This window comes from Erpetoichthys calabaricus, chromosome 3, assembly GCF_900747795.2.
Source record: "Erpetoichthys calabaricus chromosome 3, fErpCal1.3, whole genome shotgun sequence".
NCBI classification, from domain to species: domain Eukaryota; kingdom Metazoa; phylum Chordata; class Cladistia; order Polypteriformes; family Polypteridae; genus Erpetoichthys; species Erpetoichthys calabaricus.
In genome coordinates, this window is record NC_041396.2 from 5,743,331 (window position 1) to 5,815,419 (window position 72,089).

Genomic DNA, 72,089 nt, shown 5'->3' on the forward strand with positions numbered 1-72,089 from the left:
CTTCTTAATAAAAATTTAAAAGCAGTACTTTGCCGGTGCCAAGCGCGGGGATTTCAGCGACTGACGCATACAGATATATTCATGAGTGCAGGTACTATGGAAACAGATGGAGATAGATATAGATATAGATAGATAGATAGATAGATAGATAGATAGATAGATAGATAGATAGATAGATAGATAGATAGATAGATAGATAGATAGATAGATAGATAGATAGATATGTGTATGTATGTAGATATGTATATATGTGTATATATATATGTAGATATGTAAATATGTATATGTATATATATATGTCTGTATGTATATATATATATATATATATATGTCTGTATGTATATATATATATGTATTGTAAAAACTTGAGGTCTCCGTGACCCCTTGAACCCTTGGATCAGACGTCAGACACCAGATAAAAGTCCAATTATTATTTATTATATAATAATAATGTGCACCAAGCACCCTCCACTCCACAATACTAATATAATTAATCAATACACAATACAATAATCCTCCACACTCCCAGACACTTCGCCACCCTTCCTCCCAGCTCAGCTCAGTGTACTGGGCTTCCCAGAGTCCTTTTATACACCCTGACCCGGAGGTGTTCCCGTTCAACAGTCCACAGTTCCTTTTCCCTTCCGGGTCAGGGTAAACAGTTCTTTTCTTCAACCCGGGAGCACGTTGTTTCTTCCTGTCACGTGACCGTGACGTACTCCCGGGTTATAGGGCACATGCGAGCCTACGAGCCCCCCTACAGCGACGCCTGGTGGCCCCCAAGGTATCCAGCAGGGCTGTGTATAAAAACTACATAGTCCATGAGGCCCTGCTGGAACTCGGGGCATGTCCACGCTGCTGGGAGAGCTCCTCCTGGTGGCCTGGGGGTGAGGGCCGGAGAAAGAAGCCGGCAATCCACCACAGTATGTATGTATGTATGTATGTATGTATGTATGTATGTGTATATATATATATGTATGTGTATGTATGTATGTGTATACTGTATGTATATATGTATATGTGTGTGTGTATGTATGTGTTTATATGTATGTGTATATATATGTTGATATATGTATATATATGTGGATGTGTATATGTATATATATATATGTATATATGTAGATATGTGTATATGTAGATATGTATATATAAGTATATATGTTTATGTATATATATGTTTACATAACCTCTTTAACACACTACTTCTCCGCTGCGAAGCGCAGGTATTTTGCTAGTATTACATATCTATTGACTATATTTATGTATCTAGATTGCACAATACCATACATTGCATCAATGTTCATATTGCTTGCTACACGTCAATATTGCTGCTACTTCTTTGTCTTGTCTTTGTACAATGTCTTGTTTGTGTTTTAATTTAAAATTTTAATTTATTTTTAATTTATTATTTGCACTTCATGTTGTTACACTGTTAACCCTGAGCTTCGCAATTTCGTCTATCTGTATTCTTGTATATGGTTGAGATGACAATAACGTTCATTTTGACTTTGACTTTAATGAAGTAGGATCCCTTCTGGCAGTAACAAAATTTGAAGTGGCATCCTTCCAGATACCTGTGCAGATCTTTGGCCACTGGCCCATCACTTCTGTTCAACTATGGGACCTTTTATAGATGGGTGTGTGCCTTTCTTAATCAGTCAAATCAAATGATTTCACCTCAGATGGACTCCAAACAAGGTGTAGGATCAATGATGATAAAAAGAAAGGGGTGCACCTGACAAAAAATGTTTCTGTCATAGCAAAGAGTCTGTGATACCCGTGTTCTCTGTACTTTACATCATTGTGTCACACCTGGATAATGAAAACTGTTGTGCCAGTCTACCATGTATTGACCAGAGTTTAGAATTTAAAGGATAAGTCTGATATTTTTCAACTCAAAGTTATTTCTTCACAAACATGGTACAGACTTGGACACTGCTGGGTGTGGCAGTAGTGCTGTAATAAAGGTCTCAACAATTCTCCATCCACCTCGTGGTGGTGACCACAGACCCCAACAAGGCTGAGCCTCCAAACTCTAAACCCATAGCACTGTAACAAGGGCTGCCCTCTGCCGTTCTGGGGGAGATAACACCCTGCACAAACTCTCTCCTCAGGTCCTTCCGTCATGAAGGCTTCCCAGCCAGATAAAACCCCCAGCCATCTGTCACACAATTTTAACTAAATACTGAATACAGTAAAACATTTGTTAGTGTCCCCAAGCTTAGTTTCTTTACAGCTTTTTATTCATACCTTCTGCGATATACAGATATTAGGCCATTTCTCCCTTCTTTCGATACACAAGGTAATAATATCATCATTTCAATCACCAGCTTCCACCCGTTCAGTGAGACAGTGGATTCCATGCTTTATCAGCACCATCCTGTTCACCTTCTAACAGACTCATGATTGGACCACCTCTTTCCCCAACTGTTGACAACCTTTGTCCCCCCTTTCTGATGATTGGTCACTAGATTGCATTCAGATTTGGTATGAATAATCTTCCATAAATTATTTCCAAATTGGCCTCTGAAAACTATTGAATGAAGGGTTTGAATATTTCAATAAATGAGAGATTTCAATTTTTCATTTTGAATCAGTTTCCAAACCTTTATGAACACATGTCTCCACTTTGTCATAAAGGGTTGTTGAGAGCTGATTGATGGGCAAGAATGGCAAATTTCTCCATTTCAGATATTAAATGTAGAGCACAATACAGAGTTCAGAAAGTGGAAGGAGTCTGAACACACACTGAACCCACTGTAGCAACAAAGTAAAGAAAATCTGCAAATATGAAATGTACACGAGTACTGGTCTCTTGCTAAGCTCATAGTTATATATAAAATATGCAAACTAAAAAATGAAAATCAGCAAGAATTTAAAACCATTTCATTCTGTTAACTGTTATGTCTGAGAAGACCCTGCAGTATTCATTTCACATTTAGCTAAACTGACCAGAAATAAGGAAGGAGTCACCTAGTAGAGTGTTAATACTCACCGCAGACACCATTGCCACAAGCAGAGTGACGGTGGCGAGGAAGCAAACTGCTTTCACAGCAAACATGGTGATGATTGTCTCAGAGGATGAGGTGACAGGATCTGTAAATGCTTGGGCGTACTATGCACTTTTATAGTCAGATTATGCAAATACATCAATTCTGAAATAAAAAGTGATCTCACTAACATGGACTGGCATGTAAAATGGGCATATAATAAATTGTTTAGCTCTTTGTCATTAATACACAAAATTTGACTATTTAGGACTTAAAGGTAGTTTTAGTAAGGCACGTGTTTATTACAGCAGTTTTACAAAAGAGAATAAATGATGCATTTTAAAGTGCAGAGGTGGCGTTTACTTCAGAAATGACGGAGACCTAAGAAATAGTAAAATAAGTTAAGAAGTCTAAATAAAACAGTATGAGCTCAGGCTGTCAAACTTTTCAAAAGAGCAGTGGGCCTGACTGGAGTGGGAGCCGATTGTCCTGACCTGAGCAGTGGCTCAAGTGGAATAAACATCTGGCAGCACTCCTTGTGGTGCGCCATGAATAGCAAGAGACTTGTCCTGCTTGTGTGACCAATTCAGGGCTGTTTCAGCAACCCAAACCCCCAGACACAACCACAGTGGCACAAGTCCCAGATTCAAATAAAAGGTTTACTGTAAAAATTACCTTAACAAAAGGCTTCTTTGTAATAATAACAACAACACAAACACAGCACTCCTTTTTCCTTTTACACAACTTGTCCCAGGTGAGCTTTGTCCTCTTCCACCTTACTCCAACTTACCGGGATGATGTCCACCACGTTGTTTAATCTCAGATCAGGGATTACTTTCATATTACTTTCACTTTCCACTGCATCCACTAAACAGTGTCATCTCCAGACAGAAGAGCAGCTTCAGCGACAGACTGCTGTCACCATCCTGCTCCACTGACAGACTGAGAAGATCGTTCCTCCCCTAAACTATGCGACTCTTCAATTCCACCCGGGGGTAAACATTAACATTATACAGAGTTATTGTCTGTTTTTACCTGCATTATTATCAATCTCTAATTTAATATTGTTTTTTGTATCGGTATGCTGCTGCTGCAGTATGTGAATTTCCCCTTGGGATTAATAAAGTATCTATCTATCTATCTATCTATCTATCTATCTATCTATCTATCTATCTATCTATCTATCTATCTATCTATCTATCTATCTATCTATCTATCTATCTATCTCTATCACATCACATCGAGGAACCTCCCCGTGACAAGAGAGCCTTCCTCCAGCATTTCCCCCTAGTGGGTAATTTAATTAGAAAAAAAGTATAATTGTATGGGCGACATGGTTGCGCAGTGGTAGCGCTGCTGCCTTGCAGTAAGGAGACTCAGGTTCACGTGCGTGGAATTTGCATGTTCTCCCTGTGTTTCCTCCGGGTGCTCCGGTTTCCTCCCACGGCCCAAAGACATGCAGGTTAGGTGTATTGGAAGATCCTCAATTGTCTCTAGTGTGTGTGCTTGGTGTGTGTGTGTCCTGCGGTGGGTTGGCGCCCTGCCCAGGATTGGTTTCCTGCCTTGCGCCCAGTGCTGGCAGGGATTGGCTCCAGCAGACTTCCATGACCCTGTGTTAGGATGTAGTGGGTTGGATATGTGATATGACATGATATATGGTATGGAGATATAGATATGGAGACATATCTTGTGTTGTTCTCACATGTGTTGAATGTGAGAAATAGGTGTGGCTGGGTGGCTTTCAGAAAAAATAAATATGATGCACAATCTGTCTATGTGAGCGTCAACAATATGCTTCCCATCAGAATACAAAATGCTGAGGTGGAGGATCACTTCATGATTTGAACGATAAAACAGATTTTATTATTACATTTACACCTTGCAACTCATAGTTCGAGGAACATTCTGCTTGTTATGTGATATCAGAGTAAGATGAAGTCAGTAGATGGATTGGGAGAGCATGGTGGGTCATGAGGTCAATGGAAAGGAGTGTGTGACACTCCAGATATCTATGCAAAAGGACGAAGGTCCAAGTCTTTAGAGTCCTGGTGCTTCCTGTCTTGCTATAAGGTTGTGAGACATGGACGCTATCCAGTGACCTGAGATGAAGACTGGACTCCTTTGGTACTGTGTCTCTTCAGTGAGTCCTTGGGTACTGTTGGTTTGACTTTGTGTCGAACTTTGTGATGCAGTCCTGAATGAGGCAAATTACCTACACTGTGAGGGAGCGATTCCTTGAGGGTGATCTGGCTTACAGGGACATCATTGTTTAGGATCCGAGTGGCTGGACCAGGCCAAGAGGAGGCCCATGTAACACCTGGCTGTGGCAGATAGAGGGTCATTTCCGGATGGTGGGACTGGAGCGTGTGTTGCCAGGTCACGGATTTCTGTCACATGTAAATCTCCATCCTAGGTTAAGGATTCTTAAGTCCTCTCTAAGTTCAGGACATTTCCAGTTAGAAGCCCCTTTTAAACCAGTCAGTCAGTCATTTTCCAACCGGCTATATCCTAACACAGGGTCTAGGGGGTCTGCTGGAGCCAATTCCAGCCAGCACAGGGTGCAAGGCAGGAACAAATCCCGGACAGGGAGCCAGCCCACCACAGAACACACACACACACCCACACCCACTAGGGACAATTTAGGATTGCCAGTGCACCTAACCTGCATGTCTTTGGACTGTGGGGAAAATTAGAGCACCCGGGGGAAACCCACACAGACTGGGGGAGAACATGCAAACTCCACGCAGGAAGGACCTGGGAATTGAACCCAGGTCTCCTTACTATGAGGCAGCAGTGCTAGCCACTGTGCTGCCCCTTTTAAACCACATAATCATAAATGAACTTGTTAGCAACAGGTGTTAAATATTTTGTTTAACTTTTAAGTATGTTTGTTTTGCATCTGTTTTAATAGTTGATCCGCTTTGTGTGTCACGTACTAAAAGAAATATGGAAATGTGGACATAAAAATTAAGAAGAAGGAAGGACAGCACAGTACATGTCATGCTAAGCAAACACTTCACTTTCAGTAAATGAGTTTACAAAGTTCTGCATGGAAAAGAAGTGAATACATTAATTAAAAGCACACTGCTTAAGGCTGCACATCCATCACTAGTGTGTGGTGCAGTGTGCCAAGGGTGGCAGTGCAGCGTTTTTATATAAACAGTGCAGCACAGACTCAAAATATTTAATGAGGAAATTGGATGAGTGCTCATTCATATATGAGCTCAGTCAGCACAGCCATTTCTTGGTAACACTCCATGGGTCATACTGAAAATGACACTCAAAAGGATTAAAGGGGTCTGTGACTGAGACTGGAAAAAAGACAGCGACCGAGCGTGAACTGAGGGAATGAAAAGAGTGGAAGATTTGGGTGGCCAACCTGGTGTGGTAGAAAGGAGGCAAAGTGGTTGAAATACCAGTCAGTGGAGCGGAGGGCTGAAAGGGCTATTCTGCGGACACCAAGGGTTGATGGCAGAGTGAAGGAGTTGGGCTGTGAAAATCACAGAGGAGACCAACAGGGGTGGCTGGGATGAAATCCAGAGAGGGTACTGCTGTTGTCGGTGTCTCGACAGGGGGTACGAAGATGTGAAAAATATGAAAACAAGAATTGAAAATATGAAAAATACATCTATTGAAACCAAAACAAATTAACTTAAACTACATTCTGATACTAGAAAAATAAATATAGAGTTAGATAAATGTCGATAAAAGTTAAGTAGGTATAATAAAATATGCATCTATGATATATCCATCCATCCATCTATCCATCCATCCATCCTCTTCCGCTTATCTGAGGTCGGGTTGCGGGGGCAGCAGCTTGAGCAGAGATGCCCAGACTTCCCTCTCCCCGGCCATTTCTTCTAGCTCTTCCGGGAGAATCCCGAGGCGTTCCCAGGCCAGCCGGGAGACATAGTCCCTCCAGCGTGTCCTGGGTCTTCCCCGGGGCCTCCTCCCGGTTAGACGTGCCCGGAACACCTCACCAGGGAGGCGTCCAGGAGGCATCCTGATCAGATCCCCGAGCCACCTCATCTGACTCCTCTCGATGCGGAGGAGCAGCAGCTCTACTCTGAGCCCCTCCGGGATGACTGAGCTTCTCACCCTATCTTTAAGGGAGAGTCCAGACACCCTGCGGAGAAAACTCAATTCAGCCGCTTGTATTCGCGATCTCGTTCTTTCGGTCACTACCCATAGCTCATGACCATAGGTGAGGGTAGGAACATAAATCGACCGGTAAATTGAGAGCTTTGCCTTATGGCTCAGCTCCTTTTTCACCACGACAGACCGATGCAGAGCCCGCATCACTGCGGACGCCGCACCGATCCGCCTGTCGATCTCACGCTCCATTCTTCCCTCACTCGTGAACAAGACCCCGAGATACTTGAACTCCTCCACTTGGGGCAGGATCTCGCTACCAACCCTGAGAGGGCAGTCCACCCTTTTCCGGCTGAGGACCATGGTCTCGGATTTGGAGGTGCTGATTCCCATCCCAGCCGCTTCACACTCAGCTGCGAACCGATCCAGAGAGAGCTGAAGATCACGGCCTGATGAAGCAAACAGGACAACATCATCTGCAAAAAGCAGTGACCCAATCCTGACCCCACCAAGCCGGACCCCCTCAACACCCTGGCTGCGCCTAGAAATTCTGCCCATAAAAGCTATGAACAGAATCGGTGACAAAGGGCAGCCCTGGCGGAGTCCAACTCTCACTGGAAACGGGTTCGACTTACTGCCGGCAATGCGGACCAAGCTCTGACACCGATCGTACAGGGACCGAACAGTTCTTATCAGGGGGTCTGGTACCCCATACTCTCGGAGCACCCCCCACAGGATTCCCCGAGGGACACGGTCGAACGCCTTTTCCAAGTCCACAGGGGAGGTGGGGGAGCCCACCTCCGAGTCCCCAGGCTCTTCTTCCTCATTGGAAGGCATGTTAGTGGGATTGAGGAGGTCTTCGAAGTACTCCCCCCACCGACCCACAACGTCCCGAGTCGAGGTCAGCAGCGCACCATCCCCACCATATACAGTGTTGACACTGCACTGCTTCCCCCTCCTGAGACGCCGGACGGTGGACCAGAATCTCCTCGAAGCCGTCCGAAAGTCGTTCTCCATGGCCTCCCCAAACTCCTCCCATGCCCGAGTTTTTGCCTCAGCAACCACTGAAGCCACATTCCGCTTGGCCTGCCGGTACCTATCAGCTGCCTCCAGAGTCCCACAGGACAAATATATCCATCCATCCATCCATTTTCCAACCCGCTGAATCCGAACACAGGGTCACGGGGGTCTGCTGGAGCCAATCCCAGCCAACACAGGGCAAAAGGCAGGAACCAATCCCGGGCAGGGTGCCAACCCACCGCAGGACACACACAAACATAGAGTTTGCATGTTCTCCCCGTTTCTGTGTGGGTTTCCTCCGGGTGCTCCGGTTTCCTCCCAAAGACATGCAGGTTAGGTGCACTGGTGATCCTAAATTGTTCCTAGTGTGTGCTTGGTGTGTGTGCCCTGCGGTGGGCTGGCGCCCTGCCCAGGATTTGTTCCTGCCTTGCACCTTGTGTTGGCTGGGATTGGCTCCAGCAGACCCCCGTGACCCTGTGTTAGGGTATAGAGGGTTGGATGATGACTGACTGACTGATTTCTTACATAGGGCTCTTTTGCTCCAGTACGCAACTTTATAACATTTCAGTTTCCCTCCACTCCTCCCAAGTGAGCTTGTTGTGATTCCTCTGCCTTGGATGGAGGCAGCCCCTTTTAACAATTGTATTCTCAAAGCCTGAGAAAATTTTCATTCTCCCTGAAAAGCCTACTTTCCTCAAGCACGCAAGGAAAATCTAGTGTCCTTATCAGTGCAGCAACTGCTTGTTTGGCAAATGTGTCAGTTAGCAGTGCTGAACCTACACTGACCCGTCCCCTATTCAGCCAGCCGTTTGCCCCTCCTGACACTTACACGCTGTGTTTATCACTGCCACCTCAAATCCTATCACTTACACCTCAAATCTCCCTTGAATATTTTTATATGGCAAAGAATTGTAAGGAGATATATTAGTAATGACATATCGTTACTTGAAAGCATACATTTCATACTGTATGTGTTCCATGTCTACAACAGTCTGAGTTAATATACGACAAAACAAGTAATGTCTGGTCTTGTAGTCACAAAGCAAATACACGTGTTTATCATATCAGACCACTTGAATGTGAGTTTTTATTTTTTTTGATAATTACACTTCTGTGACGTCACACAGCCCAAAATTGCTGTTTAGCACTAACTTTTGCAACTACTAAACCTACACAGACTGTTATTCAGCAGAGATGTATTTATTATATTCAATATGGTTGCTTGATTGTGAAACACACAGAAACACAAGTCAAGTCAAGTCAAGTTGTGGAGCATGCACTGGTACACAACGAAACAACTCGGGATCCCGGTTGGCAACCCCCCTGGCAGACATGCGGTCCAGCCCCACATTCCAGAAATGACCCTCTATCTGCTACAGCTAGGTGTTACGTGGGTGACCTGGTGGCCTGGTCCAGCCACTCAGGTCCCCAACAATGAGGATCTTACGAGCTGGATCACCCTCAGGGAAATGCGCCACATGGCCGTAGTGCCGTAACTGATGCTCCCTCACAATGCAGGTCATGTGCCTCATTCAGGACTCCATGAGCAACCACTCATTTGACACAAAGTCAAACCAACGGTACCCAAGGATTTTCCGGAGAGACACACATGAAGGAGTCCAGTCTTCATCTCAGGTCACTGGATATCGTCCATATCTCGCAACCATACAGAAACACACACATGCATGAAAAGATCTTTATTTGAAAAGGCCATTTGAACGTTCCAGTCTGTACACATTCAACAACATGTCATTTGAAGTTTTTAATTCAGTTTTATTGTTCAATAAAAGCACACTTGTTTCATCACACCTTTTGTGAAAGTGTTTATTTTATATTCCATGTTTAATTTGAAAACAATATTTGTATTTCATGTTGACAGTAGCGAAACAATTTGGCTTTAATCTAAGAATAAAATCGAATGAACAGAAGTCGTTCAAATGACATGTCGCTGTGAATGTGTAAAGACTGTGAAGTCCAAATATCAGTCGGTACAAAATAAAGACATTTGCAGTCCTATGTGCCTGTGTGTTTCATTTCAAATGAACATATTTTATATAATACTTGGGGGCTCTGCCCTCTGCTCGCTTTGCTTCACTAGCCCAGCCCTGCGTTTGGTTTACCGGATATACAATTTAAAGAGACTGCTATTTTCACCCTGTTTCCCTGACCCGGAATCGAACCCGGGCAGTGAGAGTGCCGAATCCTAACCACAAGACCACCAGGGATGACGTCAAACTGCATCCAGCCCTGCAGGCGGTCCTCCAACTTGTAGGGAAATCATGGAGTTGGTGGCAGGATTGGCACTCCAGCCACCGTAAAAAAACTTCACAAAGCTCTGAGACTACAGAAAGGACTCCTTTTTGCTCTCCACGGGAGTAGCTCTGCTACAGTTGCCCAAAGGAGGGCTGCTAGCATCATGAAGGGGATGGGGGAAAGCCCTCGGGACCCCCATCCCCGGAAGAGTCGAAACCATTAGAGAGCCAACAGGGTCGGGTCTGTTGGGGATCGGAACTGGTGTGGTGCTGAGGCGTCGCCTGCTGCACGGCAACACTCGGGTCCCAATTTGAGGCGGCCCATAAGGGTGGGCGCATGGAACGTCTTGTCTCTCCGGCAAGATGATCATCTTTTTCTGCTGTCGGAGGAGCTGCGTAAACTCCGCATTTCAGTGGCAGCACTCTCTGAGGTGCGCAGACCGGGGACTGGCCAGATCTCTGTAGGTCGATACACCTTTTATTGGTCTGGTTGGTCTGATGGCTATCATACTCGGGGAGTAGCTGTTGCTGTAGCAGATTGGCTTCTTCCGATGGTGTCCGATGGCACTCCTTTCAACGGGCGTATTATGAGACTCGGATTACGGCACTCTATGGGTTCCTTGTCTGTTGTCTGAGTGCTCCGACCGTGGCCCACGAGGTGACATTCCTCTGGTCATGGGTGACTTCAGTGCAACCACTGGCACTAACAGGGCTGGCTATGAGGATTGTCTCAGTCCCCATGGGTCTGGTGACCGTGGTGAAAGTGGCTCCATGTTCCTTGACTTTGTAAAAGGTCAGGGGCTGCGATTCGCTGGATCCTGGTTCCAGTGCCCTGAACCACATCGTTGGACTTGGTACTCCAACACTGGTGGTGCGGTGAAGGAGATCGATCACATCCTCATGGGCAGACGCTGGAGGCTCTTGCAAAACTGCAGGGCCTACAGAAGTGCCCAGTTTGTGAATTCTGATCACAGACTTGATGTTGCTACTCTTAGGATCCAGCTTAGGTCCAGTAGGTTACCACCTACTAGGAAAATGAGCCTGGACTTGGCAATGGAAGGCTGCAGGGATTTGTGGTATCCGGAGTGAACTTCTCCAGTCTGGTGCTAAGGCTGTCCTCTTGGCATTGCAAGCAATCTTTGTTTCCATTTGGGAGACTGGCATCATCCCAACTGACTGGAAAACGGGACTTGTCATCTCTATCTGGAAAGTTAACGGTGATCGTCTGGATGGCAGCAACTACAGGGGGAAAACACTGCTCTCGGTGCCGGGTAAGGTCCTTGCTAGGGTCGTCCTCAATAGGGTCCATGATCACTTGCTCACCTACCAGCGACCGGAACGGTCTGGTTTTACGCCTAAGAAGTCTACCATCGACTGCATCCTGGCACTTAGGGTTCTCATGGAGCGCAAATGCGAATATCTGGAGAGTTCTTTGCAGCCTTTGTTGATTTTCGCAAAGCGTTCTACTCAGTTGATCGAGCTGCCCTGTGAAACATCCTGAAGGTTTGCGGGATCCCCTCGATGCTGCTGGATATCATGGCTGGCCTGTACACTGGTACTGTGAGTGCTGTGCAGATTGAAGGCAGGACCTCTGCGTTTTTCCCAGTTGATTCTGGGGTTCGTCAGGGGTATGTTCTGCTCCTACTCTGTTCAATGCTTGTATGGACTGGGTGTTGGGCAAGGTCGTGGGGTCCAGCGGCTGTGGGGCATCTGTTGGTAAAGAAAGATTCACGGATCTTGACTTTGCTGACGATGCGGTGATCTTCGCGGAGTCAATGGAGGCTCTGCTCAGGACGCTCGAGAGACTGAGTGAGGAGTCTGAGTGTCTGGACTTGCGAGTGTCCTGGATAAAAACCAAGATCCATGCCTTTAATGACCTCTTTGGCACAGCCATCAGCAGTGTGTCTGTCTGTGGAGAGAGTGTCGACCTCATTGAGAGGTTTACTTACCTTGGCAGTGACATTCATGTCGTGTCTGGACTTGCGAGTGTCCTCATAAAAACCAAGAACAAAGGCGTTTAATGAACCCTTGGGCGCAGCAGAAGCTACTGTATATGCATGGACTTTATGTCAAAAATAATTTATGACCTTTAAGCCCCACCCCCTTTGGGTTGTCATTAAGCCCCGCCCCTTTTTGATGGATGTGTGACCCTTAACCCTCCCCTGGGACCTGTCAAGGGTGGGGTGGGGGGGTTTTGATGGATGTGTGCCCCTTCCTTGAACCCGTCCCCACCCCTGTTTACCCAGGAACCTGTCAAGGGGGGTTTTGATGGATGGGTGCCCCTTCCTTGAACCCGCCCCCACCCACCTGCTTGGTTCTCCTTTCTGTCAAGAGCAGACTTGATGGATGTCTGCCCCTTCCTTCACCCCACCTCCTACACCCCTCTCCCGAGGACAAGTCTAGGCATGTCAGGGCCGTTCACATCTATTGGTGGTATGAAGGACCAGCCTCTGCCTCGGCTCCCGTTCAGGCTGGCCCTGAGGACTGGCCCCTTCCATTTCTCTCGATGACACGCTCAGAGCATGTTCCAGCTGGAGCGATCTACTTGATAGCCTTTCCTGCCTCTACTGTTTTGGGGTAAGAAGTATTTAAAATATCTATTACTTTAAATATCTAAACTTTGTTTTAGCACTTGTAAACCATTTATTATTTTATCTAAGTCAAGCAGAGAAAGACACCAGACAGTCTTTGCACTGACCCTGCTGTTAGCAGGTATGAGAGCGGAGCAGGCACGCAGGGATGTCTGCCCTATTCCTTGAATCCGCCCCTTAACCACCTGATTGGTTCTCCTGTCTGTCAAGAGCAGACTTGACGGATGTCTGCCCCCTCCTACACCCTGTCCCCCACCCCTCTCCCGAGGACAAGGCTAGGCATGTCAGGGAAGGCCTCTGTCGTCCACAAAACCCTGCCCCCTTCTGAAAGTGTTGTATAAAAAATCACACGGCTTTCACTCTCTCCTCACATTTGAGGCATGAGAGTGGAGCAGGCAGCCTCTGGGTGAGGCACCAGGGGCCGAAGTTCGAGGCGTACACAGCAGAGTACCTGGATCTCTAAAAAGCTGACAGTCTCTGAGCCCCTGCGAGCAGGCTGTAAACCCCCTCCTGCTGCGTTCTGCGCAGGCATCCTTATCAGCAGCTGGGGGTATCTGCAAACACTATGAGCCCGGAGCTCTGCTAGATACAGCCGCAGGTTGGGAAACTGACATCCCCCTAACCCCTCCCAGCTGTGTTGTAAGCGCACTCGAGTACGTCCTGTGCAGGTGCGAAATGTGCAACAGCTGTGATATTGGGCGTCCCGCTATGGGATTCCCTTGTGAGCTCGCAATCTCACACCCCCTTGATATGTAAAGGCTGTATTTTAAAGGATTTTAAAAAATCATACGCAATTAAATAATAGGCAGTAGGGATCTTTTATATCCGTTTGAGACATCTAAAAAATCAAGCCTCAGATGTATATTTTATATAAAGCCTCGGCTTTATAATTTATATAAAACAATCCCTTTTCCATCCCATTTTAAATATTGATCGATATAAGCCCCTGATATGTAAAGGTTGTACACAGTTAAAGGATTTTAAAAACATACACAATTAAATAGTAGGCAACACGGACCTTTTATATCCGTTTGAGACGTCTAAAAAATCAAGCCTCGGATGTATATTTTATATAATAAAGCCTTGGCTTTATAATTTATATAAAAAGTATATCTTTATTTAAATAAGCCATTTTAAATAAGCAGCTGCCCCTAAGGAAGCCCATGGCGAATATTTTCTAAAAGTTAGAATTGTACTCAGATAATCCCAGAGTGAACGGAGCACAAATATTTATCACAAGCGGGAATCGAATCCATGCTAGCATCTGTCCCTTGGATCTTAAACAGATCGCACCTTTGGAGATAGAGAAATGCGTTTTAAAGTACTCTTTGGCAAAACCTTTGGGAACAATTCACATCTCACAGGCATCTGTTGAGGCCAGGCCAGGTCAGTGTGAAAAAAACTGCCTTACCTTGTGGCGTGCAAAGGTGAGTTTTTTTAAAAATACAGGACTTTTTGGAGTCTGGCTTTGCTCTCAAATCCCTCAGCTACTAGCAAAGTCATGGGTGGCACAGCAGAAGGGTTTCTGAATCATTTCTTAGGGAATTTATTTTGATCTATAGTGAGGTGTGCTTGTTTAACTAGAGGCAGGGTTTAAAAATGCAGGCAGGCTGTGAATTAGCTCAGTATTCTGAAATACGTGCAGAACAGTCCCATTTGTGAAATGCGTACTCTTTTGCAATCGGAATCCCGCTGTAACCACTTGTTTGTAAAAGTCTGAGGTAACGAAACATTTTTACTTTATAAACTCTCATTTGGATAGCCGGTTGGAGACAGCCTCCAAGGATGAACAGGGGCCAGGAGCTTAATGCAACTGTGTTTTCATTCCTCTAAATGAAATGTAATTATTTTAATACAGCCTAGTAGTCCGGATGATTTTTAGACGTATCAAGTGTATTGTTGAATAATGGGATACATGAATAGTATATATAATAGTGTATATAATAGTATACATAATAGTATATCTTAATACACAGGGAACCTGAGACCGGGCTGTCTGTTTTTATTTACGTCTTTAAAAAGTTTGTATACATTTTTCTGTGGTACATGTTTCTTTATCCGCTTTTTTTCACAAATGTCAGGTGTCTTTGTAAGACGCTCGTATAAAGTTTTACTTTTGCATAGGAGCTCAAGTCACCGCATTTGAGTATGAATTTCATTCGTTTATTCAGTTCCATTTCCGTAGCGTTTTGCTGCATTGTAGCCTTTTGTTTTTGAGGGACTATGCACATCTTGCGAGTGTATTCATATTTATCCTCTCAAGCCTATTAAACTAGTAATGAAAGGAATGGCCGTGCTTATGATGATTTTTAATTTTTTGCTTAGCTCATTTCTATAACATAGGAGCCTTTTGACAAAGGAGAACTTTGTAAATACACTTGTACATTTAAACGGAGCTTTATAAGAAAGCAGGTTTCTACCTTAGCCTGGTTTTGTACGTGCATCAATGTGATCGTTTTCTGAATTCTTGCTTAAAACTATAAGAAACATGTCCCTTATGGTTTAATAAATAAGGATTTATTAATCTAACCAAACAAAATATAATGAAGATATTAAAGCTATAAGAATGTAATTTCTTTATAACTAATGTACTGAACTATAGGAAACTGCTTTAAACTGGTGTTGCGTGTGTGAGCTGATAAGGGCGTATTTCTTAGGAATGCGAGTTCCCTGATAACTCTTTATTTTGGTAAGAAACTCTGTGCACTCCTGTATGTAATAAATCAGGATGTAACCGTAACTTACAGCAATCTACTGTATGTATGACCTCAAAATGAACTGCCATGTTTTTTTCTCTTTGGCTAATGAATAAGCTAGGTAATATAAAGAGAGGAATTTTTTCTTTTAGAGGCAGGCTGTCTGATTTGAGGCTGTCTCAGTGGCACTGAGCTGGGGGGGGGCGCAGTCTCTTTGATTCACCAAGAATAAAGAAATTGCTTTTTATTTTAAATTGGTGTTTGTTTCCCGTTGTTTTCGACTTCAGCATCCACAGGCACCATGGCCACCCAACCACCTCCAGAACCTTTACAGTTAGGGATGCCAAAACTGTAAATTTAAATAATATAAAATTATAAAACATTTATATGACATATAAATAGTGTCACACACATGCACATGGAAAACAGTCTAAGGTGAAGAGAGAGGTGACAACGGCTAAAGAAAAGGTGTATGATGACTTGTATGAGAGGCTGGAGACTAAGGAGGGAAAAAAGGACCTGTACCGATTGGCTAGACAGAGGGACCAAGCTGGGAAAGATGTGCAGCAGGTTAGGGTGATAAAGGATAAAGATAGAAACGTACTCACAAGTGAGGAGAGTGTGTTGAGCAGATGGAAAGATTACTTTGAGAGGCCGATGAATGAAGAGAACGAGAGAGAGAGAACATTGGATGATGTGGAGACAGTGAATCAGGAATTTCAACAGATTAGCAAGGAGGAAGTAATGACAGCTATGAAGAGGATAAAAAATGGGAAGGCCGTTGGTCCAGATGACATACCTATGGAAGTGTTTAGGAGAGATGGCAGTGGAGTTTTTAACCAGATTGTTTAATGGCACCTTGGAAAATGTAAGGATGCCTGAGGAGTGGAGAAGCAGTGCACTGGTGCCGATATTTAAGAATACTGTAGGACTGTAGTAACTACAGGGGGATAAAATTGATGAGCCACAGCATGAAGTTATGGGAAAGAGTAGTGGAAGCTAGGTGAGGAAGTGAGGTGATGATTAGTGAGCAGCAGTGTGGTTTCATGCCAAGAAAGAGCACCACAGATGAGATGTTTGCTCTGAGGATGTTGATGGAGAAGTTTAGAGAAGGCCAGATAGGACAATGACTGACTGACTGGCTACATTACCAAATGTAACGTTTATCATTAACAATATAATAGGCTCATACATTAATAACTATTACTCTACACTAATATTTAAACTGTATGTTATATGATTTTATGTGATACAAATTATTTTCAGTATTGTTTCTACATTTTTGGCTTACGCATCATTTTATGAGTTACTAAGATCTTTAAGGAGGCTTGACAAATATTTCCATTTAAGTGTTCATGGCCAACTGACGAAAAGTCAAATCACGAATGTCAACTTCATGAATCTGTAGATTTTATTTGTCGATTTTTTATTTGTAGACTGGGGGGTCCGATCCCCACTCGCTTCACTCGCCAACCCGAGGGGTGGTGGCTAGGCACCTGCTATGTCGTGAGCCGCTTGAAGGGTGTTGGGGTGCTCTTCCATTAGAAAAAGTGATTGTATTTAAAAAGATGGTACATAGAAGAGTATGCAGGGTGAGGGAGGAAGACGGCTTGGTGCTTAGTTACTATAGATAGAAAATCAGTTACTTGAGTATTTCACTATAACTGTCTATTTTAAACACTAATGAATAATAAAACGTAGTAAAAAGTAAAAGTTAAAAAATAAAATGTTATAAAAAAATAAATGAAAATTAAATTAAATTAACCCCGCATTAAAAACAATACTATGATTTAATTTATCCTCTAACTTACATTCTATAAAAGTAGCTTTTTTGCATTTCTGTTTGTGTATTGTTCGGGATATTTTTCTCTTTCTCATTTATTGGACAATTCTCTTTGTTCTTCATTTTTTTATATGCAGCTCTTTTTTGTTAATTTTCTTTTTCCAACGTTCATTATCAGCTCTTGCTGCTCTTTTTCATTCACACAATCTAAAATTCAATGTTCTTCAATAGATAATTTGCTTCTCTACCTTGCCAGAAGGACGAGTTAACAACACTGAGAGTGTCACAGGGTGATATGGAGAGGGGTGTGCACAGGAGGAGTAATGATGGGAGAGCGGTGTGGAGTGGAGTGGTCAAGGCTGAAGAGAGCAGACATGACAGAAAACTTTTTTAATATGATAGAGAGATTATTTCTGGGGGTGGCATGGTGGCGCAGTGTTAGCGCTGCTGCCTCGCAGTAAGGAGACCTGGGTTCGCTTCCCGGGTCCTCCCTGCGTGGAGTTTGCATGTTCTCTCCGTGTCTGTGTGGGTTTCCTCCCACAGTCCAAAGACATGCAGGTGAGGTGCATTGGCGATCCTAAATTGTCCCTAGTGTGTGCTTGGTCTGTGAGTGTGTGTGCGTGTGTGTGCCCTGCAGTGGGCTGGCGCCATTCCCGGGGTTCGTTTCCTGCCTTGCGCCCTGTTTTGGCTGGGATTGGCTCCAGCAGACCCCCGTGACCCTGTAGTTAGGATATAGCGGGTTGGATAATGGATGGATGGATTAAAATAAATAAAAAATAAATCATTACATTTATATAGCGCTTTTCTCAGTACTCAAAGCGCTATCCACACAGGGAGGAACCGGGAAGTGAACCCACAATCTTCCACAGTCTCCTTACTGCAAAGCAGCAGCACTACCACTGCGCCACCTGTGAGGACGATTACTTCTGACCTTAGTCAGGTTCACATTTTCTTAAGTTGTAGTATTCTGCTGAAATCATTGTAAAAAGGCGCTATATAGGCACCTGACCCGACACAGACTCACACAGGAGGCACTTGTAAAAACAAAGAAACTGTGGGGCACAACTTCCCCATGATGCCCACAGGCACAACACAGTCCCAGAAGTAACACACAAGCATACTCTTTCTTCCTCCATCACTCCTCCTAGGCAACCTCGTCCTCCTCCTCCTCCCGACTCTGACCTTTGAGTGGTGGTTGCTGGCCCCTTTTATAGTTCACCCGGAAGTGCTTCAGGTGGTTGACTGCCGAGTTCCAGCTGCACTTCTGGGTGTGGTGAATACACTACCCATACGGGCTTGGGTGTCCCAGCTGCAGCACCCCCTGGCGGCGCCTGCGGGACCCAATAGGGCTGCACCCAACTCCAATTCCCATGGAGCCCTGCGGGAAACTGAGGCACCACTCCAACTCGGGGGGTTTGGCATCTAGCATCCAGGTGGATGTATTGCACAGTCCCCCTGAACATATAACGAAGGGGCGTCCCGGTCAGGCATCATTTAAACTCATTTTTCCCTCATTAACCAACACCCAGCTCCCCAGAATAAAAATGAGAAAACAGGATTTTAGTAATTATTGCCAATTTACTACAAATAAACATCTCATTGACAGAAATATTCAGACCCTTGACACTTGATGTTTGGCTCAGGTGCATCCTGTTCTGTTGATCATCATTGAGATGTTCCTACACTTTGTTTGGAGTCCCTCTGTGGCCCATTCATTTGAGTGGCTATGATCTGTAAAGACGCACACTCCTGTCTATAGACGGCCCCTCAGTTGAACAAACACCAAGCCATGCAGCCGAAGGAATTGCCTGCAAGTTTAGAGACGGGTTTGTGTGGAAGTTCAGATCTGGAGAACATGACAAAAAAAGGCTCACTGCACTGAAGGTTCTCAAGAGCACAGTGGCACAGATGCAGGGAAGGCTATTGCTGATTACTACACCACCATGTCCCTCTATTTTAACAATAATAAATAAAATTTAAAAATGAGTCCTGCAAATGACTCAATGTCAACTTAGTGAAGCTAGACCTGGAATAATGCAAGTTCTATGTCAGTTTGTAGCTTAAAGTATTTTTGCAGAATTCTGGACAACATTAAAACTGACTTCTCATCAAGGTGAAATATAAAGTACTAGGAGGAAGATGAAGTAATGGCACAAATTATCATAGCAGTTTTGCAACATTAAATAAAGAAGTGATTTGAATGTTCAGTAAATGTAAAATAGGGCCGGCTGACTGCATTTCCTGGGGTCCTTTGGTGTGGCTGAACATTTCTCTTCATTTCCTGTAAGCCCTTGGCAGTCTGGAGATAGGAACAGAAAACAAGAGATGACATAATGATTGGGGGTTTGTCTTTTAATTCTAGTTTTTAATTCTATATTATTTCTGATCATAGTTGGAAACTCAGCTTAGTTTTACTTTAGTATTTATTTCACAGAAGCATTTCAATTTTGTTTTCACATATTAATTTTTTACATCTAAGATGTCTCACTTACAGGTTCTCCAATGCTGTGTCTGTCCTAGTGTGTATATAAACACAGGGAATTCCAGTCTCTGTATTATATCTTGCCTGAAGAAGGGGCCTGCGTTGCCTCAAAAGCTTGCAAATTGTAACCTTTCTAGTTAGCCAATAAAAGGTGACATTTTGCTTGACTTCACATTACATCCATAATGGCTAACACGGCACAACACCCGAGTACTACAGTGCATCCAGAAAGTTTTCAGACCCTTTCACTGCTTTCTCATTTTGTTCTGTTGCAGCCCGGTGCTAAAATCATTGAAATTCATCTCTCCTCCCCACCCCATAAAGAAACACTCAATATACCAGAATGACAAAGCAAAAACAGGGTTATAAGGATTTTTATGAATTTATTAAAAGTAAAAAAAAAAAACAATCATTTTATCATAGATGTTCAGACCCTTCACTCAATTCTTAGTTGAAGCCCCTTTGGCAGCCAGTCCGAGCCTACAGCTTTCTTGTGTTTGATGTCACATGTGATGAAGACCATGGAGAGGCTGCTGCTTCACCACCTGAGGCCACAGGTCTGCCACGAGGACCTCTGCAGAAGGTGGGAACGGAGGATGCCATCATCTACATGCTACACTGATCCCTCTCTCACTTGGGCAGAGGCAGCGGTGCTGTAAGAATTATGTTTCTGGACTTCTCTAGCGCCTTCAACACCATCCAACCTCTGCTCCTTAGGGACAAGTTGACAGAGATGGGAGTAGATTCATACCTGGTGGCATGGATCGTGGACAATCTTACAAACAGACCTCAGTATGTGCGTCTCGGGAACTGCAGATCTGACATTGTGGTCAGCAAAACAGGAGCACCGCAGGGGACTGTACTTTCTCCGGTCCTGTTCAGCCTATATACATCGGACTTCCAATACAACTCGGAATTCCTGCCACGTGCAAAAATTCACTGACGACACTGCTATCGTGGGCTGCATCAGGAGTGGGTAGGAGGAGGAGTATAGGAACCTCATCAAGAACTTTGTTAAATGGTGCGACTCAAACCACTTACACCTGAACACCAGAAAAACCAAAGAGCTGGTGGTGGATTTTAGGAGACCCAGGCCCCTCATGGACCCCGTGATTATCAGAGGATACTGTGTGCAGAGGGTACAGACCTATAAATACCTGGGAGTGCAGCTGGATGATAAATTGGACTGGACTGCCAATATTGATTCTCTGTGCAAGAGAGGACAGAGCCGGCTGTACTTCCTTAGAAGACTGGTGTCCTTCAACATCTGCAATAAGATGCTGCAGATGTTCTATCACTCTTGTATACTTTCTGCATCTCTCTGGCTATCCCACTTCCTCTTTGCCATCCTCTTCCTCTGTATACTCTACTGTATTTCCTCATTCCACCACCAGGTTTCCTTTTCCTCCTTCCTCTGTCCATATCTCATGCCAAGCACCCTTCCTGCTGTCACCCTTACTACATCTGCTGTAGTTGCCCAGCTGTCTGGTAACTCCTTACTACCACCCAGTGCCTGTCTCACCTCCTCCATAAACTCAACCTTGCAGTCTTCCTTTATCAACTTCCACCATTTGATCCTTGGCTCTGCCCTCACTCTTTTCCTCTTCTTGATCTCCAACGTCATCCTGCAGACCACCATCTTATGCTGCTTAACAACACTTTCCCCTGCCACCTGCAGTCTTCAATCTCCTTCAGATCAACTCTTCTGCATAGGATGTAATCTACCTGTGTGCATCTTCCTCCACGCTTGTACGTCACCTTATGTTCCTCCCTCTTCTTAAAATACATATTCACCACAGCCATGTCCATCCTTTTGGCAAACTCCACTATCATCTGACCTTCTTCATTCCTCTCCTTGACACCATACCTACCCATCACCTCCTCATCTCCACTGTTCCCTTCACCAACATTTCCATTGAAATCCGCTCCAATCACCACTTTCTGTCCCTTAGGCACATTGTTCATCAATTTATCCAACTCACTCCAAAAATCTTCTTTCTCACCATTGCACACCCAACTTGCGGTGCATATTCACTAACAACATTCATCATCACACCTCCTATTTCCAGCTTCATAATCATTACTCTGCCTGACATTCTCTTCACCTCCAAAACACTCCTGACATGCTGTTCCTTCAGAATAACTCCTACCCCATTTCTTCTCCCATCCACACCTTGATAGAACAATTTGAATCCACCTCCAATCCACCTGGCCTTACTCCCCTTCCATTTAGTCTCTTCATGAACAATATATCAACCTTCCTTCTCTCCATCATATCTGCTAACTCTCTCCCCTTACCAGTCATACTGCCAGCATTCAAAGTTCCTACCCTCAGTTCCACTCTCTTTACTTTTCTCCTCTCCTCCTTCCTCCGGACACGTCTCCCAGCTCTTCTTCTTCTCCTTCTTCTTCTTCGGCCAACAGTAGCCTAATTTCCGACAGTACCCTGTTGGCTAACAGTACTGGTGGCAGTAGTTGTTAACCCAGGGCTTGACCGATCTGGAATGGAAATTTGTATTGTTGTCCGCATATTGATTTGGAAAAATTTTACACCGGATGCCCTTCCTGATGTAACCCTCCCCATCTATCCAGGCTTGGGACCAACACGAAGAAACACACTGGCTTGTGCATCCCCTGTGGCTGGGTTTTTAAATTTTAAATTATATGACACTAAGAAAAAGAAATCAGTGACGACTATTTATTGGTTTCATGGAACCCAGTGAGTTCTGCCCACAGTCCCATACACTGAAGTCTACCTGCCACCAATTGTCACACCATCTGGAGCCAAAAGCAACTGCTGCATCAGGCAGGCATGCATATAGATGTGGCACCGCACAGATGAGACACTACACACACTCACACACATGCACATATATATAGATATAGATATTGTCACAGGTGGCTGGGGGTGGTACCCGCCCGGGATGCCCAGGAGGACCGGAGGAGTGCTTACGCCTCCCCCAGACCACGTGGTGGCAACCACCCTGGTGGCTATGGGGACCATGGGTACAGAGCTTTGAAGCTCAGCCCTGTAGGGGCCGTGGTCACCGCCAGGGGGCCTCCCAATCTGGAGCACATCCGGAGTCGGTTGGAAGAGGACAGAGCTTGGGAGGAGAGGAGTGGAGGCGGTCAGGAGAAAGGAGGCATCGGATAGAGAGGCCTGGACTTTGGGAGAGTTTGTGGGTTGTGTGCACTTATTATTGTATATAGTAATTGTAAAATAAACGTGTGGTGGTGCTTTTAAACATGTCTACCTGTCTGTGTCCGGGGCTCGTTCCACAATATATAGATATATTATGGACGAGTGAAAACACCTACGAACTCCAAGGAATTTTTGGGGTGCCACCAGGTCACCCTGTTTAATCTGATGCTGCTCATATTTAAGTAAACAGGCGCAAAATGGCACTCATCATAAATAAACAGGCACTCTTTGCCTTAGGATGACATCTCAAAATAATGCTGCTCAGTGGAGCAGGGCAGTGTTTGAGGAGATCCATCCTGTGGTCAGCTCAGATCCAAATGAGGTGTCCTCATCTGGGGACATCTGGTTTCTACGGGACTCTGACCAGAAGAGGCGGGGTGACTTGCTGTCACTGGGTGTTTGCTCCATGATGTGGATGAGAAAAGAGATGATACTGTTACTGACAGTGCCCCCTATTGCCCTGGAGTGGTATTACATACTTCTGATGAGCCCGGAAGGTGATCCTCCTACATGCATATGTAACTATATACATAAATATTTTAAAAAACTTCTGCAAGAATAATATTTATTTCTATAGCACATTTTCATACAATAATGCAGCTCAAAGTGCTTTAAAGATAGTTCCAAAAAAAATGAAAATAATAAAATAATGAAAATAATAATGAATAAATACTATACATAAATAATGCACACTTACATAAGCTAGATTTATAATTAAGAAAGTGTAGACATTAAATTTAGGATTTTTTTTTTTTGAAAATCCGATGATAAGGTCAGATGGCCAGGGTGGACAGAAAAAAAAATTCAGTTAGAGTGGACACAAAAAAACAAAAATCCAACTAAAGACCCGCATGCCGCCACTGGGCATCCCATCCATCCATCCATCCATCCATCCATCCATCCATCCATCGTCTCCCGCTTATCCGAGGTCGGGTCGCGGGGGCAGCAGCTTGAGCAGAGATGCCCAGACTTCCCTCTCCCCGGCCACTTCTTCTAGCTCTTCCGGGAGAATCCCAAGGCGTTCCCAGGCCAGTCAAGAGACATAGTCCCTCCAGCGTGTCCTGGGTCTTCCCCGGGGCCTCCTCCCGGTTGGACATGCCCGGAACACCTCACCAGGGAGGCGTCCAGGAGGCATCCTGATCAGATGCCCGAGCCACCTCATCTGACTCCTCTCGATGCGGAGGAGCAGCGGCTCTACTCTGAGCCCCTCCCGGATGACTGAGCTTCTCACCCTATCTTTAAGGGAAAGCCCAGACACCCTGCGGAGGAAACTCATTTCAGCCGCTTGTATTCGCGATCTCGTTCTTTCGGTCACTACCCATAGCTCATGACCATAGGTGAGGGTAGGAACATAGATCGACTGGTAAATTGAGAGCTTCGCCTTGCGGCTCAGCTCCTTTTTCACCACGACAGACCGATGCAAGCCCGCATTACTGCGGATGCCGCACCGATCCGCCTGTCGATCTCACGCTCCATTCTTCCCTCACTCGTGAACAAGACCCCGAGATACTTGAACTCCTCCACTTGGGGCAGGATCTCGCTACCAACCCTGAGAGGGCACTCCACCCTTTTCCGGCTGAGGACCATGGTCTCGGATTTGGAGGTGCTGATTCTCATCCCAGCCGCTTCACACTCGGCTGCGAACCGATCCAGAGAGAGCTGAAGATCACGGCCTGATGAAGCAAACAGGACAACATCATCTGCAAAAAGCAGTGACCCAATCCTGAGCCCACCAAACCGGACCCCCTCAACACCCTGGCTGCGCCTAGAAATTCTGTCCATAAAAGTTATGAACAGAATCGGTGACAAAGGGCAGCCCTGGCGGAGTCCAACTCTCACTGGAAACGGGTTCGACTTACTGCCGGCAATGCGGACCAAGCTCTGGCACCGATCGTACAGGGACTGAACAGCCCTTATCAGGGGGGTCGGTACCCCATACTCTCGGAGTATCCCCCCACAGGATTCCCCGAGGGACACGGTCGAATGCCTTTTCTAAGTCCACAAAACACATGTAGACTGGTTGGGCAAACTCCCATGCACCCTCCAGGACCCTGCTAAGGGTATAGAGCTGGTCCACTGTTCCGCGACCAGGACGAAAACCACACTGTTCCTCCTGAATCCGAGGCTCGACTATCCGACGGACCCTCCTCTCCAGGACCCCTGAATAGACTTTTCCAGGGAGGCTGAGGAGTGTGATCCCTCTGTAGTTGGAACACACCCTCCGATCCCCCTTCTTAAAGAGGGGGACCACCACCCCGGTCTGCCAATCCAGAGGCACTGTCCCTGATGTCCATGCGATGTTGCAGCGGCGTGTCAGCCAAGACAGTCCTACAACATCCAGAGCCTTGAGGAACTCGGGCGTATCTCATCCACCCCCGGGGCCCTGCCACCAAGGAGTTTTTTGACCACCTCGGTGACCTCAGTCCCAGAGATGGGGGAGCCCACCTCTGAGTCCCCAGGCTCTGCTTCCTCATTGGAAGGCATGTTAATGGGATTGAGGAGGTCTTCGAAGTATTCCCCCCCACCGACCCACAACGTCCCGAGTCGAGGTCAGCAGCGCACCATCCCCACCATATACAGTGTTGACACTGCACTGCTTCCCCTTCCTGAGACGCCGGATGGTGGACCAGAATCTCCTCGAAGCCGTCCGAAAGTCATTCTCCATGGCCTCCCCAAACTCCTCCCACGCCCGAGTTTTTGCCTCAGCAACCACCAAAGCCGCATTCCGCTTGGCCTGCCGGTACCTATCAGCTGCCTCCAGGTCCCACAGGACAAAAGGGTCCTGTAGGACTCCTTCTTCAGCTTGACGGCATCCTTCACCGCCGGTGTCCACCAGCGGGTTCGGGGATTGCCGCCACGACAGGCACCGACCACCTTACGGCCACAGCTCCGGTCAGCTGCCTCAACAATAGAGGCACGGAACATGGCCCATTCGGACTCAATGTCCCCCACCTCCCTCGGGATGTGGTCGAAGTTCTGCCGGAGGTGGGAGTTGAAGCTACTTCTGACAGGGGGCTCTGCCAGACGTTCCCAGCAGACCCTCACAACACGTTTGGGCCTACCACGCCTGACCGGCATCCTCCCCCACCATCGAAGCCAACTCACCACCAGGTGGTGATCAGTTGACAGCTCCGCCCCTCTCTTCACCCGAGTGTCCAAGACATGTGGCCGCAAGTCCGACGACACGACCACAAAGTCGATCATCGAACTGAGGCCTAGGGTGTCCTGGTGCCAAGTGCACATATGAACACCCCTATGCTTGAACATGGTGTTCGTTATGGACAATCCGTGACGAGCACAGAAGTCCAATAACAAAACACCGCTCGGGTTCAGATCAGGGGGGCCATTCCTCCCAATCACGCCCTTCCAGGTCTCACTGTCATTGCCCACGTGAGCATTGAAGTCTCCCAGCAGAACGAGGGAGTCCCCAGAAGGTATGCCCTCTAGCACCCCCTCCAGGGACTCCAAAAAGGGTGGGTACTCCGAACTGCTGTTCGGCGCATACGCACAAACAACAGTTAGGACCCGTCCCCCCACCCGAAGGCGAAGGGAGGCTACCCTCTCGTCCACCGGGGTAAACCCCAATGTACAGGCTCCAAGTTGGGGGGCAATAAGTATACCCACACCTGCTCGGCGCCTCTCACCGGGGGCAACTCCAGAGTGGTAGAGAGTCCAGCCCCTCTCAAGGAGATTGGTTCCAGAGTCCAAGCTGTGCGTCGAGGTGAGTCCGACTATATCTAGCCGGAACCTCTCAACTTCGCGCACTAGCTCAGGCTCCTTCCCCTTCAGAGAGGTGACATTCCACGTCCCAAGAGCCAGCTTCTGTAGCCGAGGATCGGACCGCCAAGGTCCCCGCCTTCGGCCACCACCCAACTCACACTGCACCCGACCTCCTTGGCCCCTCCCATAGGTGGTGAGCCCATGGGAAGGGGGACCCACGTTGCCTCTTCGGGCTGTGCCCGGCCGAGCCCCATGGGTGCAGGCCCGGCCACCAGGCGCTCGCCATCGAGCCCCACCTCCAGGCCTGGCTCCAGAGTGGGGCCCCGGTGACCCGCGGCCGGGCAAGGGAAAACGCCGTCCAAAATTGTTTTTCTTCATAGGAGGTTTGTTTAACCGCTCTTTGTCTCATCCCTCACCTAGGACCAGTTTGCCTTGGGTGGCCCCTACCAGGGGCATAAAGCCCCGGACAACAGAGCTCCTAGGATCATTGGGACATGCAAACCCCTCCACCACGATAAGGTGACGGTTAAAGGAGGGGAAACACCTAACATAAATGTTCTTAAGTAGCTCTTTATTTGATTTTTTTTTCTTTGCTTCATCTTGGTGAATTCAATGCAGTGGCTCTCATGGCAAGTTAGGGTATTTGCTTTCATTCAAACATCACAAGAAGCTGCACAGGACGTTTGATCAGGTGGCAGTGGTACAGAACACCACCACAGAAAAACTGGAAATAAAAAAAGAGAAAAACAATTGAATTTCATATAACTGTATGGTAATTCTATGCATATCTAGTTTATTAACAATAGAAATAACATGTAGCTATGAAAATTATAAATGTGGGGTTTTAGGAAGTCAGTCGGTCATTCTCCAACCTGCTATATCCTAACAGAGGGTCTGCTGGAGCCAGTCCCAGCCAACACAGGGCGCAAGGCAGGAACAAATCCCAGACAGAGTGCCAGCCCACCGCAGGGCACACACACACCACAAGCACAATTTAGGATCTCCAATGCACCTAACCTGCATGTCTTTGGACTGTGGGAAGAAATCCACGCAGACACGGGGAGAACATGCAAACTCCACGCAGGGAGGACCCGGGAAGCAAACCCAGGTCTCCTTACTGTGAGGCAGCAGCACTACCACTGCACCACCGTGCTGCCTGGTTTTAGGAAGTGTTTTTTAAAATGATCCATGGTGTTCACCTGGCGTATCTCCAGAGTTTTGGTGCCTAACAGCAAAAGGTCTCGTCATCACTTCTTTTATGCATGGCTCTGAGAATAACAAGCAGACCAGGAAGAGATGTAAGGTTACACCTTGGACTGAAATTAACTCCAAAATATAATACAAGCAATATTATTTAAGACTTTATGTACCATTAGTAGTATTTTAAAGTCAATTCTAAAGGACTCAGGCAACATGATAACACTGATGCTCACATAATTTGCTAGTTAAAATTCTTGCTGCTGCATTCTGGACTGATTTTTTTCACTCTTCACTCTTTACACCTTACACTATAAATATACCAGCAGGTCATGCCACTTGCAAAAACTGTCAGGTGAGTTCTACACTTGTAGGTTGTGTTGATAAGGGGGATGAGACAGAGGAGAAGAGTCAGGTGGAAAACTTGGTGCAGAAAGAATTGTCTGCAACTTAAATTCAGCAAAACCAAAAAACTGCTTATTGACCACACCAAAGATCCTCTATGTCCGGTCACTATTCAAGGTGTGGATATATAAGTGGTGAAATCCTTCAAGTTCTTGGGAGTCCACATCGGTGACTGGTTGAACTGGGTTCATAACACTGTGTTAAGACTGTGTTCCTTTAATGTGGGAAGTGATATCCTTCACATCTTCTACAACTCTGTGATGGCCAGTGTGGTTGTGCTGGGCTGTTAACATCACTTCAAGAGAGGCCTACCGAATCAATACACTAATTAAAGGGCAGACTCAGTTATGGGAAGCACACTGGAACCCTTGGAGGTAGTAGAGGAGGAGAGAATTTAAACAAAACTGAATGCCATTAGGAACAACACTGCACATCCTCTCTCTGACACACTAACACTGAGGACTTTCAGCCAAAGAATCATTCAGCAGAAGTGTGTCAAGAAACACAATGGGGGCTCCTTTATACCAACATCAATATGCCAGTACTGTACAGCGCCTCACTGGGACTGGTACTGCCAAGTTAGAAGTTTTTTTTCCTTTATAGCCATTCTGGTGTGTATTCAGATCAAAGTGTCTGTACAGTATATACTGTATAACATGTATTTACCTGTCTATTTACTTATCTATGTACAGTGGTGTGAAAAACTATTTGCCCCCTTCCTGATTTCTTATTCTTTTGCATGTTTGTCACACAAAATGTTTCTGATCATCAAACACATTTAACCATTAGTCAAATATAACACAAGTAAACACAAAATGCAGTTTGTAAATGGTGGTTTTTATTATTTAGGGAGAAAAAAAAATCCAAACCTACATGGCCCTGTGTGAAAAAGTAATTGCCCCCTTGTTAAAAAATAACCTAACTGTGGTGTATCACACCTGAGTTCAATTTCCGTAGCCACCCCCAGGCCTGATTACTGCACACACCTGTTTCAATCAAGAAATCACTTAAATAGGAGCTGCCTGACACAGAGAAGTAGACCAAAAGCACCTCAAAAGCTAGACATCATGCCAAGATCCAAAGAAATTCAGGAACAAATGAGAACAGATGTAATTGACATCTATCAGTCTGGTAAAGGTTATAAAGCCATTTGTAAAGCTCTGGGACTCCAGCGAACCACAGTGAGAGCCATTATCCACAAATGGCAAAAACATGGAACAGTGGTGAACCTTCCCAGGAGTGGCCGGCCGACCAAAATTACCCCAAGAGCGCAGAGACGACTCATCCGAGAGGTCACAAAAGACCCCAGGACAACGTCTAAGGAACTGCAGGCCTCACTTGCCTCAATTAAGGTCAGTGTTCACGACTCCACCATAAGAAAGAGACTGGGCAAAAACGGCCTGCATGGCAGATTTCCAAGACGCAAACCACTGTTAAGCAAAAAGAACATTAGGGCTCGTCTCAATTTTGCTAAGAAACATCTCAATGATTGCCAAGACTTTTGGAAAAATACCTTGTGGACTGATGAGGCAAAAGTTGAACTTTTTGGAAGGCAAATGTCCCGTTACATCTGGCGTAAAAGGAACACAGCATTTCAGAAAAAGAACATCATACCAACAGTAAAATATGGTGGTGGTAGTGTGATGGTCTGGGGTTGTTTTGCTGCTTCAGGACCTGGAAGGCTTGCTGTGATAGATGGAACCATGAATTCTACTGTCTACCAAAAAATCCTGAAGGAGAATGTCCGGCCATCTGTTCGTCAACTCAAGCTGAAGCGATCTTGGGTGCTGCAACAGGACAATGACCCAAAACACACCAGCAAATCCACCTCTGAATGGCTGAAGAAAAACAAAATGAAGACTTTGGAGTGGCCTAGTCAAAGTCCTGACCTGAATCCAATTGAGATGCTATGGCATGACCTTAAAAAGGCGGTTCATGCTAGAAAAACCCTCAAATAAAGCTGAATTACAACAATTTTGCAAAGATGAGTGGGCCAAAATTCCTCCAGAGCGCTGTAAAAGACTCATTGCAAGTTATCGCAAACGCTTGATTGCAGTTATTGCTGCTAAGGGTGGCCCAACCAGTTATTAGGTTCAGGGGGCAATTACTTTTTCACACAGGGCCATGTAGGTTTGGATTTTTTTTTCTCCCTAAATAATAAAAACCACCATATACAAACTGCATTTTGTGTTTACTTGTGTTATATTTGACTAATGGTTAAATGTGTTTGATGATCAGAAACATTTTGTGTGACAAACATGCAAAAGAATAAGAAATCAGGAAGGGGGCAAATAGTTTTTCACACCACTGTATGTATTTAAAGAGCTTCTGTAAAAAGCCAAATTTCCCCATGGGCTCAAATAAAGTTCTATCTATCTATCTATCTATCTATCTATCTATCTATCTATCTATCTATCTATCTATCTATCTATCTATCTATCTATCTATCTATCAAAGGATCAAAACTGATCCTCCGCCTAGGATGTTGGATATCTCTGGGTTCACAGTTCTTGAGGCTGATCCTCCAATTAGCTGTGAACTACCCAATCTCACTGAGATTGCAAAGGTGGTGAACCAGCTGAGGGGAGGAAAGGCTGCAGGGATCTGTGGTATCTGGGGTGAACTTCTCCAGGCTGGTGGTAAGGCTGTCCTTCTGGCATTTCAAGCTATCTTTGCTTCCATTTGGGAGACTGGCATCATCCCAACTGACTGGAAAATGGGACTTGTTATCCCTATCTGGAAAGGGACAGGTGATCGCCTGGATTGCAGCAACTATAGGAGGATAACATTGCTCTCAGTGCCAGGTAAGGTCCTTGCTAGGGTCATCCTCCATAGGATCCGTGATCACTTGCTCAGCTACCAGCGACCGGAACAGTCTGGTTTTACGCCTAAGAAGTATACCATCAACCGCATCCTGGCACTGAGGGTCCTCATGGAGTGCAAACGTGAATATTGCCAGAGTTTCTTTGAAGCCTTTGTTGATTTTCATAAAGCATTCAACTCGGTTGACCGAGCTGCCCTGTGGGACATCCTCAGGGTTCACGGGATCCCCTCGAGGTTGCTGGATATCATGGCCAGCCTGTACACTGGTACTGTGAGTGCTGTGCAGAATGGAGGCAGAACCGCTGTGTTTTTCCCAGTTGATTCTGGGGTTCATCAGGGGTGTGTTCTGCTCTTACTCTGTTCAATGCTTGTATGGACTGGGTGTTGGACAAGGTTGTGGGGTCCAGTGGCTGTGGGGCATCTGTTGGTGAAGAAAGATTCATGGATCTTGACGATGCTGTGATCTTCGCTGAGTCAATGGAGGCTCTGATCGGGGGCGCTCAAGAGACTGAGTGAGGAGTCTGAGTGTCTGGGCTTGCGAGTGTCCTGATAAAAACCAAGATCCAGGCCTTTAATGACCTCTTGGGCACGGCCATCAGCAGTGTGTCTGTCTGTGGAGAGAGTGTCAACCTCATCATTGAGAGGTTTACTTACCTCGGCAGTGACATTCATGTCTCTGGTGACTCTTCCAATGAAGTCAGTAGACAGATTGGGAGAGCATGAGGGGGTCATGAGGTCGCTGGAAAGGGGTGTGTGGCGCTCCCAGCATCTATGCAAAAGGATGAAGGTCCAAGTCTTTAGGGTCCTGGTGCTTCTTGTCTTGCTATATCGTTGCGAGACATTGACGCTAACCAGTGACCTGAGACGAAGACTGGATTCCTTTGGTACTGTGTCTCTCCGGAAAATCCTTGGGTACCATTGGTTTGACTTTGTGTTGCTCATGGAGTCCCGAATGAGGCACATTACCTGCATTGGAAGGGAGTGTCAGTTACACAACTACAGCCATGTGGAGAGTTTCCCTGAGGGTGATCCGGCTAATAAGATCCTCATTGTTGTGGACCCGAGTGGCTGGACTAGGCCAAGGGGTCACCCACGTAACACCTGGCTGCGGCAGATAGGGGATCAATTCTGAAGGGTGGGACTGGACCGTGTCTGCCTGGGGGGTTTCCAACCAGGATTCCTAATTGTTTTGTTGTGTAGTGGTTGCGGCAACGTAATGTTCCAGTGCATGCTCCCCAACTTGACTTGACTATCTATCTATCTATCTATCTATCTATCTATCTATCTATCTATCTATCTATCTATCTATCTATCTATCTATCTATCTATCTATCTATCTATCTATCTATCTATCTATCTATCGGGCCTTTCATATCTGTCTAACCAACTGATGACTTTCTTAGGTAGTCCAGTTAGGAGAGCATTACACTAATGTAGCTGACTAAAAAACAAAAGTGTGAATTAATTGGCAATTTTATAAGAGGTCTAACTTTTTCATTGTTCCTTAAATGAAAGAATGCAGTCCTGGTAACCTGGTTAACCTGTGATTAAAAGTTTAAGTCTACTACATCTCCTAAATCTTTCTTTATTTTTGGACCTCCCAATGTGTATGCAGACCTAACATTTGAATACCTGACAATTGATATATCAATATGTCCATCCATCAGTTACACTCTGTTAGGCATATCTGGCATTAACATTTATAATACTTGGTGTATTAGGATGTATTTTGATATTCATGTACAGTAATAATAAAATGCTTTGCACCTTTAGCTTTGTGCTATATACTGCTTGAGAATATACATGCAAGATTCAAATTATCTGAAATATAAAGTATCATACGTGAGCATACATAGACATAAGGATGTCCTGTATAATGTTTGACTTTTTGAAGGGTTGTTTCAATGAGTCCTTCTTTCAGGAGACCTACATTTGCAGAAGATATCAACTAATTCAACAACAGAAGCCAAGGACTGCTGAAATCAAGGAGGTAGAAGATAGCCTGTATTATAGTAGAGAATTGGCAGATCTTGTCCACATGTCCTTCAGAGAGATAGTGTGCACCTCTAAAGTGTCATAGAAGGAGATTGAAGACCAGGCAGGTAGAGACAGAGTCAGAGGAAGAAAATGACAGGTAAACGAAAACACAGTCTGGGGAAGTCAGCCGCAGAGTTAGAGGTGTCCATCCATGTTCTGAACCTGGTGGAGTCAAAAAAGACTTGGAATTGGCAGGCAAAGATAAAGAGCCCAAAATTGTTAGATCATAACAAGGCTCCAAATACAAAGATGTAGTGAGATTCTGTGACTTAGATATTAGGGGGATTGCAACATGGTGTGTTGCTGATGCACAGGTGTATATCAGAGGTGGATCATCAAATAAATATGATATAAGTAAGGGCAGGATGTCAATTCTGCAAACTAAATCTAAGGAGTTTGGCGTTAGACTAAAAAAAGAAAAGAACAGGGAAAGAGGTCCTTTCTGAAATTATAACTGTGCAATGTGCTGGTAAAGGTGGTTTGAATGTTGTAGTTAAGAAGACCAGTTAACATTTATCCTAGAGTGGTTAAGGAGGTTAGGGAATACATACTGTATGTAAACCCTTGATTCCTAAAAATTAGAGAACTTAATGGAAATAAATGGCTCAATTATCATGTATGGGTCGTGGTCAGGTGATGGAAGGACAGACTGGAATCAGTTACAATTTTGGGATGCCAACCGGGCTGTTCCTTTTATTCGTCACCAGATGAAGTAAACAACATCAAAAAAAGAAATGAAAAACATTCAAATGCGCTGCTTCCCGGTCCGGGGGCTCCTTCTACTTGGGAGTGTCTCGTGCTTTGCTCTGTGGCTTGTTCAGGCCTTCAAAAAAAGGTGCCTCTCTTTAGGCTGTCCATCCTTTATGGCGAAACCTCCAGAAGGGGCAGGAGTAGGTGCCCTTATTAGGTGGTCTATCAGAGCTGTGTGTCAAGATGGGAAACAGGACAAACTGAGCCATATCCAAGCATTTAGAGATCCTGAGACCTCATCTTCCGAGACAATCACCATGTTTGCTGTGAAAGTAGTTTGCCTCTTTGCCACCATCGCTATGCTTGCTGCAATGGTGGCTGCGGTGAGTATTAATGCTCTACTAGACGACTCCGTCTATATTTCTGGTCAGCTGATTTGCCCTAATGAATATTGCAGGGTCTTCTCAGACAGAATGATAAGGCAAATTAAATGCTTTTAAATCGTGGCTGATATTCAATTTTTAATTTACGCATACAGTATACAACTGAAGAGTTAACAGGAAACCAGAACTTGTATACCTTTGCCATCTGCTAATTTTATTTGCTTTGTTGTTACAGTGGATACATAAGTTATTCAGACTCCTTCACTTTCTGTACACTTTATTGTGCTCTAAATTTAATTTTAAATTTATAAATTTGATATTTGTGTCTTTCAATGTACACAAAGTGAAAGGATGTTTTCAGAAAGGCCTGCAGAATTATTAGAACTGTAAAGTAGGCACTGTGCAGTCCAGAAGGTTGTGTTTTCCTAGAGTGGTCTATCAGCCTGGCAGATAGTGATGTGTGATTTCTCATTCCAAAGTATCTGCTTCCACTGCTCCACAGTTCAAAGGCAGTGTGCTTTACACCACTGCAGCTGACGCTTGCCATTGTGCATAGTGATCTTGAGCTTGTGTTGCTTCTAGTGGAAATGTGGTGCTCTGATGAGAGTGACGTGATTTGTATGTGCCTCAGCAGCCCCACTCTGTACGTTTGCATAGTCTACCACTGTTGCTGCTCCTTGATGTTTCCACCTGACAATAATGGCACATAAGCAGTTTGAAGATCTAACAGAGCATAAATTCCACATACTGAGTTGTGACAAAAGTGGCATGTTATGACATCACTTTTTTATTGCATTATTTGTTGCTCTGAGCTTGAAAGAACCTGTGTGGAGTTTGGAGAACCTCCCAGAATGATAGCCATCACTTAACGGTCTACCAATATGGCACAGTGGTAGCAGTGCTGCCTCACAGTAAGTAGATCACGGGTTCACTTACCGAGTCCTTCCTGTATGGAGATGAACTTTGAGTAGTGAGAAAAGCACTATATAAATGTGAAGAATTATTATTATTGTGACCGAGACCAACACTCCCCTCAATTAAAGACACATGGATGCCCTCTTGGAATTTGCAAAAGGGCATATAAAGTACTCTCAGACTGTGAGAAACAAGATTCTCTGAACTGATGAAACCATGTTTAGCATCATATCTGGAGGAAACCAGGCACTGCTTGTCACCTGTGCACTACCATTCCAATGGTGACGCAGTGTGGTAGTCTGGGAAACTAGACAGGGTTGAGGAAAAAAAGAGCAGAGATATCATTTATGAAAACCTGCTGCAGAGAACTTCAAACCTCAGACTGATCTTAAATTTCATTTTCCAAAGGAACTCCGACGCTAAGCACAAAAGTTCTCTTGGCAGAGCCCAGACTTGAACCCAATCAAACATCTCTAGCGAGACCTAAAAGCGGTTGTCCACTGACGGTCTCCATCCAACCTTGAGAGGATCTGCAGAGAAAAATGGCAGAAAGTCCTCAAATCCAGCAGTGAGAAGCCTGTTATGGCAGACTCAAGAAAACATTTCACTGAGTGAAAGTTCTAAATATGCGTGTCAAGGCAATATTTCACTTTTTTATTTGTAATAAATTTGCACTTTGTCATTCTGGAGTGTCATTTGATGAGTAAACAAAAAATTAAAATTATAATCAGCATAAAACTGCAACATAACAAAATGTGAAGAAAGTGATGGGGTCTGAATACTTTCTGAATCCACTGTCCAATTGAAACATATTGAACTGTTGTGATGATATTCCAGAGGTCTAAATTAGGTTTAATTTTCTATACATCAGCTTCTCAAAGAATTTCATTGTTTATTTTGGGAATTGTTATCTGCACGGACAAGGTGGGGACATAGATTTGATCAGTGAGTTTTACAAAATGCACGGCAAAATGGCAGCTAATCCGTCACCACAGGCTTTTAAAATGCACGGACGCCTATGATGGAGTAGCTGCTCTCTTACAGGTGTGAACATCTCTCAGTCACTTGAGTGCCCATCTGAGATTATTTGTTTTTCATTTTTAACAGTCATGTGATGTTATCATTGACATTGAAATCCTAATTCCAATGTTTTAGTCTTCTCATCAGTCACATTTTATTCTCTTTCAGGACCCTCAGAATGAAAATTATTGTGTGTTTGGTAAGATTTTCATACAATATGCCTACCTTATCTCTTAGCACATTTTGAAGAAGCAGGTTGCCATATTAACTTTGTCTGGTGCTCCATGAGTCAGCTCATCATTCAATACAGTTTATTTTATAATGAATTCCCTTGAGGTTTTGTGACTACAGAAAGTCATATAGATGATATCTAGCTGAAACAAAGGCTCTTCAAAAGAACGCCAGTGTAAGGTAAATTCTTATAGCCTTAATGCTGGGTCACCACTGAGATGATCTATGGATGAAACAGCTTGAATAACAGAAGTATTACACCAATGGTGTTCTGCTCCAGTACTCCTGATGTCATCATTTGTTTTTTTCTGCTAGCTCATATGGATAGTAAATATTACAATCTTGGACATGAATTGTGGAAACAGTCGCTAGAAATTCTTAACGGTTTAGGTGTTGCAATGTGTTTTTTTTGTCTTGGATGACCATTTTAGGTACGTGACTGCCACCATTTTAAATACCCATCATTAGGTCCTCATCCATATATCTAGGGGCGTGGCCTCAAGGGTCATGACCTGTTTTGTAATCGGTGCAGTAGGATACAAAGTCAGCTAGGGGTTCTCTTCCTTTAAAACGTTTACTAAAAGTCTTCTCAGGAATTTTGTTTTAACTTCTCGCTTGTACTTTTGACCACCACAGATTTTGTCTTACACTTTGGCTATTTTTGATCTCCCAGCTTTGACCCTTTCTTCTGTCTTTATGCACATCTCCCAGTTCTGCTTTAAGTTTACCTGCCATCTCTCTGTCAGGGCACATGCTCACTGTCATTTGAGATTCTTTTTTCTTGGGTTTCCCAGAAGCTGAAAAATGTTAACACCCAAAGAGTCCAATTCTGCAATCAGAATTATGTTTCAGAGTTTCAATTTAAAAGTTGAATCTTTTATTACTGTCTTTTCTGAAGACATTTTGTTTTGGGGGTGACATATGTATTTTTGTCATGCGTTTCCATGGGGATTTCCCATGATGCACCAGAGCTGTGCCACTTGTGATGTTATTGCCTTACTGGTATAAAGACTACCTTAGATTAGTCACATTGGACCAAACTACTTACTTTGAATTATGATTACCGATATTTTGATACAGAGCTTCTCTTTTTGACTTTAGTTTTTTGTTTTACGATTTGGCTTTGACGTTTCTCTTTTTTTGCCCTTTCACTCTGCTTTTTTTCTTGATCCTCACTCTTATTGTTTTGACTGACTGGTTTTTGAATCACTGTTATAATTTCCAATGTCTATACTTTGTTCTAGTGTAAATTCTTGCGCAGTTCCTATCTAAAAAGAAGAAAGTGCTATACATAGAGAATGGGAACTTCAACCACCCTGAATGCACAACTTGGATAATGCAACAGCAGCCATTTTGTGCCAGGATGCTCACCACACTTTAGTTATTAGATGGTGAAGGGGTGAGAGATAGTTAGCTAATCAGAGGCGGGTGATGATTAGGAAGCCAGAATAAGCAGGTCGTGATGGGCAAGTTAACCAGGAAATCAGGATTCACCCTACTCTTTATGGAAGATGTCCAGGAATCTTTTATGACAACGGTGAGTCAAGACCTCGGTTTTACATCTCATTCGAAGGACGGTGCCATTTTTACAGCACAGTGTATCCATCTGCTCTGGGGCATAAGGATCCACCCTCAGACTGCAGGGGGTGCGCCCCCAATGGCCTCTCTAACACCTTTTCTATCAGCACCTCAAGCTTTTCCTTCTTGGTCTTCCATCCAAATACTGGCTGGACCGCAACATGCTAAGCTTCAAGTGGATTACCTATTCTGAAGTGGAAGTGGTATGGCTGCTGGTAATATATAGATTATAAAGTTTTGAGACATAAAGAATTTGGATTTGGCATTTATCCCTTTGAACTCTGACCTCCCCAGTGTTTCAGCACTGTAACCCTAACCTCCCTAGCAGTTTTCAACAAATATACCTCTCGGTTGTTCTGGGAATGCCTTTGTATCTCCTCAGACGAGTGAAAGGCGGTGGCAATGGGGTTATGGTTAGTGTTAGGGTAAGGGACTTCTGGGCATCTTTGCTTAGACTGATGCCCCTGTGACCCCAGACATTTTTTAACCTTTAGTGGCCCCATGTCTCATTTTTTCAATTCAATTCAACTTTGTTGTCATTTTACTTTACAGCACAACTGAGCATTTATGTTACTCAGTAGAACATGCTTAAACCTGGAAATTACAGTACATAGAAAAGATAATATAAGACAGTGCAAATGTTGGTGCCATACAATGCAGTAATAATGTAATATCTGTATGTACAGTATAATTGTCAGGACACACCAGGATATGAGTTTTTGTTTGAAGAAAGTTATGTAGGCCAATCGAAAATACAAAACTGTGAGCTTCTGTAATAAGTAACAGCAGTAATGATTCTCTAGTCGTTGATGAATTTGAAATCTGGGTCTCATAATTCTCATGCTTTTTTGAGGTCCACTTGAAGTGCAGAAGCTTTCAGTCAGATATCTTCAATTTATTTTTGTTTATTTTATTCCTCGGCAGAATTTGGACAGTTCTTTTTCAGAGTTTGTCATTTTAACACTTTACTTCTCTTACAGACTATGATGGCAATCCCAGGTGTTAAAAAAGGTAAGGAACTTAATGAGAGATATGAGTGTCTCATTCTCTTTGCTCTGACTGTGTCTCCACCAACTTCTATTAGCCTCCTTAGTTTGATGTTTAGCCCCGGAACGAGTCAAAAGTGTTGATTTTGTTTCAACGACAAAATATGTTGTTCTGTGCAACAGAAACATTTAAATCACAGTAAAATCACATTTAAATCACAGTAAAAATGTTAAGTATTATATCCACTGTGGCACATATGCAGTGTGTAATGTGCTTTGAAAGCTGCCAACACATATAGACACTGTTCGGGCAAATGTCGAAAGGTTGTTTTCTGATATTTTCTATGTTGCTTGCGCTTGACACGGTAAAATGTCAGTGCCGACTCCATGATCGATGGCACCTATTATGCTATTGTAGCCAACTACAGTGCCGGGCTTAGTGATTTCCACATTTCCCCCCATAATGAACATTGACAGTTGCTGCATCATGAACAGTGCTTAGGAGGCAGATATCATTCTTGTACTTTCACTTGATTGCAATCAGTTTGGCCTTTAATGACACACATACTGCACCACACTGCAGCTTGACGTGTTCACGCAACCAGAATCAACAGGCATATCACAGCAGTTCGGTCATACAGTCCATATGTATTAGTTTTCCTTTGAAGCAAAAAACAGTTCAGGTGAGTTTTAGAAAGTGTCTGTCGTTATACAGTGACCTTGACTGTGCTTCTGGGACCATTAAAAGCTTCAGCAATGGTGTGATATCTTTCCCCTGATCTAGACTTCACCACTATTTTTTTGTGGAAGTCTACAAAACGCTTGGTTTTTCTCCCGATATGAAGTGTGAATTGCTGGACCTTCTATATGCAGGAACACATGTGCCTTTCTCAATGATGTCCAATCAATTCAGTTTGCCACAGGTGGACTCCAGTTGAGTTCTGGAAACATCTCAAGAAAATTAAAGCAAACAGGAAACATCTGAGCACAATTTGGGGTGCATTAGCAACGGATCTGAATACTTACAAACATGAGAGATTAGATTTTTTTAAATTTGCAAACTGCTCTGAAAACATGTTTTCACTTTATCTTTAAGGGTTATTGAGTGTAGATTGATGGACAAAAATAGCAAATTGACCCATTTAAAATGAAATCTGCAACACAATAAAGTGTGCAAAGATTGAGGATGTCTGAATCTGAATACTTTCTCAATCCACTTGATTTCACAATTGTCTTTGTTCAAGGAAACACTGAGGATCTTTGCAAATTCTATTTTGTGTGAATCGATTTACTCTTTTCTGTTTAAGTTTGTTAAAAATCTTCTCTTGTGTGTTATAACCCATCTTGGCTCTTTAGTCTCATCCCCTCTGAAGACAACTGATCTTCTTCTCCATTGGATGTCCTGCAGTCCTTTGACTGAATGTTTAATTGTTACATTTGCTGTAATCTGCTCATTTATCTTTGTTTCTTTTATCTTCTCAGATAAAGAGACGCCAGGAATCCCCTCAAGACTTTAATCATTAAAAACACTATGTATTCAAATTTTAATAAAGTAGTCATGCACACTTATTCCTTGTGTCTTGAATTGTCAATCCAGATTTATAACATAGATTTGTCACTCCACCATGATGGCTCTTGTGGATTCTTTTGATTTCAGACAATTTCCTCTGAATAATCATAATGGCTGTTATAGAACTACTGGAAGCACCTTGCATTAAAGTTCTATAGTGAGATATCCATTCCCCTTTAATGATGATGATGATGATGATGACGATGGTAGCAGAACCTTACATTTTCAGACCAAGATCTTGGCTGTCTTTTTGTAAAATTTAGCATATCTACTTTAGTGATAAGGAAAACAGCACAGAATTTTTAAATACAATTTTGCCAAATTGCTCTTAAAATGAATTTTGCATGCATTCTTGAAATTTACAAAATGTAAAACTCACTAAAATTAGTTTTTTAGTGTCTTGTGCCAGAAAGCAGCCTAACGATCCAATAGCTGCAAATCAAAATGACCAAACTGAGAGTCGAAATGAATAAAAGGACACTCAACCCCTGCTCGATTAAATGACCAATTATCCGTGAGTCGAAACGAGTTTTGTGGTGAAACCAAGAGTCATAAATACTGCTCTGAATTAAATGACCCAATGTCCACATGCTACATTGTTAAAAGTATGATCAACTGTCTATGAAAGAGTTAAGCTATACAAGGGCCTTAATTCATCCAAATCTTAATTCATCCTTGATGATTCCTTTTTCACGTTCTACACCAGAAATGAGTTTGCCAAGCATTTGCACATGTAGAAAAATATTACAGATGAAAATAAAATATATGTGCTAAGCGTGTTAACACAATATTTTTGCAAAGCAAACTGTAAATGTCATTGCAGATTCACTTCCACACAGCTTGTTTTACTGATCAGTAGTCCATCCATCCATCCATCCATTTTCCAACCCGCTGAATCCGAACACAGGGTCACGGGTGATCAGTAGTCTTCTTAAAGAAAGCTTGCTGTCAACTAATTACACAAGTAACATAACATAACATAACAATTCTTAAGCCTGATTTATCCATTTCAAGGTCCAAAGTGACCAGCCCCTAATGTGGTTAGTGACATCCTTCAGGTCTTCTGCACTCTGTGATGGCTAGTGTGACATGCTGGGAAAGTAACATAATTTCAAGAAAGGTCCGCTGAATCAACAACCTAATTAAAAGGGCAGGATCAGTTATAGGACACACACTGGACCTCCTGGAGGTTGTAGAGGAGGAGGAAATTAAAACAAAACTCAGTGCTATTATGAACAATTCTGCACATCCTCTTTGTGACATACCAACACCAAGCACTTTCTGCTAACAAACTAGTCTGCAGAAGAGGATCAAGAAACACTACGGGGCCCTTTTATATCTATAGAAATATGCCTGCTTAGCAGCTGACTGGGACTTGGACTGTCAAGTCATATGTTTTCCTTTCATTTTAAATTTCTCCCCTTTTCAGTTATTCTGGTATGTTGTTGTTAGACCAAAGTCTATCTATCTATCTATCTATCTATCTATCTATCTATCTATCTATCTATCTATCTATCTATCTATCTATCTATCTGTCTATCTGTCTGTCTGTCTGTCTGTCTGTCTGTCTGTCTGTCTGTCTGTATTGTCAGCACAGGCACAAGACAGAAACCTAGCCTGCCCATCCATTACAAGCACACTCATGCACACACCAATAGTGACGCTGAAGAACACTACATTTACTATCATAAGTCAAGTCAAGTTGGGGAGCAGGCACTGGTACAGCACATTGCCGCACCCACTACACGGTGAAACAACTCGGGATCCCAGTTTGCAATCCCCCAGGCAGACACGCGGTCCAGTCCCGCCCTCCGGAAATGACCCTCTATCTGGCACAGCCAGGTGTTACGTGGGCAACCCCTTGGCCTGGTCCAGCCACTCGGGTCCCCAACAATGAGGATCTTACGAGCTGGATCACTCTCGGGGCCGTAGTGCCATAACTGACGCTCCCTCACTATGCAGGTAATGTGCCTCATTCGGGACTCCATGAGCAATCGCTCATTCGACACAAAGTCAAACCAACGGTACCCAAGGATTTTCCGGAGAGACACAGTACCAAAGGAGTCCAGTCTTTGTCTCAGGTTACTGGATAGCGTCCATGTCTCACAACCATATAGCAAGACAGGAAGCACCAGGACTCTAAAGACTTGGACCTTCGTCCTTTTGCATAGATATCGGGAGCACCACACATCCCTTTCTAGCGACCTTATGATCCCCCATGCTCACCCAATCCGTCTACTGACTTCACAAGAAGAGTCACCAGAGACATGAATGTCACTGCCAAGGTAAGTAAACCTCTCAGCAAGGTCAACACTCTCTCCGTAGACAGACACACTGTTGATGACTGTGCCCAAGAGGTCATTAAAGGCCTGGGTCTTGGTTTTTATCCAGGACACTCGCAAGTCCAGACACTCAGACTCCTCACTCAGTCTCTCGAGCGACACGATCAAAGCCTCCATTGACTCTGCGAAGATCACAGCATCGTCAGCAAAGTCATTTCTAGGCGCAGCCAGGGTGTTGAGGGGGTCCGGTTTGGTGGACTCAGGATTGGGTCACTGCTTTTTGCACATGATGTTGACCTGTTTGCTTCATCAGGTCGTGATCTTCAGCTCTCTCTGGATCGGTTCGCAGCTGACTGTGAAGCAGCTGGGATGGGAATCAGCACCTCCAAATCCGAGACCATGGTCCTTAGCTGGAAAAGGGTGGAGTGCCCTCTCAGGGTTGGGAGCGAGATCCTGCCTCAAGTGGAGGAGTTCAAGTATCTCGGGGTCTTGTTCACGAGTGAGGGAAGAATGGAGCGTGAGATCGACAGGCGGATTGGTGCGGCGTCCGCAGTGATGCGGGCTCTGCATCGGTCTGTCGTGGTGAAAAAGGAGCTGAGCCATAAGGCAAAGCTCTCAATTTACCAGTCGATCTACGTTCCTACCCTCACCTATGGTCATGAGTTATGGGTAGTGACCGAAACAACGAGATTGCGAATACAAGCGGCTGAAATGAGTTTCCTCCGCAGGGTGTCTGGGCTTTCCCTTAAAGATAGGGTGAGAAGCTCAGTCATCCGGGAGGGGCTCAGAGTAGAGCCACTGCTCCTCCGCATCGAGAGGAGTCAGATGAGGTGGCTTGGGCATCTGATCAGGATGCCTCCTGGACGCCTCCCTGGTGAGGCATTCCGAGCACGTCCAACCGGGAGGAGGCCCCGGGTAGACCCAGGACACGCTGGAGGGACTATGTCTCCCAGCTGGCCTGGGAATGCCTCGGGATTCTCCCGGAAGAGCTAGAAGAAGTGGCTGGGGAGAGGGAAGTCTGGGTATCTCTGCTCAAGCTGCTGCCCCCGTGACCCGACCTCGGATAAGCGGAAGAGGATGGATGGATGGAGGTCCAAAACATGTGGCCCAATGAGGCTGGAACTTGATTTCAATGTTCGCAGGTTGGATTTTGCCCAGGAAACATTTTGGACAATTTTGAACGAGACAGGTGTGCTTGATAGATGATTTTAAGTTGAATAATTGTATGCTTTGCACATATGGAACTCGAGTGAATTTTATTGCATTGCTGCCTTCCATTCCTTTTCTGAGATGTTGAGTGAGAGATCCTTTTCCCACTGTACTCTGGGATCTTTGAAATGGAGGCACTGTAAAATGTTTTTATATATTAGAGAAATGCTGTCTGAGTCCTCAAGACTGATCAATATTTTTTCCGGTGTTGAAGTATGTAGGAGGTGATGAAAGCTGGGCAGGTTTTGTTTAACAAGGTTTCTAAATTGGAGGAAGTAAAGGAAATGTGTTGCTGGATGGTTAAATTTGAAGTATAATTGTTCAAAGGATGTGAAGACGTTGTCTATGTACAGATCTCTAAGTGATTTAATCCCAAATGTTTTCCAGACATTAAAAGTTGCGTACATTTGAGAAGGTGGAAAAAGGTGGTTCTCGTGCAGAGGTGCCACAGATAAAAGCTTCTCTGTCTTAAAATATTTCCTACATTGGTTCCATATTCTGAGTGAATGAAGCACAAGTGGGTTATTAGTATATTGGCGATGACTTGTGCTTATTGGGGTACAAAGCAAGGAACATAATGAAGTCCTGCAGGATTTTAGTTCTATTGTGGACCAGGCCTGTTTATGCTCATCTATTTGTGTCAATGTCCAGGTTTTTATAGCTTGTAAATAATAAAACTGAAAGTTTGGTAGAGCCATGCCACCTTCTGCCTTGGGTCTTTGTAGGGTTACCATTTGGATGTGTCGATGTTTTTGAATTCCAAATAAATGAGGTTATGATAGAATCTAACTTCTTAACAAATGATTTGTTGATGTATATTGGAATGCTCTGAAATAGAAAAAGAAGCTTTGGAAGAATATTCATCTTGACAATGTTAATTCTTCCAGCTGAAGTGAGATGAACACCTTGCTCATCTTTCAACTGCTTTATCTGATTAAAATCTTTCACGGCCTTGTTCCTAGACTTCACTGGCAGAGTGGTGGCTCTGAGGATAGGGATCTGCACTGGCACTTGGAAAGGTTGTCGGTTCGAATCCCGTAAAATGCCAAAAGGGACTCTGCTCTTTTGGGCCCTTGAGCAAGGTTCTGAACCTGCAATTGCTGAGCGCTTTGAGTAGTGAGTAAAGCGCTATATAAATGCAAATAATTATTATTGTTCTAAAAGTCCTTTTCTTTCCCAATTGTTAATCTCCAGTTTTTCATACACCTCCTTCAAATCATTTCCCTGGGCTCTGGCCATTGCCTTCTGTAACTCCTTATTTGTCTGCCAATACATTTGTTTTCCTCCCTCTCTGACTGTCTTCTTTGCCTCCTTTTTAGCCTTTATCACCTCTCTGTCCCACCATCATGTTTCTTTATCCCCAGGTGGGCTCCTTCCTGTCATCTTACCTAACACCTCTTCACCTGCGCGTAATAGAACTTTGCTATTCTCCCACCATTCCTCATACTCTCTAATAACTGCAATTCATGTCAAACTTTCTCACCGATCCTGTTCATCAGCCTCTTCATCTTTATATCTTCACCACTTTATACTTGGTGCTGCTTGCTCTAATTGTATTCTCCTGCTGATTCTCATCTCCCAGTCCATCACTACCACTTTATACTGCACTGTCACACTTACCTCATTTATGACCTTTCAATTCTTTATCTCTTTTAAATTAGATCTTCTACACATAGAAAGTCTATTTGGTTTTCCAAGATTAGCTTTCATAAGCTGATTTACATTCTTTTCAAAAAATGTATTAACTATTGCCAAATCAGATGCCATGGCAAAATCTACTATCCTCTCCGCTTCTCTATTTATCTCCCCAACTCCCCATCCTCTATGTCCCCTCTCCATCATCAATCTACTCTTTCCCACAAGCGCATTTAGATCACCACCAGCAGTCACCTCTTCTCATTCTTGTACTGCTCTAAACTCTTCACCATTTGTGCCCAGAAAATGTCCTTCTCCTCTTCTTCACAGTACACTTGAGGAGCATATGCACACATGACATGAACTACAGTCTTACCAAGGCCCAGCATGACACTCTTCATCCTTTCATTCCTGCTATTCACATTGACAAGACCATCTTTTACTTCTTTGGACACTAGTAGACCTGCACCATTTTATCCACTGTACAACAATTTAAAGCTGCCTTATTCCCCTTCCATCTTGTTTCCAGCATAAAACAGCACTCCCATTTTCCTCCTTTCCATTGTGACCACTAGGGACATAGCAGCACCCCAAACTCCAGACATAACTTCACAAACACAAGTCCCGGTTATAATAAAAAGGTTTATTTGTAGAAAATATCTTATAAAAGGTTGCTTCTTAGACAAAACACCAAATAGTTCTTCTCTTTCTTTCTTCTCCTCCACATCTCCCAGGTGAGCTTGTCCGTCCTTCACACCCGACTCTGACTCATCTGGACGAGGTTGAGTGGGTATTTCTGGTTGCAGGGCGACACCTGTTGGAAGCACTTCTGGGTCAAATGAAATCATGTATCCTTGTGGGCTCCCTTGGCTGCCCCCATGGAACCCGACAAGGCTGCCCTATTAGATTCCAGCTCCAAGCATTCCTTGCAGGTGTCTGTATAAGTAGTGTTGCCCAGGGAAGCTGCCACCAAGCGTAACGGGGGAGCATGAATTCCTGATAGGTTGTCTTCCCTTGTCTCTGTTCTTGCATCACACTGGCCCATGTGCGCCATCCATCACACCATCAAATCTCACAAATGTCTTACTCATCCCAGTTATTGTTATAACATTCAGTGTCCCCACTCTTACCATTAACTTACCCTTTTCTTTCTTATCCCCAGTCTTCTTCTTCTGGACTAACGTCTTTAGCCAGACGCCCACCCTTGGAGGGAAAGCCATTTTTTTAAATTCAATTCAATGTTATTACAACATATCTGAGCAATTTTATTATTCACCACAAGATGTGTAAAACTGCAAATTAATGTGCAAAGAAAAGTGCAAAATGTCAGTGGAGTGCAATGCAGAAACAGTGCAATATATGTGTGTATAATGATCAGTACACACAGAGGATATGAGTTTCTCTTTGAAGAAGGTCCTCTAAACCTATGGAAAATATGAAACTTGCATGGACTTGGTGTTGGGTAAGGTCATTTGGTCCAGCGGCTGTGGGGCATCTGTTGGTGAAGGGAGATTCACTGATCTTGGTTTTGCAGACGATGCTGGGATCCTCATGGAGTCAATGGAGGCTCTGCTTGGGGCTCTCGACATGTTTGGCAAGGAGTCTAAGTGTCTGGGCTTGTAAGTGCCCTGGGTAAAAATCAAGATCCAGGCGGTTAATGACCTCTTGGGAACAGCAATCAGCAGTGTGTCTATCTGCTAAGAGAGTGTCAACACCATTGAGAGGTTTACTTACCTCGGCAGAGACATTCATGTCCCTGGTAACTCTTTATTATGAAGTCAGTAGACGGATTGGGAGAGCATGGGGAGGGGGCACTAGATCACTGGGAAGGGGTGTGTGAAGCTCCCAAAATCTGTGCAAAAGGACGAAGGGCCAAGTCTTTAGAGTCCTGGTGCTCCCTGTTTTTGCGATATGGTTGTGATATGGTCACTCAAGGACACACATAGACTTGTTCTGATGCCACTCAAGCTTTATTTCGGCTGTAAGCTTCAAGACATTGTAATGCTGAAAGGTGAAGCGTTACCTTATTCTGAGGTGGCATACATTCTGGAGGAGGTTTTCTTCATGGACCTCTCTGTATTTGGCTGCATTCATCGTTACCTCAATTCTAATCTGCCTCTCCCCAGAATGATGACACTACCACCATGTTTCACCATTAGGATAGTATTATTCAGGTTCATGAGTTCAGTTTTGTCTCATCAGTTCAGAGAATGTTTTTCCTCAGGCGCTCACAGTCCTATAAACTGTCATGTGCCTTTTGCTTAAATGTGACTTAGTCAAGCCGTTCTACGATAAATGCTTAATAGATGACAGACAGCTGTGGTGCCTGTCCTTCTCACAGATTCTCATATCTCAATAGATGAAAATTGAGTTTTTTGTTTCCTCTCTGGATATGAACCTTCTTGCCTGGTCACTCCATGTGTCTGGATGGGAAAAGAAAGAAAAACAAGAGCAAGAGAAGCAGGTACTACTCCTTACCCATCTTGTGACGTCCTCCCTGGGTCTGAATGGACAGTTTCTCCACATATGACCCAGCCAGTGGCATTCATAAAACTGGGTTGTCTTAAAAGCTTGCATATTGTAATCTTTTTTGTTAGCCAATAAAAGGTGTCATTTTGCTTGGCTTCTCACTATGTAAATATATGAAAACATACTGATGGGAAGATTGTGCTGTGCAGTTGATGATCAACATTCCCTCGACTTGAGGCAAGGTGGATCCACAAACATTTAAAAGAAGTAAATTAAGTCATTAGGAATGCAGCTTGAGGCTATACATCCAAATAAGTTCATCATGAACCATTCCATTGCTCTTGTACATCCAATTTAAATTAAAGTTTTCTAATTACAACAAGCCAACAACAGATCTTCAGTTTTATTATTAGCTCCTTTTTAACAATATTGAGTTCCATTTAACTTTCATTGAATTTTTGTATTTTAATTGTGCTTACCACCTTAGTGGTGTCCTCTGTTACTTTTTTCAGACTGCCACAAAGGCTGCAGAAAGTGGTGCTGCTGAAGAAAACAGCTTGTATTGTAAGGTGGGCACCTAATGACCACACACCAGTGGCCCTAATGTCCCTCAACATGAAGAACTTTGATAGACTGAATGAGTCATCCTGTCATATATGAGTCATATGTGTATAATACCTTCCATTATATATATAGTGCCTTTCAGTATGATGATGATGGTGATGTGAATTTTGGAATTTCCCCTTGGGATTAATAAAGTTATCTATCTATCTATCTATCTATCTATCTATCTATCTATCTATCTATCTATCTATCTATCTATCTATCTATCTATGATGATGATATTCACTTTATTTGCCAGTTACAATTTATTGGATTAGGTTCTTGTCATTTTTTGAATTCCCCAGCTTACCCTCCAGTGCTATACAACACACTCTCACCTCGGAGTACTGCAACCTCCACCCATCCTTCTACTGATACCAGCATAGAGAGAGTTTCCCCCCACCCACAATTACAGCAGGCCAGGTAAGCAGAGAGCTGAGGAGACTTTGTGCCAGCAAAGAAGTGGGTCCAGATGGAGTATCGCCACGACTGTTGAAGGCCTGTGTGCTGGAGATGGGGAGTCCTCTACAGCGCATCTTCAACCTGAGCCTGGAACAGGGGAGAGTCCCAAGGCTTTGGAAAACATCTTGCATCACCCCAGTCCCAAAGGTATCATGTCCTAGTGAGCTGAATGACTTCCGGCCTGTCGCTCTGACGTCACATGTGATGAAGACCATGGAGCGGCTGCTGCTTCACCACATGAGGCCACAGGTCCGCCACGCCCTCGACCCTCTGCAGTTCGCATACCAGGAGAAGGTGGGAGCAGAGGATGCCATCATCTACATGCTACACCGATCCCTCTCCAGCTTGGACAGAGCAGTGGTGCAGTAAGAATTATGTTTTCTGGACTTCTCTAGCGCCTTCAACACCATCCAACCTCTGCTCCTTAGGGACAAGCTGACAGAGATAGGAGTAAATTCATACCTGGTGGCACGGATCGTGGACTATCTTACAGACAGACCTCAGTATGTGCGTCTCGGGAACTGCAGGTCTGACATTGTGGTCAGCAGCACAGGAGCGCCAAAGGGGACTGTGCTTTCTCCAGTCCTGTTCAGCCTATATACATCGGACTTCCAATACAACTCAGAGTCCTGCCACGTGCAAAAGTTCGCTGATGACACTGCTATCGTGGGCTGCATCAGGAGTGGGCAAGAGGAGGAGTATAGGAACCTAATCAAGGACTTTGTTAAATGGTGCGACTCAAACCACCTACACCTGAACACCAACAAAACCAAGGAGCTGGTGGTGGATTTTAGGAGGACCAGGCCCCTCCTGGACCCCATGACTATCAGAGGTGACTGTGTGCAGAGGGTGCAGACCTATAAATACCTGGGAGTGCAGCTGGATGATAAATTGGACTGGACTGCCAATATTGATTCTCTGTGCAAGAGAGGACAGAGCCGGCTCTACTTCCTTAGAAGAGTGGCATCCTTCAACATCTGCAAAAAAGATGCTACAGATGTTCTATTACTCTTGTATACTTTCTGCATCTCTCTGACTATCCCACTTCCTCTTTGCCATCCTCTTCCTCTGTATACTCTCCTATATTTCCTCATTCCACCACCAGGTTTCCTTTTCCTCCTTCCTCTGTCCATATCTCATGCCAAGCACCCTTCCTGCTGTCACCCTTAGTACATCTGCTGTAGTTGTGTGCCAGATGCCCTTCCTGATTCAACCCTCCCCAATTTACCTGGACGTGGGACTGGCAATAAGACCACACTCGCTTTGGCTAGCCTGGTGACTGGGTTAAAAATAAATAAATAAATAAATAAAATTATATTTGCAAAACCTACCATATGCACACTTCTAAACAATTTACCTTTATAAATCGCAATCATCTTGTACATTGTCACAATAACAAGACATACTCAGATAAAGGTTTGGGGCAGCCACCCGTATAATCTGGTATCCTGGCTGCAAAGGCATTTTTTTTTTATCAAATAAACAGCACTGATGTGCATACAACTGAGTCCAAAACAAGACTGACAAATAGGGAAAAGGGGAAGGCTTTTAAAGGGGAAGACAGGAAGTGAGGTTATAAGGATCGGGCCCAAGTTCTTTAGCCATTGGTTCCTGCCCGGACGTGACATCACAGGGGCCGGAGCCAATAAGATCTCCTTCCATTGGCTCGGTCCTGGAAGTGACGTCAAGAGAGGCAGATGGAATCTCCCGGGAATGGTCTACATGGAAGAGAGAAAAAGAGTCAGTGCACTCTGCCACCTCCAGGCCTGTCTCAGAACTGCCATCACTCGAGCCCTTTAGCTGCCTCCCATGCGCACGTGTGTGACAAGGGCCACCCCCTTAGCCCAGACCTGTCGGGTCGGGCGACCTTAACCGAGAGGTTGTGAACCCGAGAGAGAGCATCAGCTTTGGCATGGAGAGTGCCTCGGCGATGAACGAGCGAAAACTTATATGGCTGTAGGTCAAGAAACCACCGGGTGACCCGCGGATTCGACTCTTTGTGCAGGGCCATCCACTGTAGAGGTGCATGGTCCGTGACAAGGGTGAATTCCCGGCCTAACAGGTAGTACCTAAGCTGAGTAATCACCCATTTGATCCCCAAAGCCTCCCTTTCCACCGCTACATACCTGGTCTCCCAGTTCAACAGCTTCTGGCTCAGGAACATGATGGGGTGTTCCACACCATCGACACTTTGGCTCAGCACGGCCCCCAGGCCTGTGTCCGAAGCGTCCATCTGGAGGATGAAAGGCAAAGAAAAGTTAGGTGGCATCAAAATAGATGCGGACGTAAGGGCCTGCTTCAAGTCACCAAATGTAGTGCCTGTCTTCTCAGTCCATACCACAATGTTCGGGGCCCTCTTCTTTGTTAAATCAGTCAAGGGCGCCGCTCTCTCCGAGAACCGGGGTACAAACCGGCGGTAGTACCCCGCTAACCCAAGAAAGGCTTGGACCTGCTGCTTGGTTTGCGGACGGGGCCATTTCAAAATGGCATCTGCTTTGGAGCACTGTGGCCTTACGGTATCCTGACCCACCAGGTAGCCTAAATATTTGACCTCACTTAATCCAAAGAAGCATTTCTTGGGATTAAGCCGGAGCACTTTGTCCACCAGACGCTGGAAGGTTGCTGGAGCCCCGTGTAACCCAAATGGAAGGACACAATACTGCCAGTGTCCGCTAGGGGTACTAAATGCGTTTTTTTCCTTTGCGGTGTTCGTTAAAGGAACCTGCCAGTACCCTTTTGTCATGTCAAGTGTGGTCAAATATCGAGCCTGTCCAAGCCTCTCGAGGAGGTTGTCCACTCGTGGCATTGGATAGGCATCAAATTGGGAGACTTGATTAAGCCGACGGAAGTCATTGAAAAACCTCCAAGTCCCGTCAGGCTTACCAACCAGCACAATGGGACTGGACCAGGGACTATAACTTTCCTCAATCACACCTAGTTCCAGCATGCGCTTGATCTCAAGCTCCACTTCAGCCCTTTTTGCCTCAGAAAGACGATACGGGCGTTCTCAGACAATAACCCCGGCCTCCGTCACGATGTTGTGCTCAACCAGAGAGGTCCTTCCTGGGTTCTCACTGACTACCTCCCAAACGGCCTGGATAACTGTTTCCAGCTCCTGCCGTTGTCTGGGACTTAAGTCCGCACCGAAGTTAAGGCTGTGGGTGTGAGCGAAGAGTGAGCGGGGCTGGCCGGAGGAGGGATCGGGATCCCTGTCCTTCCACGGTTTCAGCAGGTTCACATGATAAACTCACTCCTTCGGTTGACGATTTGGTTGACTCACCAAATAGTCGACCACTCCCTTCCTCTCCTTAACTTCGTATGGGCCTTGCCAATGGGCAAGTAACTTTGAGTGGGAGGTAGGCACTAGGACCATGACTCGATCTCCCGGGCGGAACTCCCGGAGAGACGTGCCGCGGTTGTAGTAACGGACCTGTGCTGCTTGGGCCTCTTCCATGTGACTTTTAAGGAGGGGCCGAATCTTTCCAAACCTATCGCGTAATTGCGCGATATACTCTAATATGTTTGTAGAGGGAAGAGCCTCTTCTTCCCATCCTTCTTTTAGAATATTTAATATGCCCCGGGGTTGTTGCCCATACAGTAATTCAAAAGGGGAGAACCCCGTGGAGGCTTGTGGGACTTCCCGATAGGCAAAAAGGACGAGGGGGAGGAGCTGATCCCAGTTCCTTCCATCCTCGCTGACCACCTTACGCAGCATTTGTTTGAGAGTCTGATTGAACCTCTCCACTACACCGTCGGTTTGAGGATGATACACAGCGGTCTTTAAATGCTTTATTTTCAGTAACCTGGCAGTCTCCTTGAACGTCTCCGAGGTGAAAGGTGTCCCCTGGTCCGTCGAGACTTCCTTGGGGATACCCACGCGCAAAAAGACACCTAGTAATTCCCGTGCAATGGCTTTAGAAGTGGCTGAGCGCAACAGAACAGCTTTGGGGTATTTTGTAGCATAATCCACGAGGACTAGGATATACTTGTGTCCTCGGGCTGAGGGCTCTAGAGGTCCGACTATATCGACCCCAATTCTATGGAAGGGAATATCAATCAGGGGAATAGGAACGAGAGGAGCACGGCCCTTTCTTGGAATTTGTCGAGTTTACACTCCTGGCAGGAAGCGCAAAATCGACGAACCTCCTCATTGATTCCCGGCCAGTAGAAATGGAGCTTGATCCACTCCAGGGTTTTTTCGGTGCCCAAGTGGCCACCTAGGAGGTGGGCGTGTGCTAACTCACAGACCTTCCGCCGGAAGGTCCGCGGGATTAGCAGCAGCCTTCTCTCCTGCCCGTCATGCATTGCTACGCGATAGAGAAGGTCGTTATCCAACACAAAGTGAGGACCCTGTGGCATTGACTGGTTTGTGCGCTGGCCGTTGACTAGGACCACTGCATTTTTTGCAAATTTCAGGGAATCGTCACTCCACTGCTCCCTTTTAAAGGAAGCCAGCGTCTCTTTAAATTGAAACCGTAAAAGGGAGAGAGGATCGGTGGCAACCTCAAGGGGCGTGGTTTCCTCCTGCTCCGCCGTGGCGCTGGTGGATGACGTGTCAGCACGCGACGGTCCGGGAGTTGCCACGTCACCCAGGGCGGCTGCTTCATCTCTCTCTGCCGGATGATTATATGGCGTGGAGGCAGCTTGAGACGGCTCATTCCTGTCCATAACTAGGCCCAAGTTATCCCCAGGAGTGGTATGTGACTCACTGCTTTTTATTTTAGACCAGTCCCACCCTAGTATCACCGGGTGTGGAGGATCAGGGAGGATTGCCATGGTACTTTCTGAACTGACCCTCCGTAACTAATGACACAAGCGGCGGTCCTGTACCTGCGGGTTTTCCCGTGGACGCAGGTTATACCGGTCTTAAATTTCAACCACTGTTGCGGTAGCACAAATCGGCGGGCAACAATGGAAATGTTGCTGCCGGTATCGAACTGTACAGACGTTTTATACCCGTTAACAATCGCCATGCCTGTGTGTGGGACTGCCAATGGGTTTGTCAGAGCACACCAACCCCTCCTCCCCCTCCACCTGCATTCCACCTCATTCCCAAGCGGTTTGCGTGCCCGCGGCCCTCGGGGACATCGGCACAAGCTCTGGGATGTACAGGGGGGGGCTAGGTTTTTGGGACGTACTCCGGTTGAGTTCGGCCAAGGGACGGTTCAGCTCCCCCAGATTGGGAGGCCCTCCTTTGTTTTTCCACGAGCTCTATGAGCTCTGCCATGTTTTTAAATTGTCTACCCCAGACTGGCTGGGTGAAGCGCTGGGGTAGTGTCTCCAGTAGCAGATAGCAAGCCACCTGCTCTATTATTTGGAAGGGCTCGAGTTCCTGTGGCCATAGCCACTGCCCAACCTTTGCCCCATAGGGACCAGGCTTGTTGAGAGGTCGGCCTCTCTGGGTCGAACCTCCAGTTTTTCAGGTTACTCACCTGACAGTCTGGGGCACCCCTAGGTGGAAATCGGGGCTCTGGCTTCACAGGGAGGTGGGCACTCTCCTCCGAGAGAGCACAAACAGCCCCTCTTTGCCTCCCCTTCCGAAGCAGCCCAATTCTGTGAGCCCCTCCCGCACACTCCCCGGCCTGCCTAGGTTGCCTAGTGATAGATAGATAGATAGATAGATAGATAGATAGATAGATAGATAGATAGATAGATAGATAGATAGATAGATAATTTATTAATCCCAAAGGGAAATTCACAGCTGCTGAAAAGGCTGCCACTCACGGCGGCACAGGATGTAAAACATAGTGGAAAATAGTGGAGCATGCCGGGGGCAGAGCCTGTACCGGGCCACTCCGAAACACGGGACACCCTCCCCGCCTGGAAACTCGGCCCCAGTACGCTCCTACCTGGATGTGTTGCAGGTCCTGTCCCCTTCTCTTCCAGGACTTCTTCATCCTGCCGACTACGCCAATGTCACAATAACGAGACATACTCAGATAAAGGTTTGGGGCAGCCACCCGTATAAGTGGTATCCTGGCTGCAAAGTCGTTTTTTTTATCAAATAAACAGCACTGATGTGCATACAACTGAGTCCAAAACAAGACGGACAAATAGGGGAAAGGGAAGGCTTTTAACCCCTTAACCGCCCCTCTGCCCGGATATATCCGGCATCGTAGCTTTATTGCTGACGCCTTACTGTCGGAATTATCCGGCACATTTGCCTGTGGTTATGTGAATGCCTGGCGCGTAGTATAAACTGACAGTTTGCCGTGGGTATTATTACTACGTTGTATTTCGACAACTCTGCGGTTGTATTGGCCGCTCACGTGATGTGATTCGAAAGTGAAAGCTGTGAATATGGCGAAACGTAAACTGACTTCAAGTGAGGTTTTGCAGGAGATTTTGGACAATAATTCTGATCATGATTGTAGCAGTTCTAAAGAAGATTTTAGCGACAATGATGATCAGCAACGTGCGCTGCATGATACTGTGAATGACGACACATCGGATGATGGCGATGAGTGGGTGTATCCCCAGCATCTCAACTGGACTGCTGCCTGTTATCTGAGCCAGATATGAAAGATCCAAACCGTGACCGCTTGTTCAAGCTATGTCCTTTGATTGATCATTTGTTTGAAACATTTCAGCAGGTATTTCAGCAGGTAAATACTGCTTGAATAAATGTAAAGTAAAAAAACAAAAATTGTTCAGATTTCTCCTGGCATGGGGAATATTTAGGGAGTTGGCAGTTAAAGGGTTAAAGGGGAAGACAGGAAGTAAAGTCATAAAGATCGGGCCCATGTTCTTTAGTCATTGGTTCCTGCCCGGACGTGACATCACAGGGGCCAGAACCAGTAAGGTCTCCTTCCATTTGCTCGGTCCTGGAAGTGACGTCAAGAGAGACAGATAGAATCTCCCGGGAATGGTCTACAGGGAAGAGAGAAAAAGAGTCAGTGCACTCTGCCACCTCCCCGGCCTGTCTCAGAACTGCCATCACTCAAGCCCTTTAGCTGTCTCCCATGCGCACGTGTGTGACAACATGTGCATATGTGAACACTCCTTGAACCCAGCCTGTTTGTCAACATGAAACAACCATATATGGACAATGCTAATTAACTTCATATGTATGCAAATGCAATGCTGCAAACCTTCATTGGCTTGTAGAGCAGCCTAAGGCTAGGTTTATACTTCACGCGACGCGACACATGCTCCAGCGGATGCTCCTGCTACGCAAGAGTTTTACTGTTTATACTTGCATGCATACTTTAAGTAAATCTGGAAGAATCCACCAGGTGGCAGTGCAAGATATTATCACAGTGAGAACAGGTTTGGCTTATCTGTGTTGTGAATTGCCTGGAACAGCCATTAAATTCTGATGACACCTTACCGCAATATCTATGAAAAGGATATTTAATGATTACATCCATCAATCCAGGGATGTGTCCATTCCAGCAAGCATTGGGCACGAGGTAGAAACAATCCCTAGACAGGGCATCAGCTCATCGCAAGGTGAATACAAGCACACACAAACACTAGCGTCATTTTAGTGTCACCAAATCTGCATATCTTAGGAAGGAAACCGGAGCACAGTGTGGAAACCCAGCAGGAAAACATGCAAACTCCAGGCAGGGAATACCAGGGATGTGACTCCCTGCGAGACAGCAGTGCTACTGCTCAGCCACCGTGTTACCCCAATGTGTGTAATTATTAACAGTATTTACTATTTAAATGAAATTAACAACTTATCTGTAAAATGTAACATACATACTTTAATGCATTTCATCATGAAAGTGATATCAATCATAAATCTAAGGATTCTAAATGTGCAGATAGTTGGAATATCATACATTTAATGTTTTCTGTGTGGTGATCTATTGCTGTTTGCCGCTGCTCTCAGGTCAGGAGGAAGCCCCAGAAAAAGAAGACTGCACAACAGATGGAATGTGAGACTTTTAAAATCTGTTGTGTCATTATGATCGGGAATATGCGACACTTGAATATAAAAGCACCATGAATACATTTGTATGTCTTTTGGGAGGCTAAAAGACAGTTGGAGAGCAATATAGCAGATAAGGCGAAAGACGATCCTAAGAGATTCTTTCAGTATTTTAGTAGTAAAAGAACAGTCAAGGAGGAGGTCAAATGCATCAGAAATAGTAAAGAGGAATTAAAAGATTCAGACAGTGAAATAGCGGATGCCCTAAACTTACATTTTTCTGAGGTGTTTACAAGCGAGCAAGTGGATAACCTGCCAGAGGTAACAGGGACTACTAAGGAGGTACTGAGGGATTTGGAAATTGTAGAGGGAGAAGTGCTGCTCAGATTAAATAAGATGAAATCAAACAATTCACTAGGACCAGATAATATTTACCCTCAAGTTCTTAAAGAAGCTAGTGAGTATAGATAGAAACCCTTGACACATATTTTTAGGAAGTCACTGCGCACTGGAGAGATTCCGAAGGACTGGAAAATGGCAAATATCATCCCATTATATAAAAAGGGTGACAGGGCAAATCCAAGGAACTATCGGCCAGTAAGCTTAACATGCATCACAGGAAAATTAATGGAAGGAATTATTAAGGATAAGAGCAACACCTGGCAAGGACAGGAGTTATTAAGAACAGTCGGCACGGGGTCAGAAGAGGGAGGTCATGTTTTACTAACATGCTAGAATTCTATGAGGAGGCAACAAAAGGATACAATCAAAGTGGAGAATATGATATTATTTATCTGGACTTTCAGAAAGCATTTGATATGGTGCCACAGGTGAGGTTGGGCATTAAATTAAAAGAAGTGGGAGTTCAGGGTGATGTTTTTAGATGGGTGCAAATTTGGCTCAGACACAGGAAGCAGAGGGTGATGGTGTGAGGAACCTCATCAGAACTGGCTGATGTTAAGAGTGGTGTTCCACAGTCAGTGCTAGGGCCGCTGCTATTTTTAATATAACTGATTTAGATAGGAATATAAGTAACAAGCTGGTTAAATTGGCAGATGATACCAAGATAAGCGGATTATCAGATAATCTGGAATCCGTTATATCATTACAGAAGGACTTGGGTAGCATACAGGCTTGGGCAGATTTGTGGCAGATGAAATTTAATGTCAGTAAATTTAAAGTACTACACATAGGAAGTAAAAATTTCAGGTTTGAATACACAATGGGCAGTCGGAAAATCGAGAGTACACCTAATGAGAAGGATTTAGGAGTCATAGTGGACTGTAAGCTATCGATTTCCCGACATTCTTCAGAAGCCATTAAGAAGGCTAACAGAATGTTAGGTTATATAGCGCCTTGATGTGTGGAGTACAAGTTCAAGGAGGTTCTGCTCGAGCTTTATAACACACTGCTGGGGCCTCATCTGGAGTCATGTGTGCAGTTTGTGTCCCCAGGCTACAAAAAGGACATAGCAGCTCTGGAAAATGTCCAGAGGAGAGCGACTAAGCTGATTCCAGGGCTGCAGGGGTTGAATTATGAGAAAAGATTAAAAGAGCTGAGCCTTTACAGTTTAAGCAAAAGAAGATTAAGAGGTGACATGATTGAAGTGTTTAAAATTATGAAGGGAATTAGTCCAGTGGATCGAGACTATTATTTTAAAATGAGTTCATCAAGAACACGGGGACACAGTTGGAAACTTGTTAAGGGGAAATTTCACACAAACATTAGGAAGTTTTTCTTTACTGCATTGAAACACTACCACCTACATCTTGCCTGCATTTGAGGAGTCAGTCCAGCATTTAAGCGTAGGGTGGGGAAAAGACATAAGGTGTCTTGGTCTGAGCAGGTAGCTGTTATTACCTGTCACATGTAAACAATGCGGGTACATCCAGTTACCTCACCAACAACCCATCCATCACATACAGCAGCACGGTCAGCAAGTCGCGACACTGTCTCGAAATAAATGAATCAGGTGACCCTAGTCATGACGTTCATCAGTCTCACCTTGGCATCACAAATGACTTATGTGTTAAGGAATTGTAGAATTTAAGTGCAACATATAGCAATTTAAATTGAATATAATTTCTGTGATTTTTAACCACTTAAGTTGGATATTTAGCAATTTAAGTGTGACATTCAGCATTTCTGTTGGATGTGTAGCATTTGCACTCAACATTTAGCATGTAAGTTAGATTTTAGCCATTTAAATGTGATTTTTTACAATTTAAGTGTGATGTCCATTTAAACTGAACATTTAGCCTTTCACTTGTGGCGATTAGCCATTTAAGTGCAACATTTAGCTTTTAAGTGCAACATTTAGCCATTTCAGCACCGAATTTAGCACTTAAGTTGGATTTTTTGTATTTAAGTTAGATATTTAGCCATTTAAATGTGACTTTTAGTATTTAAGTGCATCATTTAAACATTGGTGAAACGTTTACCCATTTAAGATGGCCATTTAGCCAATTAAGTGTGACATTTACCCATTTAAGTGCAACAGTTAACTGTTTAATTTGGATGATTAACCATTTACATTGGACATTTAGCAGACATGTTTAGCATTTAAGTAGGATGTTTATCATTTAGAATAGACACACAGCATTTAAGTTACACTTACTGTTTGAATATTTTTACATTTGGCATAATGCACAATAAATGATGGTGAAAACAAAAGATCAAGTACACGATTTTAGAAATGACACCCAGTAGTTTTTATTTTTCTGCAGATAAGAGTGAGTATGAATTCCGATGTCTCAATGACAACCCATAAAATCACTAACTTCAAGGGTCTCAGTGCTGTAGCTGTACTGTCAGGATTTCACAACTATAAGTTGCTTCAGTATTGCAGCTGTTCCAGTCAGAAGACTAATGGATTAATTCAGTAAGTCAAGAACATTCAATTGTCTGCACTGTATGAAGGTTTTTGACTCCTTCAAGCTAAAAAAAAAAACTCCAACTTTAAGGGCTCTGGGGTGCAGAGGCAAAGAGAGTACACTTTAAACTTCATGTGTTTACTTCAGTTGGTGGTCCTGAGGGGGCCACCTAACTCTGTACAGCTGCAGTTATTAAAAAACACAGTAATGTAAATAGCCGAGGAGAGCGATCCCGAATAAAGCTGCAAGTTAGATACAAAATAATGAAAATGAAAAGCTGCAGCTTCACATAGCTGCCTTCAGGTCTTTAATGACACAATGAAAATGAGGAATAGCCACAGTGGAAGCTGATGCAAATTCAGTAACTTCTTCTTTCTCTCACTCCCTTGAAGTTGTTGCATCTTGTTGCTCTCTGAACAATAAATAAAGTAAATCCTAAAAACCCTGTGCCCCGTGTTTGAGCACCATGTTAGCCACCATTGCAGTTCATTCTACTGTGAGTGTTAAAATTTTAATCAGCAGACCTCATTCTCCATCATTTTCATAAGGCTTGTTCCCAAGTTGTGGAGTTTTGTTTTTTTTTTGCCCTTTCCTTAGTGGGAGATATGAAGAAATGTCAAAACCAGTTGCCTGTAACCTCTGACTGACCTGTCTCGCTGTCTGCATTGAACCCCGTGGGACCCCCTAATGGCAGGCTGCTCGCTGACCACTACTGTCCTTTAGTTACAAACCTTTACTTGAGAGCTTTACCACCAAAGGAGGACTTCATCTGAGTATCCTCAAGTATACCTTAAGGAACCAGAAGCTAGACATGGACTGGACAATCCAACCACTTAACATCGCTCATAAGAATTAAACAAAGGAACTGATCTTGAAGCTTTTACTCATAAATGACATTTATTTTCATTAAAAGCAATAACAGCACAAATACAGAGACAGACAAAATCATACAACCTGAGTGCTTTAAATTTTCATTCAGGCCAAGCAGAAGTAACAAGATGCTGATGATCACTCCAATCCTAGGTGTCTTCTTTTCCTATAAGTTGCATTTTCGACATAGCGAGTGAGAGACAGAGAACTCTTTAGCAGCGGAGAACATGTCCTCCAGCATCAGCTCTTGTCCAAACAGGAGAAACAAGCACACACTAGCTGAAGTGATCATTTGCAGCTTCTCACAGCCCTGTGAATGCATCAGACATTCTTATCAGAAGCACAAGGCTGGCTGCGATTCCCAGCTATGTAAGCATAAATCTAAAAGAAAAAAAATCCAGATTTCCCATCTTGCACAGCTCTTCTGTTCAGCTTGACAAGAATTCATACTAAAAGCAAGAAGCTTCTTACCTGAACAGCGAACAGTATCTCCTATACACATACCAATATGATAGTGACTCTCCATCTTCCTATTTTCCATTCATGTCTAATATGATAAATTGCAGTATGTATGGAAGATGAAGAAAATGTAACTCGATTTCTTCTCTATCTATCTATCTATCTATCTATCTATCTATCTATCTATCTATCTATCTATCTATCTATCTATCTATCTATCTATCTATCTATTACAAGTAGCCCACCTGAAGTATGTTTGGCCCTGATAGATAGATAGATAGATAGATATTGTTACGATGAGCATCAGAGGGTCGCCCTCCAGGTTCCTCCCACCATGGGAGTGATTAGTTAGATTTCAGCCAATCTTAGATGGGTAGTTTAGCTATTAAATAAAAAAATGATTCATATATATATATATATATATATATATATATATATATATATATATATATATATATATATATATATATATATTGTGAGCTTGGGTCCAAACACCATCAGACAGACCCCAACACTTTATCAAACACACATTTATTTACACCAAATAAGACCCACACAGCACACAGTGCTCCTGCACCAATCACCCTCCTCACGGGTTTCTCTCTCAGGGTCCTCTCAGTGACCTTTCCTCTCTCCACGGGAGCCTCGTCCTGCTCCCACTCCCGACTCTAGCTCGCTGATTGTAGGGAGGCGGCCCCTTTTATTTCCACCCGGATGTGCTCCAGGTGCTTGATGATGTTCTTCCGACAGCACTTCCTGGTGTGGTGGAAGTGCTGCCCTTGCACCCAGAAGCACTCCAGGTATTCCTGGAAGATCTTTCCTCCACCTTCCCAGGTGTAGCGGAAGTCTCGATCTCCCGGGCTCCATGATGCTCGGGGCGCCCCCTGGCAGTGGCCACAGGCCCCAGTGGGCTTGAGCCTCCTTGCTCCTTCCCTGTGACCCCCATAACATCCAGGGCGGTTGCCCCCTCATGGCCCAGAGGATGTATAAACCACCTCCCGGTCCTTTCAGGTGTCCCGGCTGGGTCTGACCCCTACCTCCTGTGACACTATATACTGTATATATACTGTATATATACAGGTGCTGGTCATAAAATTAGAATATCATGACAATGTTGATTTATTTCAGTAATTCCATTCAAAAAGTGAAACTTGTATATTAGATTCATTCATTACACACAGACTGATGTATTTCAAATGTTTATTTCTTTTAATGTTGATGATTATAACTGACAACTAATGAAAATCCCAAATTCAGTATCTCGGAAAATTAGAATATTGTGAACCTTGATGGCGCGGGCATCTGTCAGTGCAAATAGCTCCACCCACTTAGAGAAATAGTCCACTACCACCATCAGGACAGTCTTTCGTGAGCTGGTCATCGCGAATGGCCCCATCGGATTGACCCCCAAAGTCTCTCCCGGTCCAACTGCGATTGTCGATTGTAACATCCCTGATGGTTTACCAGGTGGGTTCTTCAGCTGTTGACATGTGTGGCAGTTCTTCACTTGGTGGCAAACATCTGTCCGGACCGATGGCTACCACTCCACCCCCAGTATCTTCAGGAGGGTTTTCGTCCAGCCAAGATGACCACCTAAAGGGCTGTCATGAAAAAAGTTCAAAAACTCGGGGATGAGCACCTCCGGGAACACAAGTTGTTGCTGCAGGCCCCCAAAGGATGATGGAACAGATCTATAAAGAACTCCCTGGAGGTCCACAAAGTGTACCCGGTCGGTGCGCTGGTTATCCAGCTTCTTCTGAATATTTTGGCAGAAAGGGCTGGAAGCTTGTGCTTGGGCCAGATCATAGAGAGTACTAGGTAGCGATTGAAATACCTTCTTTGCTTCTGCCAAGCACACCATCCCCGATGACTCCGATGCCCTAGACAGAGCATCAGGCACGATGTTGCTACAGCCCTTCCGGTATGTCACCTTGAAGGTGAAATTCTGGAGGCGCAGCACCCTCTTGGTCAGTCGGGAAGATGTCTTCGGGTGATTAAACACCCAGGTCAGAGCATGATGGTCTGTGTACACTTCAAAATCAACCCCTTCAAGATAATGCTTCCATTTTTCCACGGCCCACACTACCACCAGGCACTCTTTTTCTGCTGTTGAGTAATTGAGCTTGGTGCCATGCAGCGCTCACGAAGCATATGTGATGACGCGCTCTTCCTTGTCCTTCTTTTGGATGAGCATGGCCCCAAGCCCCAGGTTGCTGGCGTCAGTGTGTACTTGAAAAGTGAGCCGTGGATCGGGCAAGGCCAGGACGGGTAGATGTTCTTTCAGTTGCTCGACGGCGTCCTGGCATTCTTTAGTCCATTCCCACGGGACATCCTTCTTTCTTAAGTGGTTTAAGGGAGCCGCTATGTCAGCTAACTGAGGGATGTATTTATGGTACCATCTCACTAACCCCAAGAAATGCTGCAAAGATTTTAAGTCTGTGGGCGTGGGGTAGTCTCAGATGGCCAAAATCTTTTCTGGGTCTACAGCGACCCCCTCTGCAGACACGATATGCCCTAGGAAATGGATTTGGGGTTGAATGAAGGTACACTTTTTTGTGTTCAGGGTGAGGTGTGCTTGCTGGAGACGATGAAAGATGGTATCCAGGCCCTGGAGATGCTGTTCTATTGAAGGGGAGTAAATAATAACATCATCGATGTACACAAAGCAGATCTTTCCTACTAATCCCCTAAGCACTTGTTCCATAAGCCGTTGGAAAGTGGCACCAGCGATCTTTAGGCCGAACGGCATGGTTTTAAATTGGAACATTGCAGCCCTCAGGGGTGATTACAGCCGTCTTCTTTTTACTCCCCTGCCAATAGCCACTGCGGAGGTCCAAAGTACTAAAAACAACCACTCCATGCAGTGACTCGAGTATTTCATGAACCAGGGGCATGGGATATGCATCTAGATTGGTCTTCATGTCCATACCCCTGTAGTGCACGCAGAAACAAAAGGTGTCATCTGTTTTCTTCACTAGGACTACAGGGGATGCGCAGGAGAAGAAAGATGGTTCAATTATTCCCTCGGCGAGCATTTTGTCTATATGTAATATTCCTCTTCAGCGGAGAAACTCGATACGCCTGGTGTCTAACAGGGACTTCATCGGAGGTATGAATCATGTGGATAACCCTCCGTGCGACTCCCAATTTATCTGTCCATACCCCTGACCACTTCTTCAGGACCGGCCTGACCTCTTCGGGTTGTTCCTCCACTGGGACAGGCGCCGAGGTTTGATTTTCACTCCTCACTGCCGCGTAAAAATTGACACGCTTCAGACTTAAGTCTTCTCTAGGCTTACGAATAAAATTGCATACCCCTTCCCCTGGCACCGTATTACCCCGTTGGACAGAGATGAATAGTCATCTTCATAGCTGTTAAAGGATCCAGCCCAAGGAGTAAAGGGACAGACAGGTGCTGGTCATCCAGGACATAGGTCTCCATTTCCCAGGTGGTGGACAGTACGCTGTACCTCAGGGGGACTCTACCCAAAGCCTTGTGTTCACTCCCATCCGCCAACAAGAATCGGACAGATGGGGCAGGTGTTATTTTATCTGACGGTCGGCAAATCTTCACCCAAACGTTATGTCGTATTAGGGTATGATGGCTTCCTGTGTCAACCACTGCATCTACCAACCACCCCCGCAGCGACACTGGGACGACCAGGAGGGACACACTGATGTGAATAATCATGAGATTGGCCTCTGACCAGCCAGGCTTGGCTCGCTGAGGTCTTAGGGACTGAGTTTTTCTCATACTGGACTGTGTTTTACTCCAGTATGACTTGAGAGTTACCCCAGTCCCATTCCACATGCGAGCCAACCTTAACCAGATCTTCAACCGACCCCACAACCTCTCTGAGACACCCACCTAGCCGCGGGTTGCAGGCATTCAGGATGCGGCGGACCACCTCTTCTTCAGACATGGCTGGCCGCAGCCTCAAACACAAAACCCTATATTCATAGGCAAAGTCCCAGATGGATTGTGCTGGAAGTTGCACCATGGATCGTCGCTTGTCTTCAAGTTTGGTCTCATAATCCTCAGGAAGAAAAGCTGCGAGGAAAGCTTGTCGAAAGGATCCCCAGTCCCTGATGTTTTTCTTTGCGGTCAGCCACCAGCTGTGCACTGGCCCAGAAAGGGAGGCCCCTATTACTTCCAAAAGTTCTTCAGCTGTCAAAGGAGTGACAGCCAAATATGCCTCCCCTTCTTCCACAAAATTGAGGACATCATCTGTAGTATATTGAGCCCCCAACTTGGGAAAGGCCAGGTGTACCCCAGGGGTGGCGGGTCAGGTAACATATATAGCACCTTAAGACCCCCGAGGCATCGAGTTGATAGGTGACTAATGGTATGTCTGGAGACTCCTTCTGACTTCCCCCAGAAGAGATTCTTGCCAGTGTCGATCTCGCCTCTGGAGGCACAGCATGATCTCTTGCCCCAGGAGTTTAAGTTGTTCATTTATACATTCTTTTATCTCCTCCTGGGAGCTGCTGATGCGGGTCCCTAAAGCATCCTCGCACTCTAATGCACTTTTGGCTACCTCACCGACCCTCTCATTCACACGAGCGAGTTGCTGTGCCAGATCTTCCCACGGAGGCGAAGCATCTTCCTTGTCCCTCCTTTTCAGGTCCATGGTGATTTTCAAGGTACACTGACTGTAAAGAATCCACCACCTATTGCAACGCTGAACATGCTCTGACCGTGACGTGCTGAGCCCTGGCTACTGCTTCCTCACACCGGGGCGAAGCATTGGTGTCGTCCTGCTCAGAACACATGAAAGACACGGTTGTAAACGAGAAAGATTTTAAAGGCAGACAGCGATAGTATTTTTTAAAGAATCCTCAGAGAAGGCACCACTTATGTAATGCCCGACCCCTTACCCAGCCAGCAGCCACACTTCCAAGACCTGTGGCCTGGATAAATTACTGAGGCTAATCTATACATACCAAGCCGTACCTCTAACAAATAAAATTTTCCCCACAATTGACGGTTTAAACATAAGCACACAAAAGCAGATATGTAAAAATAGGTGGATAAATATATTAAATGAAACAATAACAAAAAATGCAAATTTCACAAGTTGAAAATAAGTACATATATATAGATACGTATAACCCTCCACCAAACTAACAACGTGACAACACCATATATACAATAACAAACCCCCCTTGTCCCAGTAACATATAACAAACACAAAACACAAATAACAATGAATGAATACGGAAAATGCCAATGATAGCGAACTTGAGTCCAAGTATGCAACTGTCCTGAATATGGATTACTGGTCAACAGATAAGTGATATGTTTAAATTTCCCAGAAAAAATGTGTGGTGGATAATGTAGTCCAACCCCGGGGTCTCTGGTTGTGATTGAATTGAAGTAAGTCTGGCAGAATGAAAAACAAACTGGTTACAAAAGCGCAATGTGGAAAACAGCAGGTGAAGTTGGTTCGTTGTTGTGAAAATGTAATCTCTGACTTTCTCCTCTCTCCCCTCTGTTCTCTCCTGATTGTTTATATAGTAATGAGCCGGATGTAATGGATTGATTGTGAACAGGTGCTTTCCATCTTGGGCATGTGGTCTCTTTCCATCATCCGTCCCCCCTGTATTTACAGGGACGACATTCACTGACGTATACATTATGAACAGCAAATGGGACGATGGAAACAAAACACACTCAGTAAAAACATTGAAAACACTAATATGTAGCCCCCCTACAATTTGCACCCGCAGTCTTGTTCTGTCAGTCATTACCCAAAGCTCATTTGGCATGCATTCTCGTAATTTACAAAGTGCAATACTCACTAAAATGCTATTTTTGTTTTTTTGATATTTTTTTAAACTGGAAAACAAGGAATTTTTCTCCCTAAGGTTTCTTCCATAGCCATAGTCACTTCGTCTTCCCTAGGCTGCCAACACTGCCCAGATGTTTCACATCTCCTTCCTTAAAGCTCAAAGTGTTTTTTTCTGCTTCATGCTCTTGCCTACTTAGACATTCATGCTGCCAGTTCTGCACCAGAATTTGCACATGGAAAACAATGTTACAGATAAAATGGAAAAGGTATGCGCTAATGGTGGGAAGACAATTTCTTTGCAAAGTTTTTTGTGAAGTGCAACTTTCACTGTAAATTTATTTTCACACAAATTGTTTTGCTCATCACTACCGTTCTTAAAAAAAATAAACAAATAACTGGATGTCAGCTACACAAGTAACATAACATAACAATTCCAAAGCCTAATGTATCCATTTCAAAGGCAAAAGTGATCCCGGACTAACATTGTCAGCACAAGGCACAAGACAGTAAACAACCCTGAAAGGTGTGCTGTCCATCACAGGACACACATACGTACAACCCATGTTTTTATTGTCAGAGGAACATCAGAATCCCTGGCTGCATTACATCCTGGTGTGTCACCTACTCAGCCCAGGGTCACAGGGCACTACAGAAATCAGAGCACTGAATATTACTTGTAGTCAGATAGTTCTTCTCAGTGTAGGATGATGGACTTCAACAGGTTGTGATGTTATATCACTGTATAATCATTCCCAGATGGATAAGCATCCAAGATTTAATGTTATATTTTAACATTCTACCTTTAACACTTAACATTTACATACATTAACACTAGAATCCTTGAAGCCTATGAAAAAGTCGTAATCTCGGGCCACCTTAAATTCCTTTGCACTTCTCCATTAGCGTCTTTTGTTTTGTAAATGTGTCGATCCACACAAGCAGCAAGCAGTCTGTTATCCCATCCCATCTGACTCCCCCACTCACAGATGCAGCTCAAGTCACAGAGAAGATTCTCAGAGCTAAAGTCTGTTTATCTGGGCGTGAGGTGCTTGGAATTGTAGAGGGTAAATAATATATCATCATTTGGAATTTCATGTGTGTCCCGTGTCACACAACAATCTATATAAATGTAGGATGACAAGAAATGCGAAGCAGGAATTGTTGAACACATAACTAAAAAAGGAATGTTTTTCATATTTTAGTAATAATTTGACAAAATGTAGACATGAAGTGCATAATGTGTGAAGACTGAAGTCCAAAAATAAAATAAACACTTTTACAAAAGGTACAAGTATAACAAAAACAAGTGTGCTTTTATTAAAGAATATACAGTATATATATATGTATAATTTTATTAAAATTTAAAAACAGTCCATACATGCAAGTCGAGTTTAACAAAACTGGTTTGAAACAAATCAGCCCCCACCCATGAGGAAGAGAGCTAGGTCAGCGGAGTAGAATTTTAATAAGAGTAAAGATATGTAAAAAAATAAATTAATAAAAATAGAATAGAAAAAGAGGGGAGAGAAACCACTTCCTCAAATTAAATGCTTATTCAAAAATGTTATTTATCATATCCTGCCAGGTTTTGAAAAACTTTTGTACAAATCCTGTAAGTGAGAATTAGATTTTTTCCAATTTCAGATAATATATAACATCAGTTATAACACCAACTGACATAAAAGAGGTGAGTAAGGATTCTTTCAGTTGAGTAAGATAAGTCTTATGTGCCAATAGCGTAGTAAAGGCAATTACAGTTTGTTTGTCCTTCTCCACTTGAAGCCCATCTGGAAGTACACCAAACACAGTTGTTAGTGGATTAGGAGGGATTGTGACACCAGCGCTGTCTGAAAGATTTTTGTCCAAAATTACAAAACTTGTGGCCCAGTGAGGCTGAAACTTGGTTGCAATGTTCGCAGGTTGGATCTTACCCTGAAAACATTTTGGACAATTGTATACGAGAAAGATGTGCTCGACAGATGATTTTAAGTTGAACACTTATATGCCTTGTGCATATGGAGCTCGAGTGAATTCTATGCATTGCTACCTTCCACTTCTTTTCTGAGATGTTGAGTGAGAGATCTTTTTCCCACTGTACTCAGGGATCTTTGAAAGGGAGGGACTTTAAAATGATTTTATATATTACAGAAATGCTGTCTGAGTCTTCAAGACTGATCAATATTTCTTCCGTTATAGAGGAAGGTGGGAGGTGAGGGAAATTGGGTAGGTTTTGTTTAACGAAGTTTCTAATTTGAAGGTAGTGAAAGAAATGTGTTGCTGTTAAATTTGAAGTGTATTTATTCATAGGATGCAAAGACGTCTATGCACAAATCTCTAAGTGATTTAATTCCAGATTTTTTCCAGACATTAAAAACTGCGTATGTTTGAGAGGGTGGAAAAAGGTGCCACAGATAAAAGCTTCTGAGAAAGCAGAAAAAACATTATTAACTGTAATGATTATAAGTAGCTATCCATAATCCAACCTGCTATATCCTAACTGCAGGGTTGTGGGGGTCTGCTGGAGCCAATCCCAGCCAACACAGGGTACAAGACAGGAAGCAGACCCCAGGCAGTGTGCTAGCCCACTGCAGATGATTATAAGTATTTAACTCACAAAATACCAATGACTGTATTTTGTTTTAATCATGCTGCAGAGAACTATATGATTTTATACTTAAACTATATGATGTGATCTGCATTTAGGTAGGAAAGGAATTATGTTTATGCACAGAATATGAGGCTGATTTAATTCTTCTATGTGAAAGTGCTAACCTCTTGATATTAACAGAACACCCTGAGATATTATGAATCAATGTGATCGTTTTCTTCACTCTTGCTTAAAATTATAAGACAAAAATTGTCATTTATGAATCAATAAATAAGGATTATTAATCTAATCAAACAAATATAATCTAATGAAGATATTAAAGTTATAAAAATGTAATCTCTTTATAACGAATGCAATGAACTTAAAAAAAACTGCTTAAAATGGGTTTGTACTGAGACAGGCACATTCTTTAGATAATGTAGGCGCCTGGTACTGCTTTGTTTTTCTGTTCTCCTGTATGTCATAAATTTAAGATGTCCCCTAATCTATGTATGACCTCAAAATGAACTGTTATGTTTTTTTTTTCTGTTCTCTCTTTAGCTAATGAACAAGCTAGGTGATAAAAGGGTGAACAGTTTTTTTCTTTTTCCAGTCTGCCCACATTCTCCAACAGGGCAGTCTCACAGTTTTTTTTTTACTCACCAAGAATAAATAATAAAGAAATTGCTTTTAATTTTAAATTGGTGTTTATCCCATGGTTTTCCGACTTCAGCGATCACACTTCTCTATCTTAAAATACTTCCTACATTGGTTCCATATTCTGAATGACTGAAGCACAGTTCGGTTGTTAGTATATTGGCAATGGCTTGTACTTATTGGGGTACAAAGCAAGGATTATAAAGACGTACTGCAGGATTTTATTCCTATTGCAGACCAAGCCTGTGTCTGCTCACTTATTTGTGTCCATGTCCAGGTTTTTATAGCTTATATATTTGCCACCCAGTAATAAAAATGAAAATTAAGTAAAGCCATGCCATCTTCTTCCTTAGGTCTTTTTAGGGTCGCCTTTTGGATAAGTGGATGTTTTCAATTCTAAATAAATGAGGTTATGGTTGAACCTAATTTCTTAAAAAAATGATTTATTGAGGTATAGTGGAATGTTTTGAAATAGAAAGAGAAGCTTAGGAAGGATATTCATCTTGACAATGTTAATTCTTTCAGTTAAAGTTAAAGGAAGGGTTGACCATCAATGCTAGTCTTGCTTATTTTTTTTTCCATGCAGATAGAAAAACTTTGTTGATAAAGAGCTTTATGTTTACTTGTGATGTTTACCTCTAGGTATTTAAACTGATCTGCGATAATAAAAGGGAAGGTGTCCAATCTAATATTGTACGCTTGAGATTCACTGGGAAGAGCACACTTTTGTTCAAATTAATTCTGAGACCAGAAATCTTTTGAAATTCTGTTAGTGCTGTTAGGACTACAGCCACAGTATTTTGTGGATCAGATATATACAGTACCATATCATCTGCACATTGTGACATTTTATGTGCTCCGGTTTCCTTCCAAAGACATGAAGGTTTATGGATTTGACAATGCTAAAATCACGTTAGTGTATGTGTGTGTTTGTGTTCATCTTGCGATGACCTGATGCCCTGTCCAGGGATTTTGTTTCTTTCTCTCGCCCGATGCTTGCTGGAATGGCCGCATCCCTGGATTGATGTATGTAATCATTAAACATCTTTTTCAGAGATATTGTGGCAAGGTGTCCTTAGAATTTAATGGATGATTCAGGCAATTCACAACACAGTAACACCAAATGTTTTCTCACCATGAAGATATCTCACACTGCCACCTGGTGGAATCTTCCAGATTTACGTAAAGTATACACGCAAGTATAAGCAGTAAAACGCTTGCATAGCGGTAGCGGCCGCTGCAGCACATGCTGCATTACGTGAAGTACAAACCTGGCCTTAGGGATGGCTAGAGCTCTATGCAGGTTACCGGTAGAGGCGGCCGAGTAAGTGTGACAGAGACAGAGAGAGCATGTTGGGTGGGGTGGAACAGGTGCATACGTGCAAGAATAATCTCTTGGACCATGAAACACCTGAGAGGAGATGTCCAGATCTGCTAAATACATAAGGGAGCAATGAAGGTATCTGGCATATATCGCCTGGTTCCTTTTCACCAAATTTAACTTTCATTATAGTATGCATTCACATTAACAACCATTAAACAATATTAATATTTATATATTATATGATTTTATGTGATACAAATTATTTTTAGTACTGTTTATAGATTTTTGGCATACACAACAGTCTGTGAGTTTCTGTGATCTTTCA

General features: G+C 44.1%; 2 long non-coding RNA genes across 3 annotated transcripts in view; one reads left to right on the forward strand and one right to left on the reverse strand.

Moving 5' to 3' along the window:
• LOC114647719 (uncharacterized) overlaps positions 1–3,086 on the reverse strand; it is a 15,566-nt gene extending 12,480 nt beyond the window's left edge. The window contains exon 1 of the long non-coding RNA XR_003715593.2: positions 2,996–3,086. This is a non-coding gene — a long non-coding RNA (uncharacterized LOC114647719). The remainder of the gene's footprint in view (positions 1–2,995) is intronic.
• A 31,188-nt stretch (positions 3,087–34,274) lies between these two features.
• On the forward strand, positions 34,275–40,825 carry LOC114649604 (uncharacterized). Of its 2 annotated transcripts, XR_003715820.2 has the most exons (4): positions 34,275–34,363; positions 36,467–36,497; positions 39,088–39,118; positions 40,576–40,825. It is a non-coding gene; the product is annotated as an uncharacterized LOC114649604 (long non-coding RNA). The 2 variants fall into 2 exon arrangements; XR_007934574.1 differs by lacking the exon at positions 40,576–40,825 and having other exon boundaries at positions 39,088–39,125.
• Positions 40,826–72,089: the final 31,264 nt, after the last annotated feature.